This window comes from Paroedura picta, chromosome 3 (assembly GCF_049243985.1).
Source record: "Paroedura picta isolate Pp20150507F chromosome 3, Ppicta_v3.0, whole genome shotgun sequence".
In the NCBI taxonomy this organism is placed as follows: domain Eukaryota; kingdom Metazoa; phylum Chordata; class Lepidosauria; order Squamata; family Gekkonidae; genus Paroedura; species Paroedura picta.
The window spans coordinates 99,397,551-99,459,097 of NC_135371.1; the positions used below are offsets into that span (position 1 = coordinate 99,397,551).

General features: G+C 46.9%; 1 protein-coding gene across 1 annotated transcript; it reads left to right on the top strand.

Annotated features, from left to right (window-relative positions):
* Positions 1–25,282: 25,282 nt before the first annotated feature.
* Positions 25,283–26,899, top strand: POU4F3 (POU class 4 homeobox 3). Its single transcript, XM_077326975.1, has 2 exons — positions 25,283–25,439; positions 25,774–26,899. Exons 1-2 carry the CDS (start codon positions 25,320–25,322, stop codon positions 26,785–26,787), a joined length of 1,134 nt encoding a protein of 377 aa, XP_077183090.1. The 5' UTR covers positions 25,283–25,319; the 3' UTR covers positions 26,788–26,899.
* Positions 26,900–61,547: the final 34,648 nt, after the last annotated feature.

The following is a 61,547-nucleotide window of genomic DNA, read 5'->3' on the forward strand; positions in this document are numbered from 1 at the left end:
CACATGCTTGTTAGAAATCCCATGTATGTCATCACAACTGACAAGCCAGAACTTTCAGACCCGAGGAGTGTTGCCATCTCCAGACTGAGAAGTTCCTGGATATTTTGGGATAAAGTGTGATGTGGACAGGGTTTGGGGTCTTCCAAACCTGCTATTTTCCCTAGGGGAACACATCTATGTTGTCTGGAGTTCAGTCGTAATTCCAGGAGATCTCCAGGTCCTATCTGGAGACTGAAACACATAGGCCTAGCAGCAGCCTCTGGATAATTTTGTACTACATGACTTGCATGACTCAACAAGGCCTGGTTGCTTTCAACTGTTGAACAGCAGCCACCTGATGAAAATCAACATGCTGTAGCTGGTAAGGATTCAGAGTTGGGTCTGTGAGACCTAGATTCAAATTCCCATCTTGCTGTGGAAGCTCATTGGGTGATTGTGAACTAATCACATACTTTCAGACTAACCTACCCCATTGGGTTGATTTGCAGATAAAAACCAGGAGAGGATTAGTAAGCTGTTTTGATCCCACTATGAAGAATGGTGGGGCCTAATGATGTAAATGAATAATAAATATAACCAAAGATGTCAGGCAAGTGGTGAATGTCAGGCAAAAGGTAGGTTGGTGAATGGCTGGGAATGAGAGAATGAGGCTGCCAGGGGGAAGGAAAGGAAAAAAAGGAAAAATAGGGTGAGGAGAGGAATGCAGGGGAAAGTGAGGCTGCCATGAGACCATGAGAATTCCATATATATATATTGTACTTTGGCCTAGGGCCCTCCCTTCATATATATATATATATATATGAAGGGAGGGCCCTAGGCCAAAGTACAATGTTCCATTAATTCGTGGGCTTGTGGTACATGAAGTAAAGGGCTATAAAAGAAATTATTATTTTAGATTTTTATACCACCCATTTCTTTGCAGCTCTGGGCTGCTTCTGTTTATTATGCTTTTGTTTTTTTCACTACAAAGGATTCGGGCAACTTAGCTCATTGACAGAGGAATTCTGAGATTTTGAGAACTCCCCTGCATTTCTTAATGAGGAAACTTGTCGCCATATCCTAGATGTAGTCTAGAGCAGTGGTCCCCAACCTTTTTGAGGCTGGGGACCAGCGGCAGCAGGGAGGGCGATTGCCCGGCTGCGCATGCCGCGCATGCACGGCTGAAATCGCGCATGTGCACATGCATGAAAGTGTCGCGCATGCGTGATTTCGGCCACGCATGCGCAATGCGTGTGCGTGGCCCTGCTTCCCTCTCCCCCCTCCCACAGTAAGAAGCTTCCCGGGCCGCAAGCTTGCGGCCTGGGAAGTTTTTTACTGCGGGAGGGGGCGGGGACAGGGAGCCGTGGCCCGATGCCAGGGTTGGGGACCACTAGTCTATAGTAACCGTTTCAAATTTACTGGCATGTTAAATGATTGCTAAACCTCTGTCATGGAATCTCTTCTTAATAAAGGTATCCAACGCATATGTTCCATTCTCTTGACTTGGGGCAGGTCTTTCAGGCAACGTCTTCTTATCTGCATGAACTGAACATGTGGACGACACCCGTCAGTGGCCTGTAGCAGCACACTGCAGGGGAAGTTGAATAATGTCAACATGTCTTTCAGGGGTGCTTCCTCACTGAGAAAATCCTAATGAGCCTCAAAAGAACCTCTGGCAATAGCGCAGTTTTCATCTGCCATCTTCACCCTTAATTATGTTCACCTTGTTTAAGTCAGGATGGTACACAGAAAGCTATCGTACTGAGTAACATTTTAAAATAATCATAATTTGGTATTCTGTGTGTCTTCATTATTTAAATGCTAATGAATTATACATTTCTGGCACTTTAGTAATTCATGTGAAAATTATTTGGAGTCAACTCACTATAATGTACTCCCGTGTGGTCTCTTGTGACCAAAAATGTGTCAAATAACAATTCCATCAACTCTCTGCTCTCACATTTTAGAGTGACTTTGGGTTATGCACAGGTCAGAGAAAACTAAGGAACATTTTTCAACAGAGCAGGCCTTGAACATTTGAAATCCATTTGATAAATGGTGAGGGTTAGTTTCCCCACTATGTATTCCCATCTTCCTGCTATTCTTGTGTTCAAAACTGCAACACCTTTTGTCTGAAAGGCTTCCTTTATTTATTCCTTTGTGGAAGTCTTTATTTATTTACTTGTATCTTGAACTTGTGAATAGCAAGTGTTATTTACTTGTGTCTTCAGCGAAAGAACTCAGGGCAGGTTTGCCAAGGCTCAGCTTGAAACGGCAAAGTACTTCAAACAGTTCTGGTTACAAGGAGGTGGATGAACAGAGAATAAATGACTTAATAAGGGTTCACAGTGGAACAGTGATTGGAATCCAGATCTCTTTATGCTAGCCCAACAGTCTATCTACTGTTCCTGTAGACTTCTGCTTTTTCTGAACTGGGATCCATATTCCTGCCCCAGGTGGTCACATGAGACTTTCGTAAGCTGAAAGATGGAAACAGGAAATCTCCCTACCTGTGAAATGATTCCTTAAGAGAGATCTATGCTACAAGTACTTAGCACTGGAGATCATACCAGCAAGACCGGAGAGTGGCTGAGTCAAACCATGTTGACTGGAAAAATACAAAAAAAAAAAAAAACAGGGGAGGGCTTGTGTGAGGAGAGGGCTCCGTGCCACATGAAAGTCCATAGTGCACTGGAGAATTGGTGGGAGTGGGGTGACCAGGTCAGACTGGTCTGGGGAGAACTGACAGGGAGAAAGGGGAGGTCTTTGCTTCACATTGCAAACATGTGTGCAAACATTGGAAGACTGATTGGTGTGTGTGGGGGAGGGTGACTAGACTAAACCACTAGAAAATGTGGTATACTATGTTGAATGAAACAACCTGACCAGCTCACAAACGTTGAACTACTAGGAGGAAAGCCCATTGTATCAAAGAATACCATGAGGGATAGCCACCTCCCCCCTCCCCGGGCAACACCCACCATAGGCAGGCCAGCCAAGGTGTGGAGAGGGCTTGGCAGCCATTTAGTGGGGAGGGAAGCAATGGCAGGGGTGGGGCACATGCCGCCACCGCCAAAGGGTGACTGAAGCCCCTGGAGGGCTCACTGGGCTTTTGTTGTGGAAATGGGTGGGCAGCGGCAGAAGCCAGCTCCTGCCACCACTGCTGTCCAAGGGCCACTGAAACCCTCAGAGGGCTCAGAGGGCTTTTTTCAGGTGTGGGTGGGAAGGGGTGGTGGGGAGCCGGGTCCTGCCACTACTGGCGGCAGAAAAGGGCTGGTGAAGGCTGCGGAGGGCTCAGCAGGCCTATTGAGGGGGGTGGGTGGGAAGTAGCAGTGGGGAGCCAGCTCTTGCTGCTGCTGGTGCAAAAGAGCTGCCGAGCCCTCTGAGGGCTCAGCGGGGTTCTTGCGGGGCAAGGGGGGTTGGAAAGCAATGGCAGGGCCCAGCTCCTCCCACTGCCAGCTGCAAAAGGGCCAGTGAGTCCTCTGGAGGCCTCAGGGACCCCCTGGACCCCCACAGGTGGCAGCCAGTGGCCCAGGGACCTCCATTCCACAGGGCCCACAGCTGCAATTTGAATGGGCAGATAGTGGGCAGACGGCCAATCAAGGGAGTATAGGCTCCTACGGGTGACCTCATTGGCCAGTAAACAGTCACGCCAAACTCCTCCCAGGACCCCTTAATCCTTTCCCCCCCATACCCATGGTTACAGATGTTGATGAATTGTGTTGGTTTTAATCATTGTTAATTTTAATCCATTTTGTTCACTGTCCTGAGCCATATTGGGAGGGTGATATAGAAATTTGATGATGATGATGATGATGGGTAGTTTGAAACATTTCCATTGTTGAGGCTGTCTGTCACACCATGTGTGACTTGTGAGCATCCTCCTTCTTGGTATTAAGATTGACACATTAATACGACAAACTCTAACACTTCCTTGCTTACTCCAAGTATTAGCAACCACAAAAAAATGACAGGATGGGTTTGGTGGGTAAAAAGGACAGCAATACAGAATTCTGAGGGATATTTGACAGAACATGGCATGCAGGCTTTCTAAAAATACCATGGAATGCACACAGCCAGAGAGTGTCTGAGGGAGCAGGGAAAATTCAGTTGGTGTATGAGAAGGCAGCTGTGCCAGCTACAAGACTCAACAGATTCTGGTCCTTAATAAAACATACTTAAATGGTACAGAAATTTCTGGCTTGTCTTTTGTGACAACATATATGGGACTAACAATGCTGATCTTTATGCCAGTGAGCAAATTTATTTAGCCAGTTTATTTAGTCTGGCACATCACATCACAGCATTTGGCATATGTTTGACGGTAAAAAAAATTAATTAAAAGTCTAAGAATGCAAATTTGAAAGAGGTGGTTTTAATTCAGGCAACAGGGACCTATTCCCCTATATTTCATTTCAAGGATGTGAGCGTATATAGGCTGTAGGAGAGTGGGGGCTGTTTGTGTTGTTTATTTTTTTGTCTGTCCATGACTTTTTTTTACAGTGAAGTTTTAAAAATTTCAGTTCATAATGAAAAGGAGTAAGCCCTGTGCAAACAACACATGGCAACAGTTCAGGAAAAAAGACCGCAGCTAATCCCATTAGCTGATTTGCATTAGTTGGCAGTTTTGCCTGACTGCTAGCGCCACCCTCTGCTAGGTGGGCCTTTGTACTTTAAAAGGCTCACCAGATGGGGTGAGCCAAAGGGTGAGAGCTCCTGGCTTGTGGATCAAGCCAGGAGACTTTGTAAGTGTTCCAGACCTTGCAGAAGGGGTCTTCTCCTTGCTGCAAAGGATTGAAGCGGCATAGCTGGCGATGGACTTGAGGTTGTGGCATGCACTGTCTGTGGCATGTTTGTATTTTTACCTCAGGGTAACTCTAAATATACATGCATCAAGTGCAAGTTAGCATCACTCCTGGAGGAGAAGGTACAGAAGCTGGAAGAACGCCTGTCCACACTTTGTTCTATAATGGAGGGTGAAGAGTTCTTAGAAAGGACTCATGGAGCACATTTTGGAGGGCAATTGGGAGAGGTGGGAAAGGTGTCACACCAATTTGAGGTGAACCCAGTACAAGAAGACAGAGGATAGAAGAACATAACCCAGAGGTGTCAAAAAATAAGGAGATGCTCTGCCCCTCTGATACTCAGAAATTGTTTCCAGGATTTGCCCGTAGATAGTGACTCTGGGCCACAGGAACTATTCCCCCAACTCCCCTGAAGCTCAGAAGATATTTCACAGGCCCCTGTGGATGAGAGAACTAACTCAGCTGCTCCCCAACGTGTTAGGACTAGAGATGTGTGCTGGTAATTGGGGATTCCTGTTGGAGTATGCAATGTCTGGTGTACAAAGTTAACCAGGAAGAGGAAGACCCTGATGGGGGCAGCAAGAAGGCTGTTAGATAGATCAGAGAGTTCAGGACCTTTCTATCTTTTAAGTGTGCCTTTTGTCTGTCCCTAGATTGCTACTCTTAGGGCAATTTCCTCTTTCTTCTCGGATGCTTCCAGTCTGCCTTCTTCTCTTGAGCCAGCTAGATGTAGGAGTTCTATCCTCCGCCTTACCTTTCCTATCCGGAATGTCCTTCCGTAAATAAAACTTTCCTTTCTAAGCTAAACAGCGTCTGCATATCAATGAAATAACTTTGCTATGCTAACAAAAGGGTTATGGGCCCAGGGCAGACGCTAATTAGTTAGACAAAGGAGAATTGCCTGCGGGGGCTCAGTTGGAGCCTGAGGCGAGAGGAGAACAAAGGGGATCCAAGATGGCCACGTGCGGCAAGGATCACGCCCAGCAAATCTACAAACTGACCGACAGCAACTATCTACTTTGGAAGGCAAGAATAAAGGCCTTAATGAAGGCGGAGGAGATTTATGAGGTAATTGAGAAACCCCAGCCACCAGAAACCCAAATTGTGGAGAGGATCTCCTGGGACAACAAGAATGAAAAGGCATGCGGTATGTTGCGGGGGTCCCTTTCTCACAAAAACTTGTTGCATGTTTTAAATTTGAAAACAGCCAAAGAAGTATGGGATAAGATTCAAAAGATTTATTCCAGAGTTTCCTTGAAGATGCCTGTTGAATCCCTAAAAGGTCTCTCTGTGAATGCAAAGGAGACAGTGGGTTTCAAATGCAAAGAGAGCAGCCCCAGTCAGTGGGAATGCAAACTGGCAAAACAAAGGGAAGAGGCTGTAAAGACCAAATGGTCTGCCACAGACACAGAGAACCCAACAGGCAATCTAAACGGAAAGCAAAGCAGAGACAGTGTCTTAAACAGGAAACAAGACAAAGAGTTAACAGATTTTAAATGTCTTTCGGTCTCCCAGAATGTTTATCAAAATAATGCAAATAATATTTGGTTTATTGACTCTGGAGCCATAAATCATATGTCGAATAACCGAAGAAATTTTATAGAATTGGATGAAAGTCAGAAATTGGAATTAATTGTAGCCAATGGGTCAACAATGCTCAGCTTAGGAGTTGGGACAGTTCAATTATCGTGCAGATTACCTATTGGGAGGACCCAAAGAATCCTGATTCAGAATTGCATGTATGTCCCTACACTTGCAAATAACCTCCTCTCAGTGGGGGTGATGACTGATAAAGGACTAGTATGTTTTGACAAAGGAAAATTCCTAATTAAGGATGCAAATGAGATTGTGGCCACGGGAAGCAGAGAAGGTGCTTTGTATGTGCTGGATACCTGTAAGCAACCAGAAATTAATCTTGTGAAGCAATGCAAACATAGAGACTGTATGAATTTGTGGCATCGCAGATATGGCCACTGGGATAATCAAGCAATAAAACAATTAGTAAGCCAGGATCTAACAAAGGGCTTGCAGATGAAGGGGTGCCCCATTGAACCAGAGCGATGCATATGCTGCCTTAAAGCCAAAGCAACCAGACCCAGCTTCAAAGGGAAAAGTGATTTGCAAAGAGCAAAGAGGCCCCTGGAACTTATTCACAGTGATATATGTGGTCCAATGAGGACAGCGACCCCCAGTGGAAACCGATATATACTGACTTTTATTGATGATTTCTCAAGATATACTGTAACTTACCTGCTCAAAGAAAAGGGCCAGGTATTGGAGAAATTTAAAGAATACCTTGCAATGGCCAGGAACAGGTTCACTACAGATCAGCCAGTAGTATTATTTTCTGATAATGGGGGAGAATATATTGGACATGAAATGAAAAATTATCTGGCAGAAAATGGCATAGAACATAATTTCACTGTCCCATATACCCCAGAGCAAAATGGTGTGGCAGAAAGAAAGAACCGCTCTCTCACAGAGATGTGTAGATGCATGCTCCTAGAAGCAGGCTTACCTGAGAAGTACTGGGGAGAGGCAATTAACACTGCTACCTACCTGCAAAATAGACTACCTACCAAAGGTGCTACTGCAACACCCTATGAACTTTGGTATGGGCACAAGCCCAGTGTGAATCATTTAAGGGTGTTTGGATCTAAAGCTTATGCCTACATTCCCAAAGAGAAGCGAGCCAAGCTGGATCTTCGTGCTGAAGAAGGCATTTTTGTTGGCTATGCAGTGGGATGTAAAGGTTACAGGATCCTTAACCCCCAGACAGAGAGAGTGAAGATCTGCAATGCGGTGTACATTGATGAGAATCCTAGAGGCGTGAAAGCTGTGGACATCAGTGAGCCTACACCAGCAGAAGGGGGTGAATCCTCGCAACTAGAAACAGTGTTCCTCAGTCCTATGGGCAATGCGAAGAAAACTTCCCCGCAACTAGAAACAACGTTTCTCAGCATAGAGGACAACGGAGAACAGGACTCAACTGCAGAACCTCAGGAACCAGAAGGGGTTGCAGAGCCAACTATCAGACAATCTTCTAGAACAAACAAAGGAGTACCACCAGAAAGATTCACTTATCCGGTAAAGGGAGAAGCAGCACCTGAGCCTTCCACATGGAAAGACATTGAAAGGATGCCTGCCAAGGAAGCAGCTAAATGGAGAAAAGCTGCAGAAGAGGAAATTGAATCTCTGAACAAGAACCAAACATGGACACTCACAGAACTGCCTCCAGGGAAGAGGACAGTTGGATGCAAGTGGATCTTCAAAACCAAACTCGGAGCAGAAGGGGAAGTACAAAGGCATAAAGCCAGATTGGTTGCCAAAGGATACTCCCAGAAATATGGAGAAGATTATGATGAAACCTTTGCACCTGTGGTGGGACACACTTCAATAAGAATGCTCTTGAGCATAGCTGCAGCAAGAAAGATGCATGTGGAGCATCTGGATGTAAAGACTGCATTTCTTCATGGAGAAATAAAGGAAGAAGTGTACATGGAACAGCCACCAGGATTTGAAAGACACACAGACAAGAATCTTGTGTGCAAGCTGAAAAAGAGCATCTATGGACTGAAACAGGCTGCAAGATGCTGGAATGAGAAACTGCATCAGCTCCTAACCAAGGAAGGGTTTATGCAAGGCAAAGCAGAACGCTGTCTCTACTCGAGATATAAGGACAACAGATGGACTTATATTCTGATTTATGTAGATGATCTGCTTTTATGTTATGAGGCCAAGAAAGACTGTGATGAAATAGTCCAGAACTTAAATCGAGAAGTGGAAGTAAAGCAACTTGGAGACATCCAGTACTATCTTGGAATACAAATAGAACGCAGAGAAGATGGGAGCTATCTTCTCAACCAAAAGCAGAAAATTCAAGAATTTCTCAACTTTATGAATATGAAGGAACTTAAGCCAGCGCCAACTCCAATGAAGACAAACTTCTTGGAACAAAGAGGAATCAGTGAGCCTTTCCTCGACAACAAGCAGTACAGGGAAGCAATTGGGAAGCTCCTGTACATCAGCACATTGACACGTCCAGATATCGCAGCAGCTGTTGGCTTACTGTGCAGGAAGGTGGAATCACCAACCAAAAGAGACTGGAATGCAGTCAAAGAACTTACAAAGTACCTGACTGGAACTGCACACCTGAAACTAAAGCTACCAACATGTGACAATCCCAGACTGGTGGGATACATGGATGCCGATTGGGCAGGAGACACTACTGACAGAAAGTCTACAAGTGGACACCTGTTCTACTATGGCGGCGGTGTAATCAGCTGGAGCAGCAGGAAGCAAGAAAGTGTAGCTGTCTCCACAACAGAAGCTGAATATGTATCTGCAGCGGAAGCGTGCAAACAACTGAAATGGATACTGCAACTGATGCAAGACTTTGGGGTAGAAGAACCCAAGCCAGTGCAACTTTATGAAGACAACCAAAGCTGCATCAAGCTTGCACTATCAGAGAAAATCAACTCCAGAACAAAGCACATTGATGTGAAGCATCACCTCGTGAGAAACATGAAAGAAGAGGGGCTTGTTGAGCTGGACTACTGTCCTACGGATGAAATGATTGCAGATGTGCTCACCAAGCCACTCACCAGAGAGAAGTTTCAAAGTCTACGCAAGAAGATGAACCTTGTGGACTTTGTACACTAGACTTTGAGAAGGGGTGTTGGAGTATGCAATGTCTGGTGTACAAAGTTAACCAGGAAGAGGAAGACCCTGATGGGGGCAGCAAGAAGGCTGTTAGATAGATCAGAGAGTTCAGGACCTTTCTATCTTTTAAGTGTGCCTTTTGTCTGTCCCTAGATTGCTACTCTTAGGGCAATTTCCTCTTTCTTCTCGGATGCTTCCAGTCTGCCTTCTTCTCTTGAGCCAGCTAGATGTAGGAGTTCTATCCTCCGCCTTACCTTTCCTATCCGGAATGTCCTTCCGTAAATAAAACTTTCCTTTCTAAGCTAAACAGCGTCTGCATATCAATGAAATAACTTTGCTATGCTAACAATTCCCTACTGAGAGAAGTAGAAGCCAAAGTGTTTCGACTGGACTTGTTACTTGATGTAGAGATTTGCCAAATTCAGTCTGTGCTCTTTGCTGTCATTACTTCAGCTCAGGGCAGTTTACAGTGAACATCTATAGCTCACAATTCATTGTGATGCTGGTACATTACAGAGAGCATAAGTTTTAGACTTATAACACTTTAAACACAACAATACAAGAAGTATAGCAATAGTTTTGAAAACCTAATATTTTGAATACATAAACCTTTGTAGTCATGAATTTTGTAGCACTTAATGCTTAACCATTAGCTACTCAGTTGTGAATGCTACTTGGTTTAATTCATTGCTTCATTCAGGAGTCACCCTATGTTGTATTTGTTGGCATTGCTGGTTGGTGGTAGCTGAAAGCGGGCTTCTGGGTTGGTGTTACTTCATTGGCCTCAACCAAAGACTTGGAGGAAGAGCTCCATTTTGCAGGCCCTGTGGAACTGGTTCAGTTCTGGCAGGGCTCTGATCTCTTCTGGGATCATGTTCCACCAAGGGGGGGCTGGGATGGAGAAAGCCCTAGCTCTGGTTGAGGCCAGACGAGCTTCCCTGGGGCCAGGGATCACCAGTTTGTTGAAATTTGTGTATAGTCCTCTCTGGGGGGAGGGGCATAAGCAGGGAGGCCCAATTGGGCCCAGACAGTGTATGGCCTTGACGGTGATTACCAGAACCTTAAACCTGGTCCAGAATTCAACTGGTAGCCAGTGCAGCTGTTATAGCATGGGCTGGATGTGGGCCCTCCTGGGTATTTCTGTGAGAACCCTGGCTGTTGCATTCTTTACCAGCTGGAGTTTCTAGAGCAGGGTAGGCTGCATAGAGTGAGTTGCAGAAATCGATTCTGGAGGTGACCGTTACATGGATCACTGTGGCCAGGTGTTTGGGGGACAGATAGGGTGCTCATAGCTTAGCTTGGTGCAGTTGGAAGAATGCCAACTTTGGTGTTCTTGTGACCTGTTCGTCCATGGAGAAGGATACATAGAAGATCACAGCCAAGTTCCTGGCTGAGTGTGCCACTGATAGTTGTACCCCATCCAGGCAGGGCTATCGTGCTTCCTCACCGGGACCCTTCCTACCAAATCACAGGACCTCTGTCTGAAGGATTGAGTTTCAGGTTTTTCTGCATATTGATGACACCCCAGTCCAAAACTCCGTACCAGCTGGCCAAGAGGGCTCATGAAGATACTGAACAGAATTGTTACCCACATTGCTGGGGAATCATGAATATAGCAAGAGACTGGGTAACGCAAGTTCTTTACTACCAATTTTTACGGGGTCCATTCCCTGGAAGAAACCCTTCTTAAATGAAGAAGACAATTAAGCTTACACTCAGGGCATTTATTTGGGGAAAATATCAGGTTACATTCAAAACACACAGAGAAGCAAAAGACATACATACACTAAGTTCTACAGAGGGACAAGTTCAAGATACTGCACCTTTCTTGGACCCAAGCAGCCAAGACATGGGGTTGACGACATCAGGGGGTGGACAGGATGCTGGGTGTATAGGGATCAGCACAACAAACACACACACACACCTGGGGAGTGCACAATGCCTGGTATAGTATTTGAAATTCCTGGGCCAGCCCACTAGGAGGTCCATGATTGATGTTTGGTTGTGAGTTATTTATGAATCTGATAGGGTGGTTGGCATATGAGGTCACTAGAGTGGGAGGTCTGGGGTAATCTCATCAAGTGGAACAATACCTTGGCTAGGGTGGAGTCTGCACAGAGATTTTATTCCAATCCCAGGTCGATTCAGTCCCTGCCATTTCTACTGAATGTGATTTCCATTTTGATTTGTACAATTTAAAATTTCCCTCTGCAACAAACATGATTGATCCGGAGTGACCCCACCTTTATCCTGAAATATTTAGGAGTGGAAATAACCCTCAATATTTTCAGAATTCGATTGAGAAAGCATGAGAAACCATGTGGATCTTCAGCAGCTTCGCATTTGTTGCCGAAGCTCCGTGATAGAGAAGCCCTGATTGGCCAGGGCTGACTCTGTGGTAGAGAAGCCCTGATTGGCTAAGGCTGTAAGCTTTTTTAAAGGGGAAGCCCTAATTTTCTCTCAATTTAAGCTCTAGAAGTCTTAACTTCTGTGGGTAGAGATTTGCCTCGTGTTTTTTTTCCTCCCTCCTCTGCTTCCCCACCCCCCCGCTTTAAGAAAAGAAAGAGGCTCCTGCTGTGCTTGGCTCCCCCCTCCCCTTCTGAGCCTCCCTAAGCATGTGCAGAACACTTTTCTGTTTCAATGGGGAGGGGGGAAGAGGAAGACCGAATTCAAATCGATCTGGATTCAGCAGGATCCACAATGGAATAAACAAAGTAAGTGCAAAATCAACCCAGGTGTAATGTGTCACTAATGGCGCTGTCTTGTTTAATCAAGAAGGACTGGGGAAATCCTTTGGGAGATATTTGGGGGTAAGAGATGCTGCTAGGCAGAAATTACACTGGATAAAAAAGACAAAAGAAGTTGCAGTTAGTACCTGAAAGGGATGTTCCTTTACGTCTACTGGTCTTTGGCTGGGAGGGGGTGATTTCGATAATGTACACATTTAGCTCAGTCTGTTGGGCAAGCAGGAAATGAAAGATTACTTCTAGTCCAGCTCAAACCAGATGGAAATCTGGCCTAGCTTTTCTAGGCAAGGGAAGAAATCTAGTGAAGCCCAAACAAGATGGAGACCTGGCCTGGCTTCCTAGGTTTGTTGAGGGGCTCTACTGACTCCATAGTCGGTCTCTGCCAGGCTGGTTTCTGCAGGTACCAACCTGCTCAGAGTCCACTCATGGGCTTCTGTACATAAAGGTGTCACTTGTGTGAAGCACCCTTCCATTATAGGCTCCCTTTATGGTAACAGAATTGGTGAGAGAATTGCTCCCTGTGGCATCCCCCACTGGAGTTGGCAATGCTGAGGATGGTTCTCTCCAACCGCTACCACTGGAGGGCTGCACTATGTATCCCGTTGTTGTTGGTGAGCTAATAGCTCGTGGACAACAGTGTTGAATACTGACATCCAGTCTAGTAATAAGAGCAGCACTGACCTGCCTCAGTCCAGCTGGCAATGGAGGTCATCCATCAGAGCGATTAGTGTTGTTTCATCCCTCTGGCCTGGCCAGAACTGGGCTGGGTCCAGGACTGAAGCTTCATTTAGGAATGCTGATAATTGGACTGTGGCAGCCTTTTCCACTACATTTCCTAGAAAAGCTAGATTCAAGACAGAGCAGTGGTTGACAGGTCCCCAAGGGTCCAAAGATGGTTTTTTTCCCCAGTAATGGCCATACCACTGCCTCCTTCAACCCCTCTGGGAATTCTCCTGCTGTGAGTGATTGATTGATTATCTCCTGGAGGGGCCCCCAGAAGTGATAGAGTCAAGATGCATAAGAAACTGGATGATGTATAGCTAAGATTGGATTAAAATGGTAAGACCTGTGGACAGCAGCAAATTGGCATATAAATAAAAGAGCAGCTGTTTTGTTGCTCCTTCTTTTTGCTCTTTCTTTTTGCGTTAAATGATTGTTTGATAATAGCTGGAGATCTCCAGCTAGTATTTCCTCTATGGAAGCTGGTGGTTAGAAGATGTTGGCTGGGTAGGTATTTTTGTACAGGAGTTGAGAATAGCTCACCCTGTGTGTGCACAGAGAGTTCCTGTGGTTTGCCTAATCTTCCCATTCTGCGGCTAAAAGTTTTCATGTGCACATGTCTTGGCCAGGTAGTCCCAGTAACATAGCAACTTTCCTTTGGCTTTGTTAAACTGGGCTGTTCAATCTCCTTAATGAATAAGAGAATCAAGCCAGGTAATTGATGCTTGGCTATTTAGCCGATGAATAATTAACAGCCTGGGTAATGCTAGACATTTCCTCGATCAGATTGTGCCATGGAATAGCCATGTCATCTCTCGTGCGGAGTTTCTCTCCGCTTTCTAATGTCAAGAAAATCTGCTTTCCAGATCCAACAGGGACATTGTAATGATCAAAACCACACATTAGCTATTCCTTAAAGACAACCATGCAGTAAGAATTAGTGACATTTATCCAAGATACAGTAAAATATAGAACTAATTTCATTGGACCAAGATTCCAGACTTTTTTTTTTTTACTGTGAAAAGATGACAGGGGAAAAAGTATATACATAAAACAAATAGCAGTCAACACACTTAAAAAAAAATCAAGCCAATGGCTTACAGGGTACCATGTAGTTACTGGGGAAAGGAAGAAATAAGCATACAAGTCATACACCTACACACACATACAATCCTAATTAGAACAATTCTTAATGTGCCATTTATTGTAGCTGTAACTTTTCTGCCTTGTCTTTTGGCATTGTACCCGAGGAAACTCACAAAAATAAAGTAGGAATAACAATTACTAATTTAAAACAGCAATAGGGATAAAAATAAACAACCATGTGCTCATATTTTATCTATTTTTAAATTTATATACCACCGCTCCCCAAATGATCTCATGGCGGTTCATACAATAAAACATTGAAATGCAATCAAACCCAATGAAATCCTCCCCAATTACAACAACAAAGGCAGCAGTGGTCACATCCTCTCCACCCAATCCTATCCCACCTTGTTCAGCCAGAGGCCAAGTCCTCTTCCGGTGAGAGTGGGAGCAGGTCTAATAGACCTTGGGGTCTATTTTACTGCCAAAACAAATTTGCATGAATTTTGTAAGAAGTCCAATTTCTACATAATATTTTAATCTCTTCCAGCAAACATCCATGATGGATGAGTCCCTACATGGTAGAAGAACAGTCTGTGCTTCATTTCAGAAAAGGGAAATACATGTAAATAAAACCCACCCAAAATTGCATTCACAGCCTGGCATAGAGGCCATTCTCTGTAATCCAGAGTGAAAGGAATAGTTATGGGTTGAAGGAAAGGCACTAGAAAGCCCCAATACTGAAAATATCTGAAAATATTTGCCACTTATTAGAAGTGTAACTTGGAGAGTAGCATTCCAGAAGGATTGTAGGTTATGTTAAAAGCATCTATGTCAATATTTGTTCTCCACTGATTTCTTGCCAGCTAGTTATTTAGTACACCTTTAGGGTAATAGCCATCCAAGGCCACCTCAAAAGCATACCCATCAGATCAGGTCAACTAGAATGTTAATGGCAGGCCAAGATCCTTTAAAATGAAATCCACAATGAGAATTTTAGTCATGGAATGATAGTATTTTCTGGGTCACAAAGACGGATGTGAGTTCTGGACACAATGAACTGTGAAGCGGTGAAAGTCCTGTGCCTCTTGTTTTCACTCTCATTTTTACAGCTGAAACTGTAAGGGCAATATTCCATTACTCGGCTGCTGTGTGCCTTTGAATTGGGTCAGAGAATAAAATAATCCAAGAGGGCAGCTCCATACGCTTGGTTTTCATCTAATTCCACGTTCACAGTCAATCACCAAATGAAGCCTCCTCAGCGTGTTGTTTTCTGCCCCTCCTCCAGAAAGAGCATCAATAATTTACTAGGAGGTGAGTGATCTCTCAAAACTATCGCCGTGGCTGCTTTATTCGCACCAATATCATTTTGTGAACCAACCAGGTGCTGAACTTGATAATGTTTCTTCTTTAGACTTCCCTCCTGCACAGGCAGAACTAGAAATGTTCTGTTTGATAGATTTAATAAAAAGTCAGCACTGTTAGACAAAACTGCTTGGTATTTTTGAGGGAGGGGAGTTCAACAAACCAAAACTTGTCCTTTTGGCAGGGGGGGGGCAGCAATACGCTGAAATTCCAAAAGCGTCCAAAGGAATGCTGTATTTGAGCTTTGTCTGGAATGTGTCCTTAAAACAGTGCCATGCTTTCAGGACCCCCAAGAAAGACATACTTTCAAATTGGGAAGAGTGGATGTTCTTCCTCAATTAGCCTGGTTTAAAAGGAAATTGTACGATCTGGTGAGTGGAACACTGAAGATCACATGTCAGTTTCATTCTCGGGGCCTTTAGCAGCAACATGCCCAGCGTGTGCCTGCACAGAAACGATCAAAGAGCTCTTTTGTACAATTCCACATCCCCCCCCCTTTATTTATTTACTCTAACTCATGCCAAAGAGCAAACGGGGGGGGGGGGGTAAAAACAATGAAAAGGTGGAAATTTATCCATCTATTAATTACCTCTCGTATGGTGCGGCCGCCTGTAAATATAGTGCCACTTTAGATGAAACTTTCATGCAGCTATTTAGGCCTTTTGAAATATAAATGATTTCCTTTAAATTTTTTATCATAAATCAAGGCATGGAGCTATGCGACAGCAGCACGCTGATCCCCCCCCCCCACCCCATGGGAGGAATTTGCTTCGCTCCATCTTCGCCTTTTGCCTTTCAAAGCCCAGTTCATATTCCACTTCCATTTGCCCAGCTCGTGGGCCTGATGGGAAGTGATGCCATGCAGCAATCTTGTCATCGGGCCTCTGCACCTTCGGTTGCCTTGGCTGCCTTGTCATTGTGCCAGGAGATCTCAGGAATATAAAGGGAAGGGAATAAGAGAGGAAAGGAACCCTTCCACGCTTGTAAACCAAGGGGGGTCAGAGACGTGCTATTGGGCACATCTGGAAGGCAGATCCCCATTTGACCCTTAACTTTTTACTCCTGCCCACAGATGTTTGCTGTCTCACTGTAACTCAGCCCCTGCCAATCAATCATACCTGTCCCCTTCCCCTACCCATCCTTTTTGTAGCACCATACATGGAAGGTAATCTATAGGTCCCCTAAACTGCCAAGATTTTAAATGGTGTCAACATTTAATGGAATTTGAGCCCTTGTGGGTGAGATCAAATGACACTGTTCAGATACTTAAAGATAGGCAAAGAATACATGGAAGCTTCCTGGGTGACCCTGGGTCACACACACACACACACACACACACAGAGCGGAACTTACCTCGCGGGGCTGTTGTGAAGATAAAACAGCTAGAAGGCTGCCAATGTAAGACATTTCGGGCCCCCACTGGGAGAAAGGTAGGGTATAAAATAAACAAATACATGATCTGAAGTACTTGAACTAACCATGAACTAACTTCACAAATTATATCATTTACTAAAGACCAGTGAAGATTGGGCATCAACATTTGCTGGAAATGGAAAAGAATGTACAGCATCACTTTTATTTCACCCTTGTATTATCTCATAAATGTCTAGTAGTATTGGGTTGCCTGCTGAAAAATAGCAAGAACTATTTACTTACAAAAAATGAACAGACTCAGCAGCAATACTAAGCTTTGGAGCAGAATGTACTAAAAGAACTTACATGGGTACTAAAAGAATTTGTAGATGTAATTTCTGAGCCTCTGTCCATTATTTTTGACAATTCTTGGAGGACAAGTGAAGTGCCAGAAGACTGGAGGTGGGGAAATTTTGTCCCCATCTTCAAGAAGGGGAAAAAGGAGGATCCAGGCAACTACTGACCTGTCAGCTTTACATTTATAGCTGGCAAAAATTTAAAACAAATAATCAAACAGTTGGTCCTTGAGCAGCTAGAGCAGATGGCTTTCTCAAGAACAAGTAATGTCAGACTAACCTTATCTTTATGCCAATAAAAGGTTACTGACTGACTGACCGACCTTATCTCTCTTGTTGAGAAAGTTACTACCTTGCTAGATCACTGGAATTCTGTGGACATAGTTTACCTTGATTTCAGTAAGGCTTTTGATAAGGTTCCTCATGATATTCTTGTTGACAAGTTGGTAAAGTGCAGTATGGATCCACTTACTGTTAGTTAGATCGAGAACACCCAAAGGTTCATCATCTTCTTGGAAAAGTGTGATGAATGGAGCACCTCAAGGATCTGTCCTGTGTTGTTCAACATATTCATAAATGTTTTGGATGAAGGAACAAAGGGGGCGATTATTTATTTTCCTGATGATACTAAACTGGGAGGGGTAGCAAACACACCAGAAGATGGAATCAGAAGACAGGATTGTCATGATAGGCTGGAAAACTGGGCTAAAATGAATATCAATAGTAATAAATGTTAAGCTCTGCATTTAGGTAGGAAAAATCATATGCATCACTATAGGATGGGTGAGACTTGTCTTGGCCGTCATATGTCTGAAAAAGATCTGGGGGTCTTAGTAGGCCAGACACTGAACATGAGTCAGCAGCGTGTAAGGGATGTGCCAGCGTTCGTCTCTTGTGGCCCTTCCTTGCATACCCAGGAAATTGCTGATCGCCACTGTGGGATGGCTGGTGAATTTCCTCTAGGCCAGGCTGGATTTTGGAGATTTTTGGTGGAGGGTGGATCATTTGGGCATGAAATTGGGGTGAGTGTGGATGGGCAGGTAGTTGTGAATTCCTGCACTGTGCAGGGTGTTGGACTAGAAGACCCTAGAGGTCCCTTTGAATTCTATGATTCTGTGATGCTTCGACCTGCTACCTGTGGCTCCTCCCCAGTGTGGATAAGGTCATTGCTGTGAGGTTCATGGATAGCAGATGGTTCCCATCTTAAAACAGCCACTTCAGAAGATCCTGGAGGGTGGGTAAGTGGTGAGGCTCCCTGTGCTGTGGGATAGAAGTAGATGTCTCCAACAGCCCCTTCTCCTTTTGAGAACCAGCTTGGTGTAGTGGTTAAGAGCAGTGGTCTCTAATCTCTAATCAGGAGAACCAGGTATGATTCCCTATTCCTCCTCCACATGTAGCCAGCTGGGTGACCTTGGGCCAGTCACAGTTCTCTCAGGGCTCTGTCAGCCTCAGCTACCTCACAGGGTGGCTGTTGTAGGGAGAGGAAGGGAAGGTGCTTTGAGACTCCTTTGGGTAGAGAAAAGTGGAGTACAAAAAACCCAGCTCTTTTCTGCAGTCTCTGTGCTCTCTTCTCAGGACTGGAGAACTACTGGAAGGAGAGCAATCAGGCTGCAGAGAAGACGGAATGAAGCCATTGCAGCAGCCACCCACCCGAGGAAAGAGCAAGCCACATAGTGGGATGGTGGAATTTGGATTCCTGTTTCTGCACAGTCAGGTAGTTCTCCTCCTCAGGGTCACCTTGACAGCCTCATTCTCTCCCCCAACCTGCTAGGCTGAGGAGAATGATGGCCAAGAAGGGATCTCTTCCCCTCCCAGATGCCCCATGAGCAGAGTGGTGAGAAGAGATCATTCTCCAGCGTTCCATAGGAGGCTGGTCATTTCCAGTCCCTTGCCCCAACAGTGCAGTGTGATGCAGAATCACTCCTGTCCAAACCGATGGGTTATCATGCTACAGAACAGGCAATGCCAAGCCTGTCGGACCTTGGAAGCTAAGCAGGGTGAGCCTGGCTAGCACTTGGAAGGGTGACCCCCAAGGAAAACCAGAGTCACGATGTGCGGACAAACCTCTCTAGCCTGGCTGCCAGGCAATCTTTGGATCTCCGGGCTACATAACACACGTGCCACAGCTGTGCTTCCCTCTGTACCAGCCTTTTCCGACTTTTGACCTTGTAAGTCCTGCAGAAATATTTTTCAGGCTTCTAGGTACCAGGAAGTGATGTCAGCTGGCCACCCCCCCCCCTGCCATCCCCCCTCTGGGATGTGAGAGGAGCCTTGGGTGGCAAGTGTTTAAATGGCCAGGGCCCATTTGCTTCCCATCTGGGCCCATCACGGCCACTTTGGAAGGGGACAGATCAACCTGCCTAAATAAGGGTAGAATTTTATTTTTTTTTAAAAAATCCTCTTTGCTTGGAGCCACAAAGAACAGGCACCAGGGGGGAAGAAGCTCTCCCCAGCTGCCGTTCTGAAAACCCCCTTTATGTGGTACCACTGAGGGATCCTTATTTATTTATTTATTTATTTTGTATTTTATACCGCCCTTCCCTATGGCTCTGGGTGGTTTACATAAAACATTTTTGAACATTCACATAGAACACTATCAAAATCAATATAACAGTATAACAATAACAACAACACATCAACTGGAACAATTAGAACAGCACTTCAACAGTAACTTGACAATCCCTCAGTAGGTTCTGTCCCTCAGTCTGGGGGCACCTGTAGGTGTTTTGGGTCAGTCGGCCCCACCAAATGCCTGGTGGAAGAGCTCCCTTTTGCAGGCCCTGCGGAATTGTGGAAGTTCCGGCAGGGCCCTGATCTCTTCGGGGAGCTCATTCCACCAGGTGGGGGCCAGGACCGAGAAGGCTGTGGCCCTTGTTGAGGCCTGACGTGCCTCTTTAGGCCGGGGATCCATAGCCAGTTGGAGGTGGCGGAGCGTAGAGCTCTTTTAGGGGTATAGGCAGGGAGGCAGCCTCTCAGATACACTGGGCCCAGACCGCATATGGCCATAAAGGTGATTACCAAAACCTTAAGCTTAATCCGGAATTCAACTGGGAGCCAACCGAGTTCTTGGAGTACTGGCGGGATATGAGACCTCCATGATGTCTTAGTGAGAATCCTGGCCGCGGCATTCTGCACCAGTTGTAGTTTCCGGATCAAGAATAAGGGTAGGCCTGCATAGAGCGAGTTGCAGAAGTCCATGTTCCTGGCGGAGTGAATCGCTAGGAGCTGCACACCGTCCAGGGTGGGCAGGCGCGCTTCCTCCCATGGTCCCTTCCTACCCAATCACAGGACCTCCGTCTTTGCAGGATTGAGCTTCAGACGACTCTGCTTGATCCATTTTGTCACTGCTTCCAGGCATCTGGCTAAAGATTCGGGGGGGGGGGGAGTCAGGGCAGTCATCCATCAGGAGGAAGAGCTGGGTGGCATCTGCGTTTGGTGGCAACCCAGCCCAAACCTCCCCATCAGCTGAGCAAGAGGGCGCATGAAGATATTAGGATAGGAGAGAGGACTGCTCCTTGTGGGACTCCACATGTGAGCTGGTGACAGCTAGATGCTCTCTCTCTTATTGCTACCCTCTGTCCGCGACCCTGGAGGAAGGAGATCAGCCATTTGAGGGCTGTCCTCCGTATCCCAGCATCGGCAAGGCCAGCTCACAAGTGTCAAACGCTGCCGACAGGTCTAATAGTATCAGCAGCACTGACCCACCTTAGTCCAGTTGGTGGCGGAGGTCATCCGTCAGGGCGTCTAGTGCTGTCTCCACCCCATGGCCAGACCGGAAGCCAGACTGAAATGGGTCAAGGGCTGAAGTTTCTTCCAGGAATGCTGATATTTGGCCCGCAGCAGCCCTTTCCGTTACCATAGGGTACCTTGGTACCATGGCGCTGTACAGTGCAATCCCGATAGTGCTGAAACTGTTCTCGGTGTTCTCTCCACTTAACCCTCCTCCCCTCCTCAGTCGTGGGCCCGGTTTGCCCAGTCTGCCCTCTTAACGAAGGTGCCTCGAAGACTCCGACCGGTGCTTTCGCCTGGGGAAGGAGGCGGCACAGACGAGCATCTGTTCCTCGTCGAGCTCGTGGGATCTCGGAGGGACTCGAACGGAGGACCCCACCCCGCCACCCCCACTCGCCCCCCCCCCTCCGAGGCCGAGAGGTGCCGAGGTCACGAGCGAAGCTTGGCGCCCAGGCAGGAAGGGCAGAGGGCGCTGGACTCCCAAGGGGATGCAGTCCGCTGCCTGGGACCGAGGCCGAAGAGCGTTTCCAAGCAGGCGTAAAGGCCGACACCTCGGAGGTGGACCTCGGGACGGGCCTGCCCGCGGACTCCTCTCTGTCGTCCCTTTCACACTTGCCCGGACGAAAGGAGACGTCCCGGGTGGCAAATCCGGGCTAGAGCTCAGGCTTCCCTCCTTCCCCTGATAGCACCTACGGCCTCCTCGCGAGGCAGCCTTGCCGAAGCACTTTGATTGCCCGGATTAGGGGGATCCGTGGAAAGAACCCCAATTCTGTGGATTGCCTTGGCTGGACCTGAGACCACTCCCGCTGTCCCCGTGTCCCTTGGGAATCAGGAATGGCCATTGGACAGATGCTTTTGAGACATTGAGTGACCACCCCCAATTTTAAAAGAATGCTACAAGTATTAATTGGGGGGGGGCAGCGATCGGGAAACCCTTCTAAATATTTTGTGTGTTCTCCTCCCTGTCCCCCTCCCCTTCGGCTATACGCCCTGACCTGGATAGGCCAGGCACGCCCCATCTGGTCAGAGCTCAGCAGGGTCAGCCTTGGTTAGTGGGATGGGAGACCCCCGATGAACACGAGGGTCGTGAGGCGGAGGCAGGCAATGGTAAACCCCCTCTGAACGTCCCTTGTGAGCTGCCCGACAATCCTACGCTCGTCGGCTCTCCTGGTGACACTGCCAGAACCAACTCTGAAAGTTGCGAGGTCACACGGGTAGGGCCGCCCGCCCACCCACAGAAACAGAGTGGAGTCCCCTGGCGCCTCCGGGACCAACGAGAGTCCTGCGGGATGAACTTCCCAGAGCCCACGCTCCGCTCGACAGGTGTGAAAGGGAGCTTGGACTCAGGAAAGCTTTTGCGCCGAACCTCTTCTCGGTCCCTGACCAGCGCGGCTTCCCTCTTAAGCCACCGTCCAAAAGACTCTCTGGTCCCCTAATCCTAGCAGCGGGTTTGGGATCGGAAAAGAAAAATGAGTCTTGAGGTGTGCCCTTTTCAACCAACGCCACATCAGACACGTAGAGTTTAACGTGCACTAACGGTTATTTCTTTTAATCAGGATGAGGCGGGGCAAGAATTTACACCAGAGTCTGCACTTACTTTGTTTATTCCATTGTCAATCCTGTTGAATTCAGATCGCTTTGGACTCGGGTCTTTCCCCCCCCCCCCCATTGAAACAGGAAAGTCTTCTGCACGTGGTTAGAGAGGCTCAGAAGAGGGGGGGAGGCAAATGGAGACTCTTTCTTTGTTTTCTTGAAGGGGGGAGAGGATCCAAGAAGTCAGAGGAGGGAGAAGAAAATCCTTTCTTTTCTTGAAGGGGGGGGTGGGTAAGAGGATCGAAGAAGGCAGGAAAAAAATCCAAGACCAACAGAAGTTGGGAGAAATTAGGGGCTTCTCCTAAGAGGAAGAGTAGTTTTTATAACCCGCTTTTCTCTCCCCGAAGGAATCCCACAGCGGCTTACAATTGCCCACCGCCTCCCTTTCACCCTTGTGAGGCAGGTGGGATTGATAGAGCCTCGAGAGAACTGTCACTGGCCCAAGGTCACCCGGTCGCTTGCATGTGGAGATGGAGTGGGGAAAGCCAGCTGTCCAGCTTCGAGGCTTCACCAGGAGACTGCGCTGGCTCTGCGGGAAAGTGGAACTTCAAGAGGCAGGGGGGCACGCAGCGCTGCCACTGGCTGCGCTCTGCTCTGCCCCCCTCCGCCTGCCTGCCTGCCTGCCTGCCTGGAGGGACGGCCCTGCGCTTGCAGCCTTGAAAGGCGAAGGGGAAACGTTAGGACAGCGCTAATGGCCATGAGCCGGCAGGGAGACCGAAGTCAAGGGCCGCCAAGACACTCCTCCGAAGGGAACGGGACGTTTGCCAAGACGCTCTCCCGAAGACTGCCACTGAGAGCCTCCCGTTGCCTGCCCCAAAACAGGCTGCCAGCAGTGGGGAGCGGGAAGGAATGACCCTGGCCTGTCCGTCTAGGAGAGTGTGGCCAGGTCGCCCCTGGCCAAGGCAGGGGAATGAGGGTAGGTAGGGTTGCCAGACCCAGGTTGGGAAGCCAGACCCAGGTTGGGGATGGAGCCTGGGGCGGACAGGGACCTAGCTGTCCAGCCTCCAGAGCATCCATTTCCTCCAGGGGAACGGATCTTAGTGGTCTGGAGAAGAGCTGTCATTCCTGGGGATCCCCAGGTCCCACCTGGAGGCTGGCATCCCTAGACAGGGAGCTACTGAGGGTCCTGGCTCACTCGCTTGCAAGGCAGCGGCAGGCTCCGTTTTGCCCGCACTTCCCTGCTTTCTGCCTCGACGCAGCTCCATCCTAAACCGAGCCACAGCCTTCTGTTGAAGTTGGTGGGCTCAGGAAGGGCATGAGCGCGAAAGCCAATCGGTCCAGGAACACAGTTCGGACTCCTCTGTGCTCCTTTGTGCAAACCAGCAACCCAATGGAAAGCAGTTCTCGGAAGCAAGCCCAGCCCTGGGAACGGCTTTACTTGGTAAGCGGCCAGTTCTCGAAATGTGAATCACCTCCAGTTCCGGACACCGCATCTTCCCAAAGGGCCGAGTAGCACCCCCTTTTCATCAGAAGGGCGCTTTCCCGGCGTTTCTGATTGGAAGGGCGCGGAGGAGGGGAGAGTTACAAGCCCCCTCTAAGCACCGAGGGTTCCTCTGAACCTTCCCAGGACCTTTAGCCCTCCCGCTTGGGAGTTTGGCACAGGGCCCCAAGGTATGGCGAGCAGCTGCAGAAGGCAGTCTGGAAACAAAGGTCTTCAACGGATTCAGCCCCCAGCCCTGTCTCTGTTCACACGAGAGCTTTACTGTGTCGAGACGCCTGGCGGCCCACCTCGCCTGGCACGCGTCGCTCGGCCCTTCCCCGCGTCGTTTATCAGCCCTTGGCTCCCGTTTCTCTCCTGCTGTGTGTTCTCAGGCGCCTTCTCCAGGCCCTGTCCCTGGGCGGCCGCTTTCAGTGCCTGCCCTGTAGGAACATCCTCGGGGCCAAAAGAGGGCTCAAGAAAGCCGAGAGCCGGGGCGACGAGACTCCCTCCGGACAGTTGCCTGCCTTTCCCTTTTTGCAAGCAGCGCCAGCCAGAGAGCGACGGCCTTTCTTCTCAAAAAGAACTGGCTGTCTCGACGACTGCCCCCCCCCCTAAAAGACAGACCCCGCTTTCTCGGGCGGAGGCCCGGGGCCTGTCGCGTGTCTTCCTCTAGGTTAGAGGGGAGTAGTCCTGATCCTAATCAAGCCCTGCGGAATTCATTTCTGTCGCCATCCAAAGAACCCGGTCCCGCCTTACTCTTGCGTTAGGGGTGAGTCGGGGTCAGAGTTCATTAACTTAAATTTTGACGGCTTTGCAATCCCGAACTGTTGGACGATCCAACAGGTCGATCAGTCGCAGTTTCCCCAGCGTGGGGCAAGGTGCGCTTTCACTAGAAAAAAAAACCAAAAACAACACCCGGCAGCCACACAAACTTTTATTGAGTTCTTTTCTCCTCTTTGGCTGGGGGCGCTGAAGGGCTCAGCTCCTCTCACCATCCTAAAGCAGAGGCCGGCCCACTGGCAGAGGGACCCGTTTCCCTCCTCTTCTCGTCAATTACACCCACCTCTGTTGCGGGCGGGATACGGGGGAAATGCACACCTGAGATCTCAGGTCAGGGCATGGAGACGCTGGCCAAGGTATTCCAGGAGGGTGCGGGATTTGGGCTCAGACTGCGGACCCGAGCAGCTATCCCACCCGGCCTGCTTTTCCTGGGCCCCCTGGGCGGCTCCTTGGCCGGGGCCGTCTTCAGCCCGGCGGTTTCCCTTCCCTGGGGCTCCCTTTCCCCTCTCCTCTTGCCAGTCCACGCACGCCTGCGCACAGGGTGCTGCCGATCCCATCACTGGCTTGTAAGATGAGTGAAGAAGCCGGGGTGGAAGCGGGCGGGGGGGGGGGGGGTGTGGAGAGGGAAGCTTTGTCATTGAAAATAGCTCACTTTGACAGTCGCTAGCCAGACAGACAGCCCCGACTCGATGTCAGGGGCTGCCTACCTGCCAGGTGCGCCACGATGATGGGCTTGGACGCCAAGCAGCCGTTCGGCATGCACCCTGCCCTGCAGGAAGCCAAGTATTCCAGCCTGCACTCTGGCTCGGAGGCGATGCGTCGCGTGTGCCTGCCGGCCCCGCAGGTATGTAGATGAAGCATAATGACTGCTTTAAGGCACGGGTGGATTTTTTTTTTTTTTTGACAGGCCCCGGCTTAATGTTTTTTTCATGTCACACCAGAACAATCGCGTCGGCCTGGCCCTCGCTCTCCCTCGCCCCCCCCTCCTTCCCACGCTCAGATCCACACGTCTGTTCGAGCAAAGCATCTTCTGCCTTCGTATTAATTTTTATGACCTGAGCTTTGAGGAAGACTCTCTGTGCTGGCGCGAGGGAGAGGGAGGGGGGGGAGAAAATGTTTTTGAATCCTGACTTGACAGTATTCCCCACTGACTCCGCTCTGCCGGTTCTCGCTTGCAGCTCCAGGGCAATATATTTGGAAGCTTTGATGAGAGCCTGCTGGCCCGGGCTGAAGCTCTGGCGGCTGTGGACCTCGTCTCCCACGGCAAGAGCCACCCGTTCAAGCCCGACGCCACTTACCATACCATGAGCAGCGTCCCCTGCACGTCTACCTCCTCGCCCTCCGTGCCCATCCCGGCCAGCCCCGCGCACCACCATCACCCCCACCATCACCCGCACCATCACCCGCACCACCCGCACGCCCCGCCTCACCCGCACGCCGTGGCGCACCAAGGCCTCGACGGCGACCTGCTGGACCACCTCTCGCCCGCCGCGCTGATGGGAGGCCCTGAGCACGGCGCCGTCCTGGCCGCGCCGCTCCACGCTCACGTCCACCCCCACCTGGGCGCCGCCATGGGCCACCTGCACCAAGCCATGGCCAGCATGGGCCCGCCGCCGCCCCCGCCGCCGCCGCCCCCCGCTTCGGCCGGCGTGGCAGCAGCGGCGGCGGCGGCGGCGGCGGCGCACAACGGCCTGGCCTCGTGCCTCGGCGACGTGGAGTCGGACCCGCGGGAGCTGGAGGCCTTCGCCGAGCGCTTCAAGCAGCGGCGCATCAAGCTGGGCGTCACGCAGGCCGACGTGGGCGCGGCGCTGGCCAACCTCAAGATCCCCGGCGTGGGCTCGCTGAGCCAGAGCACCATCTGCCGCTTCGAGTCGCTCACGCTGTCGCACAACAACATGATCGCCCTCAAGCCCGTGCTGCAAGCGTGGCTGGAGGAGGCCGAGGCCGCCTGCCGCGAGAGGAACGCCAAGCCCGAGCTCTTCAGCGGCGCCGAGCGCAAACGCAAGCGCACCTCCATCGCCGCGCCCGAGAAGCGCTCCCTCGAAGCCTACTTCGCCATCCAGCCGCGGCCCTCGTCCGAGAAGATCGCCGCCATCGCCGAGAAGCTCGACCTCAAGAAGAACGTCGTGCGCGTCTGGTTCTGCAACCAGCGGCAGAAGCAGAAGCGCATGAAGTACTCGGCGGGCCACTGAGCCGGCAGCACCGGCCGCCTCCGGACAGCTCCGCGCCGGTCTCCCTCCCCACGCGCCAGGGAGGGCCGCCAGCGCCGGCCCGGACAGCCCCGCCGGCCCCGTCTCGCTTGCCACCGGCCGCGGGAGCATTGCTCTGGCCGCCCTCGACGGGGACTTTCCTGGGTGTTCTCGGCTGCCTGGAAAGGACGTTAGGTCCCCCCCCCCCCGCCCTCGCCCGCCTCCCCTCGGCCTCGGCCTCGGCCTCCTGGCTGCCGGTTCCCTTCCCACCCGAGCGCGCGTCTTCTTGCGAACTGGCCCGTCCCCGGACGCTTTCCGCTTTGGCTGGAAGAGGTGGCCCTGGAGAGGTACTACTGGGGGGCGGGGGAGGGGTTCAAAGACAGGGTGGTGGTGGTGGTTTTTTTAAGGCAATAAGAAACTCAAGGACACGGGCGGCTTGGAGGGGAAATGGACCCTAGGAGAGAACCAAGAGTTTTTCAAAGGCCTGACTTTTATTTAAAAAAAAGAGAGGCTATTTTCAGAAAATGCATTCCTCCAGTGGAAGTCAAGTTTGGGGGTTGAGTTGACCTCTCACCTTTCCTTCGTCTGGTCATTTGCATGCGATCTGGGAGCTGTAGGTCCTTTTTATACTTGGCTGCTTTCATAAAAAGAAGGGGGGGGGAAGCTATATTTTTTAACTGTGTGAAATCCCCGGGCTGGTCGTGGGATGTCTCTTCACACACACACATATCTCCAGGTCTTTTTTATTTTATTTTTTGGGGAGGCAGGAAAGACGTCTACTTAAAATTCGCCATTCAGAACTGCATTCTGTTCGCGCACCAGAAGACTGTCACGTCAGTCCTTGACACGTGTACAGGGAAACGTCTGGTTGATTTACGAGGGACTTCATTCAAGAGTTTTCAGAACCCAGACAGCAAAACTTTCCTTGGGTTTGGTGAGTCAGATTCACGCCCATGCAAACCCGAAATGGGAGTTTTAAGAGGCTGACTCATCTAGGTCGAATTTGCTTTAAATCCAAGAACTTTCATTGGTCTTGTGAAACCAGAGAGTTTGTCACTGGACTTCCGAAGGAGTTTGCATTTCTGTCTGCCACCGACATACATCGCCTTGTGCTCCAATCTCATCTGAGGGCAGCCACAAGGAAGAGGAATCATTAAAATAAAATCTGTCAGTCTCTGTTCGTTTTTGTTTTCCTTAAAACCTACCTCCACGCTCAGTGATAGGGAAAGGGTTCTTCTTCGCAAACTGCTTGATTCTGCGTTTGCAGTAACTTCGCCCTGTTCCGGCTTCCCTCCCGCCGAAGACTTCATGTTTGGCTCCCATCCTTTGGTGCACCTGCGTCAACTGCTGATCTAACCCGTTTGTTAGCCGTGCTTCTCTTCTCTCCCAACCTGCTTCTCAAATAAAATGCTTTATTTTTCAACCAGAATGAGAGTCACCCCCCCCCAAAAAAAACTCTGCTGTTTGGAGTTTGGGGGGATTAAACTGAAAAATATCTGAAATATGAGCCAAACAAGCCCTTTAGAAAGTTTTGTACTTGAAAGAAACTGAAACTAGTAATTTCCCTCCCTGTGCTGTTGTCGATTTAGTGGGCAAGCCATTCTGTCGAGTGTTACTCATTATTTACGTATTCCTGTACATAATACCATTAAGTTCGAATCAGAGCTTTCCTCCTAGCAAATCAAGTCTTTTAATACTATATTTGTTGTGTGTGTTGTTTGCCACTGTAGTAGTGTTTGCACTTGTAAGTGTACGATCAAGGAGAAGAAACATTGACTAATGTTTGCCAGATCCTTAAAAGTTCTTATGAAGGAAGTTTACTAATGGCTAGAACATAAGAAGCTAAGCTGACTTTCCCCGGCACAAAACTTTAGCTAAGTTTTTTCTCACCATGAGACAGATCGAACTTCATTCTCTGAAGTTTCATTAAGGAAACTGGAGAACTAGAAACAACGCTAGGCAGGGTTCATTTAGAATTCTGTTTAAAAAGCAAAAGAGACCTCTTATTTATGAATCCCGGAAGCACCCTAAACGATTAAAAATTAATGATGGAAGCCCATTGATCTTCTGTACACCTCGCCTTCCTGCTTCAATGAATATCCAACCACAAAAATTGGGAGTAGGGACGCCTCATTTTTTAAAACTCATACTTTTGACTTCATGAAAGGAATCATTGGGGGGGGGAACCCCCAGAACTCCAGCATATTCATATATCCTAGTTTGATCCCATTTTGCATGGAGCCCCAACGATTCCCCCCAATCAAATGTCCTTTAATAATAAATGCCCTTATGTCATTACATTATATTGTGGGTTCTGAAATTTTAAAATAAGGTTGATGCAATATTAATTGGACAACATGGTATAAAAAGGGCAGAAAGCAACTCTGCTCGCCTCCTTTCTTCACTGGCCGCTAGGAAGTCAAGGCATACTCGTGAATGGCTTAGAATTTTTTTAAAAGAAAAATCCAGGTAAGAGATATTTAAAGATTTGTGTCAACTATTTTTCTGTTAACTTCACCTGCTGTAGATTTCTGTAGACTTTCCCTTTAATATATAGGCTGCAGATCTAATCTAAACCAAGGAAGATATTTTGTTACTTCTAGTTACTTTCTCTTTACCTCTCCACCAGTTACGTTTGGTTTAACAACTGGCTATTTTGCCAACCCAAGATTAACAAGAAAAACTCTTGTTTTCACATTCCTTTTATTACAAACAGCGCAGATGGCATTCCTATAAGACATCTTATATAAGTCAGGTTCCATAAGGATCAAACAAGGGTTTTCAGACAAGACTGGAAGGAGTATCTTTTACTGTCAGCATGTTTTGTTTTTTTCTTAGTACAGGATGCCGGAAATTTAAAAAAAAAAAAAAAACTTCCCCAAGCTCGAACAGAATCCCTTTGCTGAAACTATTTTGCTTTCCAAAAGTTGACGTTCTCTCTTTCAGAAATTGGACAGCTCCCCCTCCTTCTCATTTTAGAATCTGACATCTTTTCCCACAGAATTTTTCCAATTCCATTCCCCTCCCTGTCCTTTTTTCCTTATACTCTTTCTTTTTTCAGAAGCTCCTGTTTTATTTATCACATGATGAGGTTGGGCTGTGCTAGCTTATCGCTCGTTTCTGATGGGCATTGCCGCGTAGAGCCAGGCGCTGTACTGAAGCAAGGCAAAGAACCCAGAACTGATCTGGAGACCGATGACGGGAACTTTCCCCGCGAAAGCGGAAAAGAAAAAGAAGGGGGAGTGGACTGCATAGCTTATGTTTCCCACTGTTATGTCTGGATTTTGTTTCGTCGAACGTCTCCCTTCATACCCGTGATTCAGGGCACATTTACTCGAGCGTAAATCCAACCAATGTCAAGGAGCCTTGGTCCCCGGAAGGTGTACTGATCTCCATAGGATCCCTCACCTGGGCGCTGGACTCACTCTGCCCTAGCACTAGGAGACGATTGCGTTGCCTTGGGGTAGCTTGTATCTTCTGAACTGAATCCAGGCAAGGAAAGGATGAACGGAGAGTGACCATGCCTTGGCACCTCGTTCTTGCTGTGCCTAAAGGTGATTTGGTCTTGCATTTCCTATTCAGGGGCTTCCCCTCCCCCATGTAGTTTCACCAGGCATCGGTAGAGACCCATAGGGATACCTTTGTGGAGCGGTTTTCTAGGTATGCGATAGAGGGAGAAAGGAAAGAATTCAAGCAGGGGTTGGGTTTTTTTTTTGGGGGGGGCGGTGTGTGTGTGGAAATGACAATCTTTTGTGAGACACCTCCGATCATTTGAGTTTCTTTCTCTTCATTGATCTCCTTTCCGTACTGCTATAGGAGCCGGGGTCACTGAGTGGAATCCCCCCCCACACACACACACAGGGTCTCTTCCGTCTCCCCCGTGTAAGTGAGGATGCTAACCAAAATCTCCCCTCAGGTCCGAATCTTGCTTGGGCAGTCTGGCATGCCTCAGTCAGGGTCGCTTTTGGAAACGGGGGCCCTGGTGCTTAGTGTTTCAGGATCGGCGCCCGGGCCATCTTTGGTGTGGCCCTCTTGGCGGAGCGATTATTCTCCCCACCTTCCTTCCTCTCCCTTCTGATTCTGGCCCCCCATCGACGACGACGACCCTTCTTGCTCTCTCCCCGGAGGGAAAATGCTCGGGGTTTGCAAACTTCTTCTTCTGCAAACACATTTAATGTTCACGCCTCATCAAGCAAGACAGGGAAAGGCTCCCCCCCCGCCCCCGCCCCCTCCCCCTCCCCCTCCCCCTCCCCAATGCGCTGACGAGTCGTTCCCAAACAACCCTGTCTAGTAATGGCCTGAATTCCTCTGGGCTGCTCTGCGCTGGAGTCACACGCGGGGATCTAATCAATTAGTCATTAGGTGGCTCCATTAGCTCCCTAATATAAATGTCTCGTGTCAATTTTCCTGTAAGTGAATGGATTAAAACAATACAATCATTAGCACAAAGGAGTGGCAAAGCACGACCCAGAGCCCTGGAAACCTGACACGGCGGCCTCTGGCAGCCCAGGAAAAGTCTGTCCAGTGCTGGGTAGGAACCACCTGATTCCACCTGAACAGAAAGCGCTTGTGTGCCTTACAAACACACACCTCTCACCCACCTACAGCTGGCTTCAGTAAATGGGACTACACTCGAGAAAACCTCGGAAGGGGTATTGTTGAATTTATATCCTGCCTTTATTACGTCACATGCAAATATATTCTGAATCAATAACAAATGAAAGATGTTCCCAATCTATTCCTATAAAAAAACACTTGAGCTGCTTGGGGCTCAGAACTTACACTGGTTGCCAGAGAACAGGGTTACCAGATGGGAAATACCTGGAGATTGGGGGGGGGGTGATGGAACCTGAGGAGAGTGGGGTTAGGGAGAGAAGGGGCCTCTGCAACCCTAGAAAAATTTCCCTCCAAAAGAGAAGCTGAAACAATTCGAGGCATATTATTACTGACATTTTAACTTGTGGCAAGCAAAGAGGTAGTATATTACATTGCAGTTAAATTGACAAATGGCTTGTTGGTGTTAAGACCTGCGTCTTCGGCGACAGGGATGCAAGGAAAGTCTTACTTACATGTACATATCTTGAAGCCAAGACAACTTTGTGGATGGAGGTAGTTCTTAAGAGGCAGAGAATCTAAGGTCTATTTTAAATTGGCTTGTGAGGAACATCACAAATCTTTTGCACAGTATACCCATAAAGACTTATACTATAGATGATTCTATATTCTAAAAAGGCAGGCTGACTTTATACCACAATAGCTGCTGTTTTTCAGTAACTTTCTTTCCTTCTAAGAGTTATAACCAGTGGCAGACTGGGTCTAAAAATGCTGGTTGCCAGGAGACAAAGGAGGCCCACCCACAACTATAAGGCTATCATTTAATTTTTATAAGAAATAAAAAGTTAAAAAATACATAAATGGGGAAAAGGCACAATTAATGATTTTGCAAAATAAATCTGTATTTTAGTAATTAGAGTGTACATAGATCGTACATATTAATGGCAGTATGTAGTGGATACTATATGTGAATATAGATGGTTAGAATTGAAGTTTTAATTTTAAAATTTTTTAAATAAATAGTGAATATTCTTAAATAGTTTGCTTCTGCTGAACATTTTACACATTAACAGGTAGTTCAAGAGCATATGCAGTCCACTATATTAAGAGCAATTGTTTGAATTCACAAGATGATTGTGTGAATCTGTCAATAATTGCTTCTGCATCCAATTCATCTAACAATTTATTTTCAGTGGATAGCAACAGGTATGATTCCAAGTTCTCCTCAGTGAATTTCTTAGCCTTTTCTTTGTGATCTTTAGCTTTGAAAATGTCCTCTTACATTAGACTTGATAGGGTGCAGGTGACTTTATAAAGTTCGTAAAGGTTATCATATGCCTTGTCATGAAGTCTGTTGAATGCCAGAATTTTAATACACACAATGAGATGATGAAGCACATCCCTCCCTCCCTCCCTCCCTCCCTGCCTGCCTGCCTGCCTGCCTGCAAAACAGGGGGCCTGGAGAAGGGGAAAAAACCCTTTTGTTGACTTCTTCTCTTCTCAACAGCCTTCCTATTGATTTGTCACAGTGCCAATCTGTTAGGGCTTGCCCACCTACCTTCCCTCAGCCTCTTTCCCTGATTGGTTTCCTGACAGCCTTCCTATTGATCCATCCAACTGCCAAACACTTCTCCTCCTTGCAAGGTCTGCCCTGCAGGACAGGGAACTAGCCACCTAGCTGACCTCATCTCAAACCTGGCATGCCACTTGGGATGGGGTGGGTGCCTTCCTTCCTTTGGCAAAGTGGCAACAGGGCTGATTCAAGGCTTGGATTTCTTACCATACCTGTGCAGATATACAGTAAGTATACTGAAAATGCCTGGGGAATAACAAGGTAGAATCTGAGATCTTCTGCCTATCTTAATATTATTAAAGTGGCAATGTGAAGCAGCAGATAAGACTGTAGCTGCCTTTCTTCCACATACTGATTGGGCTCTTTGGCTTCCAGAGCACTTTTAATTCTCTTTTACATCAAAGGAGAAAAGGTGAGTAAAACTTATCAGGTAGTTCAATATTCCAAAACAGAAGGCAGTAGGGTGCCTGATGGTCTTTGGCCAAGGCAAAGCGACTGAGTTTGTGAGATAGACAATCCGTTCCTACTAAGTAACGTGAGGCACCATCAGTCAGGAAATCCTACTGCACAGGTCTAAGTAAAATGCAAAAAGGAGATGGTTGTGCTCTCTGATGCCTATTCTACAGATATTAGATAATGTACTTTCAATATGCTTTTGCAGCTGGATTTTCCTGTGCAAAATGAGAACATCTACTTCTAAACTGCATTCATTATCTGACATGTGCAGAATAGGTGAGTCAAAGGGGTATACCAGTCCTACCCACCTTTTTTTTTTTTTTGCTATTTGCCTCATTTTGTCTCATGACAAAGGTTTGGGGAAACTGGAGAGAGAATCAGCTGAGAGCTCACCAGGTAATATCTTTCCCCTGCTATGGACATGCTAGATGGCCTTGCTGGTGGAGGAAAGTGCTGTTGAGTTATAGGTGACTTAGGCCTTTCAAGGTAAGAGACCAACAGAGCAATGTATCATTCCCTGCCTCTGTGTAGCAGTTCCTTGGTAGTCCCCCATCCAAGTGTTAACCAAGGCTGCCTTTCAATAGTTTACAAGATCTGACAAGATCAGTCTAGCCTGGGCCACCCAGGTCATAGAATCATAGAATCATAGAGTTGGAAGGGGCCATACAGGCCATCTAGTCCAACCCCCTGCTCAACGCAGGATCAGCCCTAAGCATCCTAAAGCATCCAAGAAAAGTGTGTATCCAACCTTTGCTTGAAGACTGCCAGTGAGGGGGAGCTCACCACCTCCTTAGGCAGCCTATTCCACTGCTGAACTACTCTGACTGTGAAAAACTTTTTCCTGATATCTAGCCTATATCGTTGTACTTGAAGTTTAAACCCATTACTGCGAGTCCTCTCCTCTGCAGCCAACGGAAACAGCATCCTGCCCTCCTCCAAGTGGCAACCTTTCAAATACTTCAAGAGGGCTATCATGTCCCCTCTCAACCTCCTTTTCTCCAGGCTGAACATTCCCAAGTCCCTCAACCTATCTTCATAGGGCTTGGTCTCTTGGCCCCTGATCATCTTTGTCGCTCTCCTCTGTACCCTTTCAATTTTATCTACATCCTTCTTGAAGTGAGGCCTCCAGAACTGCACACAGTACTCCAGGTGTGGTCTGACCAGTGCCATATACAATGGGACTATGTCATCTTGTGATTTTGATGTGATGCCCCTGTTGATACAGCCCAAAATGGCATTCGCCTTTTTTACCGCTGCATCACACTGCCTGCTCATGTTTAGTTTACAATCCACAAGTACCCCAAGGTCTCGTTCACACACAGTGTTACCTCGAAGCGTATCCCCCATCCAGTAGGCATGCTTTTCATTTTTCTGACCCAGATGCAGAACTTTACACTTATCTTTATTAAACTGCATCTTGTTCTCATTTGCCCGTTTTTCCATTGTGTTCAGATATCGTTGAACTCTGTCTCTATCTTCTGGAGTATTTGCCAGTCCTCCCAATTTGGTGTCATCTGCAAACTTGATGAGGTCAGGACATCCCTGTAAACGCTATATCTCGAATAATATGAATCATTATGGAGTAGTGGGTTTGGGACTTTTTGGTGTTGTGCTGCCTAGAACTAGCCATCGGAGCAAACCTGTGACTTAACTTGCTTAGGATCACACTGTAATGCCAAACAGATTAGACTTTTTGTCTCTTTGTGACATCCTGCCCATATACTCACCCAATATTATAATACTGACTGACCTTACTGGGCTCTCATAAGGAGCCCTCTGCTGATGTAGGTGAAGTGCTTTGAACACTGGAAGTGCTAGGTGCACACTAAGTCACTAGCATTGCTATCGCTGCTGCAGCACTTGCTGATGAAAGAAAGAATGAAGGCCAACCACACAGCAGAGAGAAGGAATCAAGTGATTTCAGGAAGAGCTTAACATTCTTACAGAGGTTGACTCACCCGTGAGATAAGATGACCCTTTCCATCGTGGCCATGTCAGTCTTCCAGATGGTGGTATGGTAGCGCATCTAACCACTTTACAATGTTAATTCCCTAAAAGTGAAGCAGCTGGATCACTTTTTCTCTCAAGTAAAAGTACTAAAGATGTGAAAAATAAAACATCCCCCCTGTGTGAGGCTTGCAAAGTGCCAGGGATCATTATTCAGGGTTATCTCAGCTGGATCCTTTGCAATTCTATTTCAAACAATGGTAGCAGTCATTTTGATTCTCACCATCAAAATGTATTGTGCACATTCTCTGATCTGATAGACACTGGAGGCCAAAAGCAAAAGACTCAGGGCTCCTCTAAACCTCAAATATCAGTTTGTCATGCAGAAGTGAGCAACTTGCTTGTGCTGAAATCAAAGGAGTCAGCAAGAAGCTCAGTTTCTCCGCAGCCTCTCATATTAGACACACTGATCCAAAATTAAAATCCAAAGATATAACTGTGTAATATTTTTTTATTAATATGGGGAAGAGGCCACAGTACAGGTAGAGGATCTGATTCTGCTTTGCCCTTGGCAGGACCCAGGCTAAGTCCCTGACATCTCCAACAGAATCAAGTTGTAAGTGATGAGAAATACCTCTGTGGTCCCTGAATAACTGCTGCCAGTCAGAGCAGACAGTGCTGAAGACCCAGGGCCTGACTCAGTACAAGGTAAATGCTTGTGTGTATTCAAGACCAACTCAAATGGTACAAACAGCAAACACCTAGTTCTACAGAAATCTTCATCAGACTGTGCAAGAGTTAGCAATTGCATGGAGGAAAAAGCAATTTATCCTGTCCTTTCGATGGAGGCTTATTGACCAGGTAATGTTATTTACTGGCATGCTGAGAAAAGTTTCAGCTGCTTATCTCCATAGATGATTTGCAAGACATGGTTTTGCAAGCCTGTTCATAATCCTTAACTGGACATTAATAAACGTAAGGGAGGGGGGATTTAGGCCACAGTTTCAGACCCTCGTCTACCACATGTGCTAAATGCCAGGCAGGCTGGGTGGGGGTAGCTGGTGAAGTTGGTGTCAAATTCCACCTTTAGCCTTTTTGTATTTCATAGGCCATGTACTTGTTTTTAAAACACACACAAACATGATAGGATTCAAGTGGGTAGCCGTGATGGTTTGAAGCAGCAGAAGAAAGTTTGAGTCCAGTGGCACGTTTAAGGCTCTGATAATTTTATTCAAGGTATAAGCTTTTGTGTGCATGCACCTGTCTAAAAAAGTGTGTCTGCACACAAAAGCTTACATGTTGAATAAAACTCAGTTGATTTTCAAGGTGCCACTGGACTCAAGCTTGGTTACACTTGATATGGGTTTGCCATCTTTTGATCAGCTGCTGTTCCTATGCTTTAAAAGAGTAGTTTGGTTTGCAACTAGGAACAAAGAATCATTTCTGTGGAGAAGAACCCCAGGTGGTAATGCTTATCACCAAGTAATCAAAGGCTTTGACTGCCTGTATCTGCAGATCAAACTGTTCTTATAGGCACAGAGACAGAACAGATGGTTTATTATGGTCATTTAACATCTCTAATTATTTGCCACTTCCTGTTTCACAATCTGAAACTACTTCTCAGAGGCACATGGATCAGTTTAGGCTAGGCTGGTTTTGAAGATTACTTTTATACTAGTTAAGTCAACTTTTAAAGCACGCAGGAAGGAGGTGGTACCCCACACACACACCGGCAGGGAAGAAGTGGCTCCCCCCACACACACCAGAAGTTGTGGTGGGAGCAGGGGGAGAGTGGGGCAGAGGGTGGTGTGGTAAATGCCAGTTTAAAAGCACCCTAGAAGCTGGCAGTGGCTCCCCCCAGAGCCAGTGCTTGCACCACATATTCGACGACGGTCTCCCTGCTGTGACTGCTGGTGTGTGTATAGGGGGGGGGGGGCGCGTGAGCATTTGCTGCAGAGAGAGCTGAGTGGAAGATGCAGCACCACAGGCTGCTGGTGGGGGTGGGAAGCCTATTTCAAGGCTGTTCTCCCTGTGTTGAGAACTGGGAGTTAGTGCCGCTGGCTCCTAGGCCACTGCAAAAGTAGGCTAGGAGGTGACACCATCCCCCCAGCAGTTGCCACACGATGATGGGGTGGTAGCTGGCACCACACCACAGCTGTACCCACCAGAGCATGGAGGGAGCGGCGAGAGCAGGGAGAGGGACACAGCAGCAAACCCCAATTTAAGAGTGGGCTAGGAGCTGCCGCACACCCCTGATTGCTGCCACCTTACAGAATGGGTTCCCTGTGCGAGACTGTAGTAGGGCCATGGGGGCAGCAGGAAAGTACATGGCTGGCTTCCCATTGCCTGCCCAAATCCAGGAGGGCAAGGAAGGTGGCAGGGAAAGAGTGTGCACCCAGCCTCCCAATGCCTGCACCAAAGACCGGGAGGGCAGCGAGCAATGCAGGGCTGGGGTGGATTGCGCACCTGGCTTCCCACCGGATGCCCCAGAAGACAGAATGGCCGTGGGTGCAGCGGGGCTGCGGCAAAGGACAGTGGTGCTCCTCGTACAGCATGGAGGTTGGTAGGCAGAGAGGAGTGCAGCGGTGGACATTTATCCCTGGCAGCGGCGAGGGGGTAGGCAGAGGAGGCAGGCGGGCCTCCAAGGGCCTGGTAGCGATAAGGGGGCCAGTAGCCGCTGTACAGCCTTCACAAAGTAGCAGGTAGTCTTTTGAGGCTCCAACAGCAGCAAGGAGGTGACTGTGGTCTCAGCAGTGTTCTGGTCCTCTGGTTGGCCCTCGGGGGGAGGGCCCTCCTCCCCGAAGGCCAATCAGAGGGCTGGCACATTGTCAGGGTGTATGGAAATGATTTTATCTATAACAAGGGGCAAAGCCCATTGTATCCAGGAATACAACGGGCGCTAGAGCTTGGCAGTGGGAAGAGGAAGGGGAGGAGTTGTCCAGTCTGTAAGGGCATGGGGTTGAATGTGTGTGTTGTGTGGGAGGTTGTGGTGGCATGGTGGCAAATGAGGCCATGGGTGTGGAGATATGGGTGTCAAGAACCTGTGGTGTGGAATGTTCGTTGAGTGTGGGAGAGGACGGACCTTTGGGAATTGTGGCATAGTGGTTACAGATGAGCTTTCCAGAGCCATGTCCTCAGATATGTGAAGGGAAAATCAGACTGGAGACTCTTCTTAGGGGAAGATTACATGGCAACCAATTCCCTCCAGTTCTGTGTCATTTCCCTTCTTGTGAGAATTAGGCCACAGACACTGAAATGCCCCTCTGCCCTAATACACATGGGGTAGTCACAGTACACAGGTGTCCACCCTGTTCTTTTCCATTTTTTCACTGTTGATAAAATGTTATGTGCCCACATGCTTGTTTCATGGTTGCTCCTCAGAAGAACGGATTTTTGTACCCTATTGCTTACTACCCGAAGGAGTCTCAGAATGGTTTACAAACACCTTTTCCATTAATCTCTCCACAATAGTCAACTTGTGAGGCATGTGGGGTTGTGAGAGGTCTGAGAGAACTGGGAATGGGCCACAGTGACCCAAGCAGGCCTCAGGTGTCTCAAAACATTTTCCAGTCATCTTCCCTTCCTCTCCCTCTCACTATTTACAGTTTCAGGCTGTAAGTATTTATTTAGATATTCCTGCACTTTCCAGACTCACAGTACTGATGCTGGTCTGCCTGTCTGCGCCCCAGAATACAAACAGTGGCTGGTAAGGGCTGGCCATAGCCCATAGACCAGGAGGGACACTCCTGCACCACTCCCTCCCAACTGCAGGCAAAAATGGCTCCTTTGAAGGCCGGACTTTGAGGCATTGTACGATTTTGAAGTCCCACCTCCAAACCTCCAGGAATATTTCCAACCCAAGGGTAGCCAACCTCCAGGTGTGGCCTGGAGAGCTCCTGGAATTACAGCTCACCTGCAGAGTATAAAGATCAGCTCCCCAGGCAGAAAGGGCTACTTTGGAGAGGATTGTGGTAAAGAAGAAACATTTAAGGCCTCCCACACAGGTTGCTATTGTTGAATTGAAAGACTTGAGGCCTGCTGCACAAGGTTGTTGTGCAGATGAAACAGGAGACAAAAAAACAGAATAACGCTATGCACTGGCCTCAAATCTGCAGAGAGTTGCAAAGAAGAAAGACACATGGCTTGGCTGTGTCTAACCCCCGTCTAGAGCAGTATTTTAAGTGGGAAGGGGCTTTTCTGTGGCCTCCCTGTCAGGCAACTGTTTGGCAGAAGGGGAAATTTCCCCACCCTCAAAAGGAAGGCCCTCAGGCTCCCCTGCGTTGCTCTTGGAAAGGCCTCCCTCCCCTCAGTCAGAGTCTGTCAGAGGCTCCTTCGCAGGAGGCCTGAAAGGGGGGGAGGGGAAGGAGCGCACTCTGCAGCCTTCTGCCAGCTCTGTCAGGGTTCTGAGGCAATTTGCAGTTGGACATGACAGTTAGGACAGCCTTGGGGCGAAAAGGGCTGGCACAGCCTGTCCAAGCCTCTGTTCTCACCCCCCTCGGCAGCCCTACTGACCTCCTCTCCCTTTGGTGGTCAGGAGCAGACTGGTAGCCATGTCTCCAGATTGCCCCTGGCTGGATGGAATTTTGGTCTGTCCTGGTAAGGGGCCAATCGGAAGGCACGTCCGCTTGTCAGTCCAGGGCCATGGGACCAATTGTTGCCCCTCCCCATCTTGGACTGAGCCCACCTCAACACCCCTTACTGTTTTATTAAGAGAGAAAAGACAAGAGAGAAAGCCCACTGCAGCCCGAAGTGCAGCAGGCACTAGTGGGACAAAGGTGGTTGTGGAGAGGCAGCTCTGGTGAAGCATGGAGCGGCCGACCTTCCTCTTGCCCACCTCCCACTCGCTAGGTGGAGGGGTGAGCATACATTGCTGTTGGGACTGTAGAGGCCGGGGCCAACTGCCGCCACTACCAACATTGCCTTGTGCCTGACCTGTAAGGCAGCACAGTGATGTCTGTGACCTCCTTCCTGCCGGCACTGGTGGCTCCTCACAGGTCAGGCCACTGCCGCCTCTGACCCTGTGCCGCCACTGCAGGCTGCGCTGCGCTTTCAGCGCCACCGCCTCCTCCTCATGCTCTGGTTTCTGGCTGAGTGTACTACTAGTAGCTGCACACCATCCAGTTAGGCAGTCACACTTTCTCGCCAGGTCCCTTCCTACAAACTACAGGACCTCCATCTTTGAAGGACTGAGTTTCAGATGACTCTGCTTCAGCCAACCCATCACTGCTTCCAGACATTTGGCTAATGAGTCTGGGGGTAAATCAAGGTGGCCATCTTACAGGAAGAAGAGCTGTTTGTTATCAGTGTATTGATGACATGATGACATCCTAGTCTTAACCTCGGTACCACCTGGGCAAGAGGATGCATGAAGATATCGAATAGGATTGCAGAGATAACCACTTGCAAATGCCTCACAGCTGATTTCTAATTTGTTTCTGTTCTGGTACCCTTCTTTGAGGGTAGTGGGTGACCAAACTACCCTAACCAGTTGCGCTGGGTGCAAGTTCATTGATGCCATGGAAGTTGAGTAAAAATCACCGCCATCTCATAAGTCTTCATAAATGACCTATAAGATGTTCCTGACTCTTCATCACAAGTTTTCCTCCATACTTGCTCTATCCACCTAAGCTCCCATTTCATCTCACAGAATTCCTCTGTATACCAGGGCACCCTCTTTGGATGGGGGCAGAAAGGGTGTCGTGGGGTGTTCTCATCAATGGCAGTCAGCATCTGGATGTGCCAGTCACTGACTAACTCATTTAGAGGAGCACTGGATGGCACTGGGCCCCTCAGAGCATTCAGGAATCCATAAGTCTCCTTGGGTGAAATTTGCTTAGCACCCAATTGAGGTGGGGGAGCCAGTTGTAGCTGGGCTTTCATGGCAGACACCAGGTCCAGCCTGTTTCCAGAGGACAGCAGCTCAGTATGGACACTGAAGTCCCCCAGGATCAATAGTCTGAAACTGCAATGGCTAGGCTGCCACTGCCTCCAGCAGGGCTGTTAGGGCATCTAGTGGTACATTGGGTGCACGGTACACCACCCAGATGGACATGCTCTCAGATGCATCCCACCCAAGGCCTACACATTTAATTCCTGGGATCAACAGTGCAGGAAGAGTTCTTAAGGAATAAGCCTCCAGGATTAAGATTGCCACCATGCCTCCTCACTCTGCAGTCCATGACTGATGGAGGACAGAGAACCTAGTGGCAACTGTTTCTCCCTCTCTGACCCAGGTTTCTGTAATGAACACCAAGTCTACTTTGTGTTCTGCAAAGTATGTTTACAATGTGGTGGTTTTATTTTTGATTGACCTGGCATTGCACAGCATCAGTGTTGGAGGTGGTTTTTAAACCCTAGCCTCCACCCCTGTGTGTCACAAGATGGGACAGAAATTAGAAGGGGCCCAAGTGTGTCCATATCTTGTACTCCTTCTCTTATACCATCTCCTCCCAAACACCATGAGTACTGTGTGTAGTTCTGGAGGCCTCACTTAAAGAAGGACGTAGATAAAATTGAAAGGGTACAGAGGAGAGCGACGAAGATGATAAACTAAACATGAGCAGGCAGTGTGATGCAGCGGTAAAAAAGGCGAATGCCATTTTGGGCTGTATCAACAGGGGCATCACATCCAAATCACAAGATGACATAGTCCCATTGTATATGGCACTGGTCAGACCACACCTGGAGTACTGTGTGCAGTTCTGGAGGCCTCACTTCAAGAAGGATGTAGATAAAATTGAAAGGGTACAGAGGAGAGCGACAAAGATGATCAGGGGCCAAGAGACCAAGCCCTATGAAGATAGGTTGAGGGACTTGGGAATGTTCAGCCTGGAGAAAAGGAGGTTGAGAGGGGACATGATAGCCCTCTTGAAGTATTTGAAAGGTTGCCACTTGGAGGAGGGCAGGATGCTGTTTCCGTTGGCTGCAGAGGAGAGGACTCGCAGTAATGGGTTTAAACTTCAAGTACAACGATATAGGCTAGATATCAGGAAAAAGTTTTTCACAGTCAGAGTAGTTCAGCAGTGGAATAGGCTGCCTAAGGAGGTGGTGAGCTCCCCCTCACTGGCAGTCTTCAAGCAAAGGTTGGATACACACTTTTCTTGGATGCTTTAGGATGCTTAGGGCTGATCCTGCGTTGAGCAGGGGGTTGGACTAGATGGCCTGTATGGCCCCTTCCAACTCTATGATTCTATGATTCTATGACCATTTCTGACCCTTCCCCTTATTATTGGGATTCCTGGCCCCCTTGGGTTCCTCCATTTTTTCTCATTTTCACCCTGTTGTGGAATGCTTATGTTGTTGTTGTTCTGTTGACTCGCTCTTTCTTATTTCTCTCTTTTTGTTTTATATGTATTATATCTTAATATTTCTTAATATTTCTCACATTTTGCTTTACTGCAATGGTTTTGATACTTGTCTTCCTTCATGTAATTTGACTTTTTCTGCATAAAATAGTTTCCCCCCTAGATGTGTGATATATCAGGCTGTGTTAATTTCTAATTGAGTGTTGGGTGTGTGGACGGTGTGGTGTTTCTTAATTAATGAGAGTTTTTTGTTTTGTTTGTTGTGCTGATTTTCATGTAACATTTTGGGTTTATTCTCTGTTCAGCCTCGTGAGGATCACAGCAGCTGACTTGGATCACCTTCCCCTGATTTTTTGTTTGTTGGTTGGTTGTTTTGTTTTGGGGGAGGTTGTGCTGTTTAGCTGCTGTGCCGGGTGGGAGCTGGCTGGGGTCTCTGGTGGTGACTGCGCTGAATGATGCCGGAGTCGGGTCCTGGTGTTAGTGGGACACCGTACTGTGGTCTGTGGTTGTGCCTTGGGTTTTTTTCTGGGATCCTGCTTTTTTTTCTTCCCTCCTACATTTCCATGTTTGGTTCTTCTCCATCTTTGTTTTGTTCTCTTAGTGTTCTTCTTGGATAGTTGCTGGTGGAATAGGTGTTGCTTTTGGGGGATTTTTTAATTAGTTGAATTGGCTTGCCTGGGTTTTTGTTTAATATTTTACCAAATTTGATGGGCTTGGGCCAAAAAAAATTGGGGGAGGTTTTTGACGTTTTTGCATGGGAGCTGTCACCCCTCCTTCCATACAAAGCTTGTTTCTCTTCAGAATAAAACTATTTTATTCTTTTAAGTACCTTAGTGCTGGACACCTCTTTGTGAATTTAATCTCTGCCAACGTGCCATCCATATACTAGAAGACAAAAAGAAAAAGAGAGAGAGAGAGAGAGAGAGAGAGAGAGAGAGAGAGAGAGAGATTGCATTAGATGAATCCCAGATTAAATTTATTTATTTTTTTTAAATTGTAACCCTGAAGCCACAGTTTAGAGAAATTAAGTCACCTCTATCCATTTTGAATCTTGAAGTGTAGAAGGAACTTGTATTAAAACTTAACATTTACTCACAGAGACATTAATGGTGTTCATAACAATTCAAATCAAATTTCCAACGGATGCAACTCAACCACTGGCTGAATGAAGTTTTAACTCAGGTTAATTTTTACCATTAATCTTTTGTGTTTCTTATCTCAAGGATTCATACATTACAGGGAAAGTCATTCAAATCAAGAAGACATGAAGCACAATCACTGATCCTTGACAAGCAACCGAAACTGGCAAGATTTACTTCTGAGTAAACATATCTAGGACTGTATGGGCCCCTGAGGTGAAGGGATGAAAAATGGAAAGAACCATTTAAAAATCAAATGTATGTATTAGATATTGTATGGAATTAAAGGTTGCAAAAGACATGTGGGTGTTGCTTGGATTGGGGGAGGGGGTCGTGACCAAGCAGCAGAGCATCTGCTTGGCGAGCAGAAAGTCCCAGGTTCTATCTCCAGCACCTCCAGTTGAAAGGACCAAGTAGTAGGCCATGTGAAAGACCTCTTCCCCAGATGCTGGAAAGCCACTGCCAGTCTTTGAGACTCTTTTGGGTAGTGAAAAGATGGGTTTAAAAACCGGCTAAAAAAATATACTGACTTTGATGGACCAAAATATAAATTGGCTTCATGTCTTCATGGGCATGTTTGTGTGTGAACACATCCTATGCAGTCTGTAGAAATGTATTAATCTCCTTTGAAAATAAAGCTTTCTCTGGCTGGGACAAGTATAGAAAAGGGAATTCCATGCAGGGCTGTAGCAGGGGAGGCAAGGCTCCAAGATACCCAAGGCACAGAGGCCAATTGAGAAAAAGAGACTGCTTGACACGAACCACTAACAATTGATTTTTTTCTCCCTCTGTTCAGTGCTTGTTTCCTAATATCCTGCTCTGTGTCTCCTGAGGACAGCACACATGAGATGAAAGCAAAGAAAACCAAACATGCCATCGGCAGTGTTCACTCAATTGATTTTTACACAAAATCCGCCTTCATGCTCGAAGGATGGAAAAATGATCCCATTAATAATGAATCATGAAAACAAATGTGGGGAGCAAATCAATAGAGGCACGTTCAGTGTCACAGGGAAGTGAGGAAACAGAGGTGGGGGGAATCTGATTGGCAGCATGGAGATGTGTGACTACTACATAAAGCAGGGCCCATCCCTTTAATAAACTTTCTTCATGACATCTATCTAAGGAATATGCCCAGGAGAAGCTGCTGTGGCACAAATAGGAATTGAAGAGCTTCTCTCCTTACAGGGTGACATTTATGTGGTTTGCCAGCCATTTCCATGTGGGGAAGATAGCAAAGTTTGAGAATACATGCTGTGAGCTCTCTGGAGAAGAGTGAACATATTTACTTAGCCTTATCATGTCTGACAAAGACTGACAAAATATTCTGAGAGCTGTGAGACCTTTTTTGAAGATCCCTAAATGCATTTGGTCCAAACATAACCTTTTGTCATTGTGGACTGGTTGTCTGCCATCATCTGGTGTCGCCAAGAAACATTCTTCCAAGGCTTGGAGCAATTTTGCATACCTGTCCCCAAATGCAGCATGGAGAGAGGAGCAAAATCCAGGTGAATTAATCTTCAGGTTGCTGGTATATGCATCCATCCATCCAACTACAGAGGCAGGAGGAAACTTAGACAGATGTTATGAGTTCTTATTGTTATTCTTTGAATCTTTGCTGTCATTTACAGACATAATTAATTACCTCACTCCAAGAAATCCTGGGACCTGAGGTTATGGAAGAAGAAGAGTTGGTTTTTATACCCCACTTTTCACTACCCTAAAGAGTCTCAAAGTGGCTTACAATCGCCTTCCCTTCCTCTCCTCACAACAGACACCCTGTGAGGTAGGTGGGGCTGAGAGAGCTCTGTCAGGACTGCTCTGTGAGAACAGCACTATCAGGGCTGTGACTAGCCCAAGGTCACCCAGCTGGCTCCTGTCAGATTGCTATGTTTCTGCCATTTGTTATGATTCTGTTTGATGTATTGATCTAGTTTGATGTGCAGACGCAGAGAGTTTATTGCACCCAGCTTCCTTCTCTTCCTTCCCTTCCTGCTCCCTTTCATACCTCTCCCCCATCCATATTCCCTGTCTCTGGAATGCAGCATCGTAACCTTGAGCACCTCGCTATCTGCCTAGTCAGTTCCCTTTAAAGGACTCCCACATTTCTCGGGTTCTCATGGAAGGGGGTGCGGGAAAAGTGGTTATATGCTGGGCTTCTTCTATTGGACCTCAGTTCCAATAAAGTACTTGTTGGGTTCACTTGCTTGCTTCAAAATACGTGCAACATTTAGCACCAAGTCAAGGGCTGTGTTTTCTGAGCAACTGAAGAAACTTGACAGATTGTCGGAACTCAAACAACTTGGCCTCACTTGGCCAACATGCCTGTGGAAGATGACTCTAGTTGCAAATCCAACTCTGATACCTGCCCCAACACCAACTCCGAAGAAGGTATAACAGAGGCCTCCCCCCCGGGACAGCGTGTCTCCCAGTACACGCTGGAGTACCATCGCCTGAAGGCCAAGGTCTATGACTGGATCAAGGCGACTAAGATCCAATTCTTTCAGGAAGGTTTACGTCCCGATCTGCCATGCCAGGGCATGGGACAGGTGGATCCCATGACCCTCACAGGCTGGGTACGCCTAGCTGGAGAGATGGAGCCCCACTTCCAACTGGTCAAGATGCTAGAGGCCCACCACACCAGTGAGATGGCCAAGAAGCATGCTGGGGCTACTTGGTACAGTGAACCCTGCCGTGCCCAGACTGTGGATGAGACTGAATGCTCCCAATGCTGGGAGCAGGGCTTGTGTCTTGGGTGCAGAGGAACTGGCCACTTCATTACTGAGTGCCCATCCAAGAAGTGGGCGAAACCTACCATTGGGGAATGCCCAGCTCCACTTAGGATCCAGGGCCTTCCTAGGGGTACAAAGACCCTACCCAAGGTGAGCGTGCAGCCAGCCAGGGTGTTCCTCTGTTGATCAAGCACCTGATACCCAGCCCTCAGATGACTCCAGAGATGAAACTTCTGCTACGCCCAAACTGTCAGGAAACAAAGTTGACCAGCTGTGAGGTAACTCTGCCAGCAGGTCCCTTCTAGGGTCACAAGATTGGTTAATCCCATCCCCCTTCTCCTAGTGTCATGGACTTTAACGAACCCAGAGACAGGGGTGGGGTTGTGAATTCAAAGGGTGCTAGACTGTGGTTGCACCAGATACTAGTAAATCCCAAAGAAGTCCAGTAGCTAGGTATAGGCCTGGAGGAGGTCCGGAACCCCACTCATTTTGACCAAATGGACGAGAGGTTTTTGAAAGAGGGGGCGGCTACATGCCGCATGACCCACTCCACTTGTATATCAAGGACCATTGGGAGATGCTGCAGCCTGTAGTGGCCTCAGGAGCTGCCTTCCCCTTTGTCCTGGGTCTGGACTGGCTATGGTGCCACATGCCTGACATGTGCTAGAGGTTGTGGGTTATGACTTTAAAGCACCCAGAGTGCTGGGGGCATCTGCGCTAAGCCTCAGAACCACACTTGGGTACAGGGAGGCAGTCAATTGCACTTGTGGCCATGGGCAAGCAAACCGGACTCAGCGTGGAGGAGTTAGATGCTCTGCCCAGGCTCCTATATAGAGTCCTAAGGGGGTTTTTTTAAAGAGAAGGAATGCGACAAGCTCCCCCTTTATCCTAAGACTGATTGTGCCATTGAGTTAAAACTGAGCGATTTGCTACCAAAGAAAACTTTCCTCAGAAACTTTAGGAATACTGCAGCCTATGCTTTCTCCCAACCCCTTCCCTCTTTAGTGTTCATACAAACTTTTCTAATATGCAACCCTTTCAAAAAATAAAATGTCATTTTGTCAGCATCTGGTAATCAGTAATATTAGGGTCTTTTATTGAGTTGTAGTGCTGTCTCTGATAGTTGTTGCACTTCTTTCGGTGTATAACATCCACAATATTTACTGTCATCCAAAACTTTAATAAAAATGCCATACAGTATTGGATCACAGACCGATGATGAGGACAATATTTTATTACCTACTTCAGGCTTTCATCACATGTATTTACGGATGTTCAAGATGTTCAAAGGGGGAAGATAAAAGATTATCGGGTGGGTGGGTGGGTGGAAAGCATAGAAGGAAGTAGGAAGCCATGATGTGAGGGCTGCCAGGAGGGAAAGAAGAAATAGTATGGGGAAGGGGATACAGGGGGAAATGAGATGCAACCTACAAGTCATTGCTGATTCCACAGCATGCCCTTTGAGTGGCCTGCACTACACAAGAAAGCCTGGCTGACAGCACTGCACAACCAGCCTGTGTTTTCCTGGGCAGAGGCTGCCAGAGGGAAGGAAAACTGAGGGCGGGGGAAGATAAAGTTAGGTTGGTTCATCAGGTGGAAGAAAAGGAGAATGCTGGGAAAGGGGAGTGGCTATGGGGCCTTTCGTGGGGGAAAGAGGAAATAGTGAAGGTGAGGTGTTCCCTGCAAGTCCTTGAGAGTTCCTCGTTTGTAATGGCCCTTTTTCACACATAAACCTCAGTGCGCTTTTGGTCTCCTCCCTTGAGCCTCTGTGATAGCCCCTCTTCTGCTCGCAGTCCCTCATCCACCAGTTGGAGCTCAAGACACTTTCTGCTGATTCTTTGCCTTCTCAGTGTCAGAGATTGCATGAACATGCAATTTGGTTTTGGATATCACTGAGCCAACTGTTTTGCCGTGTAAATATGGAGGTTGTGTGGCATTTCCTGTTACAGCCTTCCCTGAGACTAAAAAACTGTAGCTTCTCTGTAAAACTGTAGGACACAAGTAATTATGTGCAGCTTATCAGCCACCATGGTGGGGGGCGCATTGTTTGACTATCAAGCTGGCAAAGCAGAGGGCTCAGTGGCTGAAATGCGGGTTCTGTCTTACAGGAATATAAGGAAGTTGAGCTGCTTCAGGCTATGGGTGGAGGATCCCGTTTTGGGTTCGACAGTGATTTTTAAAAATTTCACAGGGGAGGGGATGGTATGTTGGGGGTTTTAAGTTCGCATGGCAACCTGTGGTCTGTTGTGGTCCACCCTGCCCACTCTCTATGAGGAACAGTATACCAAAGAGGAGGAAAGGTGGTAGCTTGGCCATTCAAAAGCTTGTGTGTCCCCATGGAAATTTCTTGAAGTCTCCATGTTCATGAACTACAATTCCCATGAGGCCCCGCCAGCAGCACGTGCCAGAGTGACAGTCAGGTGACATTGCATCTCAACAGAGAGAGAGAGAGAGAGAGAGAGAGAGAGAGAGATTGCCTTAGACTATTTCTGTTAAACAGGGATAGGTAGTTATTTCCCTTCATATCATCTCAGTGGTATTATTGTCTCACAAGTAAGCTAACCCAAACTATCTCTTCAGTATTACTGGAAATAGGAACATGCAGATTCCAATACATTTCAGCAGTTGTATACAAGCATCCTGAAATAAAATATTTTAATGCAGAAGGTAGCATTAAAAATACATTAGATTGGAGAATGCTCCAGTAAGTTCCATTAATTTCTCTGCATATAGTATAGACTAAATTGAATGTTTTCTAAGGTCATGTTTTGAACGGGTGGGGGTAGAGGGATCAAATACAGACAGAGAAATCAACAAATCCAGCATGGGTTGTACAGCCTGCATGGTAGAACATAAAAAAGAGCACATGTATTTTCCCCTGTTGTTATACTAATATACTGTTTCTTAAATTTTTTGAACCTCGTCCTCCCTGCAAGCCTTCCGTTCCCATTTATCAAAGGACACCAACCCATTCATTAGAAAAGCACACAACTATCTGTATATGTTGCCATGTACATAGAGAACAGTATGTCTCATAACACAAAATCTGTGTTTGTGATGGGGACTGATACTATAATGCTGCAGCAAACCTGCTGGAGTCTCTTCACTGAGATCAGTGTGTGCATGTTTTAAAAACTTAACTTCTTATGATTTAGCAGTTGCTATTACAACTTTGTTTTGTATAGGACAAGTTATCACACTCATGCCAGTTTGCAGGATATGGGATGTTAACAGTCACATCATCCATTGATCAGCTGTTACTCATATTAGTTGATATGCCTATATAGTTATCTTTGATAGCGTTTTGATAACTATATAACTATCTTTGATAACTATATAATGATGACAAAATAAAGTGATAGGAGTGATAAGACAAAATAAAGATCAAATGAATCTAAACCTGTGGAATGTCTGAGGACAGAACATCTAGAGTTAAGCTGAAGTTCATTTTATCATCCTCACTACTGTATTGCTATTAATCCCATACTCTCTGTTAAGTACAATCCTTAATGTGAATTGTTTTTAATAAATTATTGAAGGGTGCCATATCCTCATTACTGTCTGTCAAAACAAAAGGCCTAGGAAGGAAACCCAGCCATCTCCTACCAAAAGAGCACAGCATTTGGACAGTGTAAAGGCAATGAATTATTCAGCATAGGATTCAAAAGAGAGTCATTTTTTTTAGCTCTATCTTGAATTTCTTGGACAGGTGTGCTTTCTCCAGCCTTTCTAGACTTAGCAGTTTGGTTTGACTAAATATTTATGTCACATTTCCGGATCATGAAATAATAGCAGTTGATAAGATGTAGAAGCTTCATTTGGCAAATTTATGTGCTGATATGCTCAAGTAGTAAACAAACTATAGATAACACAGAAATTGTGCGCCAGGATATGGAAGAACCTTCTTTGCTGAGATTCCTAACTGGCTGAGGTCCAAAAACATGTGAATACATGTAAAAGCACCCTAACACCTTTAGTTTCAAAAGAAAGAAAGAAAGAAAAACAGCATAAGGGCATATTTGAGTGGAGAAACAGTAACATGTGTGTGCTTCATACATTTCCTACTTTCCCTCTCTCCTCTTCTAATCACATCCGACCAGAAGTTCTGCCTCAGGAGGTTCAGAATATTCTAATATTAAATTGAATATCTTATTGGGGATGGTCTTGAGATGTTTCATGTAGACAGGTTTGTATTTGGGAGAGAAGGGATATCATAACTAAAGTGATGACACGGACAACTGAACAAATCATTCTGCCTGCTCTTGTAAATGCTGCATTAGGCAGGTCTTGGTATGAAATTAGGATGCTCACTACATTGGAATCCCCAGTAAATATACCTAGAAATTATACCCTGCTCTCCAAGCAGTAGAGCTCTATAGTTGGAACTCTATAAGCCACCCATTCTAGATCTCCAACTCATTGCAGAAAATCCTAAGCCATCCTAAGAGGTGGTTAGGAATCCATCCTCTGCTTGAAAAGCTACATAGAGGGTAGATTTTCAGAGCCTTCTTCCCACAGAGTTTTTGAGTCAGCCACGTTCACAACTACTATCATACATAAAATCAGCACATGTGTAGATTTTGATTGTTAAGTCATCTTTATTTTTTAAAAAATAGTGTAAAACTATACATTATTACAATTCATAACCAAGCTCAAATACCTAGGAACAGTAAGGAACATCCATTTCACTGTGAGATATAAAGAGTATTGGGGGCCTTTTTGCACGGGGATCTTTGTTGCAAATTGTTTGCGGAATGAAAAATTGCCAATTAAAATAGTGGAATTCGTCGTTATGCATACCTGCCTTTGTAGTGGAATCAGTTGCGTTTTTTAGCGTTTCCCACAGGCTTCCAGTCTCGGCAGAAATCGCTAGAAAGGAAGCGCTATTGCCAAGCTCGTCCCGCCCCTGGCCGTCAAGCAGCCAATGGGCAGCCGTCCCAAACAGCCCCTTTCCCTTTAAGGAAGGTTTAAAAAAAAAAAAAAAACAGACCCATTGTAACGAATCTGGGTAGATTCGTTGCAACGGAGAGACCCATCCAGCTGCCTGGGGTGTTTGAGCTGTCGTTTGATCGGTTGATCGTTAACACGCTGCCTCAGAGTGAAAAAAAAAATCCCCCCCCCCTCTCACGGGCCCGATTTTCGGCTGAATGGAATGTGTGAAATGTGTGTGTGAAATGTGTGTGTGAAATGTGTGTGCTTAGTGACTGAAGGGGAGGGACTGAAGCCGGGAAGCCTCTGTTTGAGCTGTCATTTGATCGTGCCCACGCTGCCTCGGAGTGGAAAAAAAAATCCCCCCTCCCCCCCTCACGGGCGTGATTTTCAGCCGAAACAGTGTGAAAAATAAAGGGAAAATACATCAGCAAACGGGCTTCTGCGGGCTTCTTGTGCTTAGTGACTGTAAACAGCTCTGAGGAGGGACTGCAGCCTGGGAAGCCTCACTGGCTAAACGGAGGCTCGCCGGTGCGTTGATCTCCACTCGCTCGGGGGAAAAAAAATGGCGATCGCTTGGAGGACAGGCTCAGGAGGAGGGACTTTGAAGAAACCACAACAATGGGAACGCACAGGTCTTTTTCGCTACTGTTGCAGATTGGTTGCAGGAGTGTATCGCTTTCCGGAGGGTGAATCCACTTTTTGGGATTCCCCTAAAAGCGCTACAACGAAGCGCTTTTTGCTGATTGGTTTCAGGAGTGTTGCAGATTGTCTACGACGTCGTGCGTTAAGGCAAATTAGTAGCGTTTTCAATTAGCAACCATTGTGCTATTTTGAAGCCGTGCAAAAAGCCCCTAGGTATTTGGACTTGGTTTGGCTTTGACTCTGCTCCTTTGGTTGTTGACCTCGGCTTGCTTACTGACTTCCCCTTCAACTCTCCCTTGGAATTTGTCTGCCACAGCTACTGATAAGACCCAGACTGGACTTTGACGCTGATATTTGGTGTGTGATTTGGATTTGGCTTACCGGAAAAGAGTGTACTCATCTGGACTGCTCCTACGTGTGCCCGGCTAGGGCAGTACAATATCACTTTGACTGATTAAGTACAGGGCGGAAAGGCCAGGATGGCAGTTCATGGCAGCAGGGCTAATCCCCGTTTACACATGACATTGCTGTCAGCCTGGCCCACTCCCTACCCTGGTCCACATTAGGGCCTCCAATGTCCCATGGCAAGGGAATACTGATTTTTTTTTTTAGCATTTCCATTTTTGCCATGGTTGTCACCTGAGGCCAGGACAGGCCAGGCCCATGCATATTGCCCCACTTTGTGGAGCTGTGTAGCCAAATGAGGTGTTTTTACACCCCAGCAATAGTGGGACAGCAGCATGCTGCTATTCCACAATTGTGAGGTAGGATCCGCCCGCCCCGCCCCCTGCTGCTGCCGCAACTGCAAAGTGCGATGGAACCTTCCAGCCCCAGAGCTGTGCATGCGCAAACACAACTCCGGTTGCAGACCATTAGCACTGGGGGATTTCATCCCCTATGTGCACACAGGAAGTGGCCGGGCATGCTGCTCGGCAGCCCAGTGTGGTTGTTGCCGTGCATAATCCGTCTTTGAGTCACATTGGGTCACATAAGGTCCTTGTAGTTTATTTTATTTTTAGGGGAGAGGCTGTGGCTCAGTGGTAGAGCATTGGCTTGGCATGCAGAAGATCCCAAGTTGGCCTCTCCAGTTAAAAGAATCAGGTAGGAGGTGATGTGAAAGACCTCAGTCTGAGACCTTAGAAAGCTGCTATCAGTCTGGGCAGACAATACTGACTGTGATTGATCAAGGGTCTGATTCAGTATAAGGCAGCTTCATATGTCCATATATTCATGATGCTTTTACAGGGCAACCTTCTAAGTCCATCCTTCTAAGTCCATCAAAGTTAATTGAAAGAATTTAGGATTATGCCTTAACTATCCCTCTTACCATCACTTTTGCAAAGAACTGATCAAGTCATTCCACTGACAGAAGAAGGGAGAATAAGTTTGGCAGCATAAGTGTAAATTACGGAACTCATCTTCAATAAAATATTTGTTCACTGGGACTTATCTGCAACTTAGATCCCTAGGTAAATATAAAAAGATAGGACATATTGATCTCACATTAATATATTTGGGCCTCACCTGCATCACCTGAGTTAAAAAAGAAAAACAAGAAAGGAGATTGTAGGTATTCCTTTCGTATGCATAAAAGAGCAGAGCCCAAAGTGAAGACTGCAGTATTTATGGGAGACAGGCGAACATCCCTTTTATCTCTGGTGTTTGAAATTTCTTTCAGTATTACCTATGGGAAAACAATGCACAGAGCTTGACTGAATATGCTGTATAATTCACACAACTGAAACTACATAAAAGAACAATATGCTCCAAAGATAAACTCACTAGAAGAATGAATATAACTTAGAAAGGAAAGATTACACATTCAGGATCCCCAGTACAAGCTTGATATGCCTTGTTAGAATATTCTTGTACTCAGTATGTGATTCGGATAGCAGTATTCCATAGTAGTATAGCTCATGCTAACAGTAATACAACACCTAGGTGGCTGCCTAGGGCAGTTCTTTTGTATGGGATGTTTCTGCTATTGTGAAACTAGTGTTCCTTCTTTATACAAAGACAGTACATATGTTTCTGCCATCCAAGAGCAACTGTGGGTGGAAAACTGTGGGAGGGACATATTGCTACAAGGATGCAAGGAAGGATCAGGCAATATACAGCCAATTCACACATTATGAAACAGGACTCCTTTGTGGTCCACTTGTACAAATTGTAAATATGAGAGAAGAATACCTGAAGAAGATTTAATAGACTTCATTTTCAGTGGAGATATCTGCATTATTAGTGTGTCCCCGTCTCTCAAAACATTCCTGTTGTTTCTTTTATGAATACTCATCATCATGATACAACACTTTGAGTGAATAGACTCAGCCAATTTTCTCCTAAATCTTATCAAAATCTCCTTTTTAACTAAAGCACCTGTTGCACATGGGTTTTATTCAAGTGGGTTCCATGATCCCCTACATAGCTTTTTGAATAGCCAAAGGATACTTCCGCCCTTTTGTACCAATGAATCCAACCCACAAATGCGAATTATACAAATCAGCTCCATTTTTAAATGTATGAATTGGCCCATAGAAACATGATGGAATCTAAGCAGATGAGGAAGAAAACATGGGGGAAGCTAAGGTGCAGGAGTGAAGAATGGGTGGGTGATCAATGGCCTATGATTATTCTAAGTAAAATAAAATAAAGTTATTAAATTGGAGGAATGTGATGGAGGTCTTTTATCAACTTGATAGGCCACAAGGAAAGAAAGGATTTGATGGTTTATGGGTTCATTCAGTCCCCTGTGATGCGGTGCCTACATGTGAAGGGGTTCTTATTAGACAAAAGTTGTGTTTCTCCCACACTTTCATTTTGCATGAATGAGTACTTAGCTTGCTGTTGGCGAGAATATTCACATCCAGTCTTTTCCACTGCTTATTTCATGCTTGTATACCTAGATTCATTTGAGGAGCTAACTGGTTAGAGTTAGTGGAAATATGCCAAGGCTAGACTTGCTCACCTGCAGGCAAGGCCTGGAGTTCTACTGGAATTACAACTGGTTTCCTGATGACAGAGATCAGTTTGCCAGGAGAAAATGGCAGTGTTGAGGGAATTTACTTTGCTGAGGTTCCTCTCCTCCCAAAACCTCACCCTCCCCAGGCTCCACTACCATATCTCAGGAATTTCCCAAGTTGGAGTGGTCAACCCATACATAAGCCTGTCATTCTATTCATATATGCAAAAGCAGAAGCAGGCAAAATGGAGCTCTATTGCACCTCATATATAAACTGCACCCACAGGGAAAGGGTATTTACATAGTTCTTGCTCCCTTTTTGCTAAAAAAACATATACAACAAAATGTGCAGAAATAGCAGCTGTACAATTATCAATATTTGTCTCATATGCGTCATTATACCACATAATACCACATGGCCATTCCACCCGTCCTTCAAAAATGAAATGACTTCCCTGTTCCTTGGAAACCAATTGAGAATCTATGGGCAAGTCTCCAGTCCAAAGGGTGGGTGACGAGAGGAATGGGAAAGGAGGTTACGTTAGAGCATGAATTCTAGGATACAGTGAAGGAAAGGGAGGAAACAGTTCCTGGATGACTTTGTAATTTTTTTTCCTGGGCTGCCAAAATGCCTGAGGTAAACCTGTTCAATGGCAACTTCCTGAAATTTATTTGGATCCTGCCTCTTTATGTCTTCCTTGCCAATTATAATATTAGCTAAGAAAATATTTATTCTGAATTAATGTTAATAGTTAACACAAAGAATAGACCACTCTACTTTGTTCCTACTTGAAAGAAAGTTTCCAAAAAAGCTCCATAAAGAGATATTCCTTCCTATATCATTGTATATTGACAGTACACCACAGCAGGAGTTCTGTTTGAGCTACTTCTATTCTTGTAAAGCACATTCAGTCCCACCTTGAATATGGTTATTGAGAAGTGAATTCATCTCACAGAATATAGTGGGGTTTATGCACATGTGAAAGTGTATGGGACAAGGGTCCCCAACCTTTTTGTGCACATGGGCATGTTTGGAATTCTGGACAAGGGAGCCAACTTCGAAAAGAGCAACCATGGGAAGTGGAGTGTCTCCCCGTACCGCCAAAAAGCCAAAGTACAGAGGACATGATTATTTATAAACAACAACACTTGAAATGTGACGGAGAATAAGACCATCACTGTGGCAGCTATCACGAAACAAAATTATTTTAATTAGTATGACTGATCAGATTTCCAGTGGCCAATCAGAAGACCTGCTGGGCAGGTGGCCCATTTGGCTCCACCCATTGTCTAAAACAGTGGTCCCCAATCTTTTTATCACCGGGACCGGTCAACACTTGACAATTCTACTGAGGCCCGGAGGGGTAGTCTTTTGCTGAGGGACATCGTCACCGCCACCTGAGCCCCTGCTCCATTTGCTTTCCCGTTGGCGCCCCTGACTTCCTGCCGCCCGCTGGGGGGTGCTGTCAGCGGCAGCTGCGCAGTGCCATGATGAGGGGGAGCCCCAGCCATGTTGGCTGCTGGAGAGCACCAAAGGTGAGCTGGCGGCAGAGTGGCAGGGCAGCGACCAAGGCAGCACCCGGGGAGGAGGATGAGGAGGAGCCGCGGCCCGGTACCAACTGATTCACGGACCGGGACCGTTCCCAAGACCGGGGGTTGGGGACCACTGATCTAAAACACTTGGTGGGCACCTGGGAGGGTGCTGGAGGGCAGCATGATGCTCATAGATATCACATTGGGAACCCCTGGCATAGGATTACAGCCTCTGTTTATCAGCTAGCCCAGTCCAATGGTGATAACATGGTAATACAACAATTACTGTCCTGAATCTCAAGCATCCATGTAGCAACTTGTATGAGAACTATCAACTTGCTATTTCTTTGAAGACAGACTTATTTTGCTTTGTTTATACTGCATGTTCCGTTATATTAAAAAGGAAATTAATAAACACTATCATTTCTTTCTTTTTGTATGCTTTTTAATAGACTTTGGGATACGATATGTATTGTGACCCACCATCTGAGAATGCCATAAGCAAGCTAGTCCTTAAGAGCTGGCCTCCAGGTCAATGCTATTCCTGAGGATGGTGCAGTCATCCAAGTGATGAGTCCCAAACAGAGACCACTGATATAATTTTACTTAAAAATGTATAAGCAGCTGCTGGGTAGGAATAAACTTTGTACACTAACAACGATGGCAGTATTTGGCATTACAGTTTAGGGAGTGATGAAAGATGCTATAGCCTATCCATTATCTGAGATATTCAGCTATCTGGATTATGTTACAGTATAATTATTTCTATATACATTAAAGAACAATCCTGAATCAGCCGAACAGCTGGGGAATGGGGGGCAATTTACAAGGCTTGTCCATGGAAATCAATGGACCCATTAACGGCATTGGGTTTTAAAGTTTAGGCTTAATTGATCAAATAGATCTTATCTAAATCCTGTCTCTGAAATATTTAGGCAGACGTGTGCTGGGAAATTATTGCCAGTTATACCTAAGAGCAAGGAGAACAATTATTGCCAGCTATACGTAAGAGCAAGGAGAACAATTTTCACTTTTCAGCCTGCACAGATCTTTAAAATGTTTGTAATGGTTATGCTAAAAGTTTTTGGGGAAGCACATTATCACATTACAAACCAAGTTGGATTAAATTACATTGCCTTCTGTAAGTTGAATAAAAATGATTGACTTTATAAAAAAGTAATACAGTGAAGTGCAAACAATATGACATGAAGGCTGCCTAATAAATTGCTTTAATCCTCCTAGTAAGTAATTTTGCCATACTGCCACTTTAAGTTGGGAGCAGAGGATGGAGGGCCAAGATCCCTTCTCCTTGTGGGCTGCTGTCCAGTCTCATTACTACAGCCATTCCCTTTAGTGATGTTGCTGAAGTTCCTGTTTCCTTGGTTCAAAATAAGAACATCGGAGACTGGGAGTTCTTCTGCACCTCAAAGCTGCTGCTGTTTCCTGGCAAGTGGAATCCCCAGCTGATGCTCCGACTTTGTGGCACCCCTTCCTAAAAGGAGTATTTATTTCAGGGATTTTTTTCTTGAATTCGAATCTGACTCTCCCCCTGTGTTCCACATTTCCATTGAAAAGGGGTCATGCAGCCATATCATTATGTACTTTGTCAGAAAACGGAACTGACTGTTCCGGGTTGTACATGTGCAATAACATTATAACATTACATCATTGTTTTTTAAAAAGCCCTAGATGTGATGTATCCTGGGGAACAGCATGGTTGTTGCTGTTTCAAGGGTCCCCCTGGCAATCTTCAAACTGGATACACCAATTCATAATGCTATTATTCAATAATTTGGAAGCATGCTAAATTTATTGCCATGTACTTCATCAGTGAGGGAACCTCTTTTGTGTGTGTGTGTGTGTGTGTGTGTATGTGTGCAGTAACATTATAAAATCATTACAAAAATATCCAATAGTACTTTTAAAACCAAAAAAAGATTTATTCAAGGTGTGAGCTTTCGAGTGCATACACTCTTCCTCAGACTAAATGAACAACCATCGTAACTGGAAATATAAGGCAAAAGCAAATTATGGCAAACTAGAATTAAAGCCCATTGTATCTGATACAATGGGTGCTAGCAGAGGGGGAGGGGAAAATAACAAAGACAAATTGGCATTGGGAAGAGTAATGGGAGGGGTTGTTCAGTCTGTACGGACATGAAGTTGAATATGTGTGTTGTGTGGGGGGTTGCAGTGGTGTGGTGACAAATGAGGGTGTATGTTGGGAGAGATGGGTGTCAAGAACCTGTGGCTCAGAATGTTAGTTGAGTGTGGGAGAGGACTGATATTTGGAAATTGTGGCATAGTGGTTACAGATGAGCTTTCAAGAGCCATGTCTTCAGATATGTGAAGGGAAATCAGACTGGAGACTCTTAGGGGGAGATTACAAGGCAACCAATTCCTCCCAGTTCTATGTTCAACGTCATTTCTCTCCTTGAGTGAATTAGGCCACAGACACCAAAATGTCCCCCTGCCCTAATCCCCATACCAGACACCCTGTGACGGATATGGGGCTGTGAGAGGTCTGAGAGAACTGGGAATGGTCCACAGTCACCCAGCAGGCCTCAGATGCCTCTAAGCAGTTTAAAATCGCCTCCCCTTCCTCTCCTGTGATGAAGGCTGCTAAGGAGGGCAACGAGCGTAGGGGCTGGCCCAATCAGGGTTGGCCCGTATTATAGGCAAGGCACCTCAGACACGCTCCTCCCAAAGGGGTGTTTCACAAATTTATAGAGGACATTTTAACTGATGCTTGAAAAACTGAGCAGGTGAGGTGCTAGGCAGATCTCTGTGGAGAGATAGTTTTAGATTCTTGATTTCTGAAGGTGAAAGCACATAGAGAAAGGAATATCCACATGATCTCCAGTGAGGTAGGTATATGTGGCAGCAAGAGATCTTTTAAAGTGATCAGTCTCAGAATGTTTGAAGTTTTGCTTTTAAAGTAATACCAGCTCCTTCAATTGTGTCTAGTTAATCAGTTTAATCCAAGGAAGGCTGGAGCTGGACTCCTTCAATTGGTCAACCACGTTTCCCTCAAACGTTTGCCACTGTTTGCTTATCGCTGTTGTATTCCAAGGAAAACCTCTTCAGGAGAGGCCTCATTCATTCTTCCTTCAAGACATTCAGAATTATTCCTGTTTAAAGGAAGCACTAGCTACAACATAAATCCAACTGGGTTTCCAGTTCAGACTTATCTGAATCAAAGAAAAACTCCTTGGTCTTCCTCTTCAACAGTGCAATAGTCTACTTCAATTTTCAGCAAACAGTGGAAGGTTAATTTGTGACCATAACATTTGGTCCACTTGTGACCCATAACTTTTAGCCATAAAGTTAAACACCATCCAACAGCCATATATATAGCTTCCTTTGTGCTTATCAAAACTCTTAACCAGGGTTAGGTACCTGACTAGGGCTGTAAGAACAGTAAGGGGATGGAGCATCTGGCAGTCCAGGAATGAAGGCTACAGCTTCTCCTGTCATCTAGGGTTGTGCAGGGAGGCCCCAATTTGGACCGTTTCGATTCGGGGCCAATGCAAGTCAATGGAGGCCATTGACTTGCATTGGAAAGCCTCCCAAATCATTTTGGACGATTTGGGGCCAATGCAAGTCAATGGAGCCAATGACTTGCATTGGAAATCCTTCCCCCGCCTTCCCTGGGGGCTGGGGGGGGAGGGGTGTACATTGCACCCCTGAAACTTCTTGAGTCCCCTGAAAGTTTCCCTGAGTCCCCTGAAAGTTTCAAGAAGTTCGGACCAAGGGGTCCAATCCTAGGGCCTCCCAAAGAGGGTGCCCCTATCCGCTCCATTGGTTACAATGGAGTGTCAGGTTCTTTAGTTTGAACATGTTTCCCCATAGACTTCTATGGGGAATGTTCCTTGGGAGCCCCAAGGATGGGACCCCATGGTGCAATCTTCCTGAAACTTGCAGGGGACTCAGGATTTCAAGAAGATTGGACCAAGGGGTCCCATCCTAGGGTCTCCCAAATATGTGGGGAAAAATGATTTCAGAACAAGGAAATTACCAATTTACCAGTGAAGGGACTGTCTGGCAATCAGTGCTCAACCGTCAAGGGTACCAGCCAGAAATGCCACAGGTACCCGTGCAGACCTTTGAGGCAGCCAAGAATCCCTCGTCCAGGCTGCAGATTGACTTTGATGGACCTTTCCAGGGACATATGTTCCTGCTGATTGTGGACTCCTCAAAGTGGATGGAGATGGTTCCTGTCACTGCCATGATCACAGAGGCTCTTCACAACACACAGCCTGACAGAGACCATAGTCTCTGAAAATGGACCCAATTCCCTTTATTGGAGTTCAAGGACTTTCTTGAGGAGTATCTGATTCAGTAGGTCACCATGGCACCATTTCAACCATCCACCAACAGACAAGCCAACATACATTGGCACCATTCCACCCATTTAACATCAGACCACTATGCCCTGAAGGCCCAGCCGAGAGTACTATCCCATCCCTGCTTGGGTGGTGGGCATATTTTAGCCCGCCTGCAGAGATTTATGGATCCAACTGGATTCCTAAATTCTCTGGGGGATCCAATGCATCCCAGTATTTCACTGGTGGCACTAGTGGAGGACTGGCAGTTCTGCCTGGTGGCCGCTATCAACAAAATTTTTCCCTGATGTCCTCTTTGACCTCAACTCAAACTGGCTCCATGGTATACAGTGGAACTGTGGGAGAGGAAGAAAGCTGTGAAATGACTAAAGCGAGTATGGAGAAGTTTTGTGATGAAGCAGCAAGAATATCTTATTGCATGCTTATGAAGGCATATGAGATATCTGTGAAGGCAGCTAAATGTGAGTTTTATGCTGCCTCTACTGAGTCCCCGAGTTTTTGCCCGGCCCAATTATTTAGGGTAGTTCGGTGACTTACTACCCTTGAGGAAGGATGCCAAAAATTTAGTCAATTGAAACTTGGCTGTGAAGCATTAGCGAGCTTTTTTGCGGATAAAGTCTTGTTGTACTTCCTAACATGATTCATA

Coding starts and splice junctions, on each gene's coding strand:
- POU4F3 (XM_077326975.1), top strand. CDS start 25,320: ATGATGGGCTTGGACGCCAAGCAGCCGTTCGGCATGCACCCTGCCCTG. Junction 25,440..25,773: donor TGTGCCTGCCGGCCCCGCAG/GTATGTAGATGA, acceptor TCTCGCTTGCAG/CTCCAGGGCAATATATTTGG.